Source organism: Engraulis encrasicolus, chromosome 10 (assembly GCF_034702125.1).
Source record: "Engraulis encrasicolus isolate BLACKSEA-1 chromosome 10, IST_EnEncr_1.0, whole genome shotgun sequence".
NCBI lineage: Eukaryota > Metazoa > Chordata > Actinopteri > Clupeiformes > Engraulidae > Engraulis > Engraulis encrasicolus.
In genome coordinates, this window is record NC_085866.1 from 29,263,301 (window position 1) to 29,330,518 (window position 67,218).

The 67,218-nt window shown below is 43.8% G+C and overlaps 5 protein-coding genes across 6 annotated transcripts in view; 3 read left to right on the top strand and 2 right to left on the bottom strand.

Annotated features, from left to right (window-relative positions):
• LOC134456917 (mucin-2-like) overlaps positions 1-2,488 on the bottom strand; it is a 15,399-nt gene extending 12,911 nt beyond the window's left edge. Inside the window, exon 1 of one of the 2 annotated variants that reach the window (XM_063208572.1) lies at positions 2,383-2,488. The gene's annotated coding sequence lies outside the window, so the exon portion shown is untranslated. Of the gene's footprint in view, positions 1-2,375 lie in introns of both variants that reach the window. The other variant, XM_063208570.1, reaches the window with a different exon arrangement.
• A 6,907-nt stretch (positions 2,489-9,395) lies between these two features.
• LOC134456919 (fibroin heavy chain-like) lies at positions 9,396-14,734 on the top strand. Its single transcript, XM_063208574.1, has 4 exons — positions 9,396-9,469; positions 12,515-13,183; positions 13,685-13,918; positions 14,288-14,734. Exons 1-4 carry the CDS (start codon positions 9,454-9,456, stop codon positions 14,719-14,721), a joined length of 1,353 nt encoding a protein of 450 aa, XP_063064644.1. The 5' UTR covers positions 9,396-9,453; the 3' UTR covers positions 14,722-14,734.
• Positions 14,735-15,970: 1,236 nt separating this feature from the next.
• Positions 15,971-17,820, top strand: LOC134456920 (GTPase IMAP family member 9-like). The gene is made up of 2 exons (XM_063208575.1): positions 15,971-16,059; positions 16,692-17,820. The coding sequence occupies exons 1-2, from the start codon at positions 16,044-16,046 to the stop codon at positions 17,768-17,770; spliced, it is 1,095 nt and encodes a 364-aa protein (XP_063064645.1). The 5' UTR covers positions 15,971-16,043; the 3' UTR covers positions 17,771-17,820.
• Positions 17,821-30,812: 12,992 nt separating this feature from the next.
• LOC134456918 (5' exonuclease Apollo-like) lies at positions 30,813-41,941 on the top strand. Its single transcript, XM_063208573.1, has 6 exons — positions 30,813-31,578; positions 32,614-32,779; positions 33,024-33,206; positions 36,064-36,308; positions 37,152-37,407; positions 40,315-41,941. The coding sequence occupies exons 1-6, from the start codon at positions 31,387-31,389 to the stop codon at positions 41,436-41,438; spliced, it is 2,166 nt and encodes a 721-aa protein (XP_063064643.1). The 5' UTR covers positions 30,813-31,386; the 3' UTR covers positions 41,439-41,941.
• Positions 41,942-64,030: 22,089 nt separating this feature from the next.
• LOC134457439 (copine-5-like) overlaps positions 64,031-67,218 on the bottom strand; it is a 208,858-nt gene continuing 205,670 nt past the window's right edge. Inside the window, exons 19-21 of the mRNA XM_063209453.1 lie at positions 66,005-66,062; positions 64,900-64,973; positions 64,031-64,219 (exon numbers count right to left, since the gene is read on the bottom strand). Of these exons, the coding sequence (XP_063065523.1) occupies positions 64,031-64,219; positions 64,900-64,973; positions 66,005-66,062 (321 nt within the window). The remainder of the gene's footprint in view (positions 64,220-64,899; positions 64,974-66,004; positions 66,063-67,218) is intronic.

A 67,218-nucleotide genomic window follows, 5' to 3' on the forward strand; every position in this document is an offset into this window, starting at 1 on the left:
GTCAGAGTTGACTGACAGTCAGAGGATGCAACCTTCTGGTTGCCGAACAAGCTCCTGTACCAACTGAGCCAGGCGATCACTGTCCCACACAGTTCAAGTGTGGCAGGTAGAGTAGAGTAAACGTTGAGCAGTAGGTATAGTAGACTGTCCTACAAAACAAGAACGCAGTAACTCTAAAAACTGCAAACTGAGAAAAATGCTTCAAAGTTTCCTTTATCGCGTGACAACTGTGTTGTCGGTAAAGTGGTGGTGACACTTCCTGGTAATGCTTTTTTAGGATAGAAATTAAATGCACACAAAAAAGAAAAAAAGAAAAAACAACATTTATGTCTTTTTGCCCCAAAAAACATAGTTACTGCGTTCTTGGCTGGTATTACAGTAATGTACTGCCATGAAATAGAGTTACTGCAGGAGTTACTGCGTTCTTGGCTAGTATTACTGTCTACTCCCAAACCAATTCCCATTGGAAAGTGCAGTAACTCAACAGCACAGCAGTAACTTTTTTTTGGGTAATTTTTGCACTTTCAAAATTATTTTTCTCTAAAACGGGACGGTGTTGGACCACCATTTTTTGACACAAGAGAAATTAGGTAGTTTAAAGCCCATTTCCGATATATATTTTTTTCTACTATTTTGAGTTACTGCGCTCTTGTTTTGCACGGCAGTAGAGGTTGAGTAGGTTGGCCAGTAGACAAACAAGCAGGTACAGAGACAGGCAGGCAGACCGACAGAGAGGTTGTCAGACAAAGTGGCAGGTAGACAGGTAGGCAGAAAATGAGGCAGGTAAATAGACAGACAGGCAGACAGACAGACAGACAGACAGACAGACAGACTGACTGACTGACAGACAGGCTGGCAGGTAGACTGGCAGGCAGGTAGACAGACAGACAGGTAAAAGTCGGTGGCATGGTAATTTGTTATACTCAACCCCATCACCTGGAGTAGCGTTTCTGAATGAGGCCTCTATAGCCTCACAGGGGGCATTTGGGAGCCCTAGGGGGCGTTGAGAAAGATACATTAGTCTATTTCATTTTTCGGACTAAACAGGGTCGTTGGTAGGCTTATAATGAGATTCAAGGGGCGCTGGTAGACTTATGATGAGGGACGTTTACTCAAAAAAAAGTTGAGAACCACTGACCTAGAATATAATATCCCCTTAAGACCACTTACATGTAAGCCTGTCAGTTAGGTGAAGGTCAGCCATGCTCAGGTGAAGGTGCCCTGCCCTAGTCTATCCCCTGCCTCCTCTCCTATAGGTCCCCTGTCCTAGTCTATCCCCTGCCTCTTCTATGTCCCGAAGGTCCCGTCTTGGCCTATCCCCTGCCTCCTCTATGTCCCAAAGGTCCCCATGTCCTAATCTATCCCCTGCCTTATTTTCTCATGTGTGTCAGTCACCAGGAGGTTGGATATGACTGATGTCAAGAGTGTCTGTCTTTAAATTATGCAACATCTGTACTTGACCAACACCTGGCTTGGCGTCTACACATGTAGGCATGCACGTGCGTAAACACAGGCACACGCATGCAGGCACGCACACGCACTTTCAACTTACAGGGAAATGGTATGGAGTGTGGGTGACGTGTGGGTGTATGTGTCAAGGTGTGTGTGTGTGTGTGTGTGTGTGCCTATGTGAGTCAAGCTCTCTCTCTCTCTCTCTCTCTCTCTCTCTCTCTCTCTCTCTCTCTCTCTCTCTCTCTCTCTCTCTCTCTCTCTCTCTCTCACACACACACACACACACACACACACACACGACACGGGAATGACAACTATCTAGGGAACGAGACACTGCTTTTAAAACCAGTTACAACCATCCTGACTGGCGTGACATTACACTAGCCAACTGAAGTACACCTGCGCATAAGCAGCGCGCGCTCGCACGCACACACATCTATAGATGATCACAAAGCAAACAGAAACAAACCTGATGCCAAAACCTATCCAGAACCTCTTGAAACCGTGTGCATATTATGCGAAATAAACTGTATGAGATTGCAAAATTTTTCAATTATGTTCTGATATGATGCACTGTCGTCGGACATTTCAGCGTATAGGCCTAATGACGCCTAGGCCTACTATATTTTTGTCCTTAATTTCGTAACTATCGTCCTAAGAAAAGTTTGAACTCTGGCTGTCGTTTCGTCTGCTTAAGAAATTTGGGGATATGCTAGAGCATCTGGACAACACCTGGACATATCATGCTCACTTGGGATTTACGCATCATTACGCACCCAATCTGTTTTTTTACTAAGTGAATTAAACACAATGGTTTCTGTCAAATAGCAAATAGCGAAGTGAAATAGCACTTCAAAAAGTGAGACCTCTGGCATTACCGTAGTCCTATGTAAACACCACGACACTTCATTTGTGTGACTTACCCCTTACTTTGTATTTCTCTTCCTCTTCCTAATCGTAATCCCCCGAAAGTAATGTGGAAATGCTATAATCCCCGGTGTATTTGCTTTATTTCCTTAATGCAAATTGCCTCCGTTCCAGCAGACGCACCGACGGGCTGCTCCCAGGTGAGATGTTGAGTGACCAATCGGCAGTCTTGGTCACTCCCTGTCCCCTTTCTGAACCAATGAGATGGCTGCTTTCCATCCTACTTTTTGCCGTCTGTATTGAGCTCGTCACAGGTGGCCGTGCAGGGCTGGAAAGAACAACAGAGTGCGACAGCCAAACACATCCAACAGGTTCGGGTGTGACTTCACGCCAATTACCTCTATTCGCCATATCTATTGTCTGAATGAAAAGAAATGATTTGAATTCCGCCCTTCGAAAGCCTGGGAACTATTTATTCTGGCTGGATACCTCGTGGTGCACCTGGCTCGTCAGAGCAAGGCGAAACGCGTCAGTCCAGCTCTTGCAACAAATTCGCACGCTGTGTTCCAAAATTAACTGTTATAAATCAGGATATTTATTCAGGGCCTATTTATTATTTATGTATTTATTCATTCATTCATTCGTTTAGCAAAGTTATTTTGGATAATGGTAATACTTCATCTGAGATTAGCAGCACAGGGGTCATTCATGCCTGTGTGTCTGCTCTGATGGGCTCTTCATTAGAGACATTTTCCACTGGGATTCGAACCTGTGACACTCTGATGTGGCCAACTGACCTACACCCTATGCAATAGTTAACAGATGCAGATAAGTTTAATAAGGAGAAGGTACTGTAATTGGGGGCATAAGAAAGCAGATACTTCAAAGGTTGTTGGCTAACTTTTTATAAAAACAATTTTTTACAACCAAAAATGCATGCACACACAAATGCAAACATAGGCCTACACACATTTGCATGCACACACACGCACTTGCAAACTCTCCCTCTCTCACACACACACACACACACACACACACACACACACACACACACACACACACACACACACACACACACACACACACACACAGTTTCTTTGTTTTGTTTTGTTTGGCTGAAATTCCAAAATTCCAAAAAGTCTGCCTGAAATTCCATTTAAGAATGTCAAGTGCCTGGATGCAATCACACAGTGTCTGGAACGATCTATGCACTCATCACGAAATACATCACATACGCATTTAGAAAACACACACACACACACACACACACACACACACACACACACACACACATACACACACACACACACACACCTCCACCTTTCTCGGTCTCTGTCTGGTTGCCAGAAATGACATATGACTTAATTTATAAGAGATGTGAATACTTAGACAGTCTAATTTAAACTTGGCCCATGTCCGTGTAAACACAACAAACGCACGGAAATAAGATTTGAGGATCTCTCCCAGGGGTGGTCCTATAGGGCAGTGTTTCCTAAACCTTTTTTGTCTCATGTACCCCTTTTTTCTTGTGCCATGAGTACCCCCTAACTCGTGTTTTACATCACCTTTTCTATTCCCGTGTGAATATGCTCCATGCATGGATGCACAATGTGTGTGTTTGGTGCACTCTGCAGGTCACCTACAACATTGCAGATGGACAGACAGGGAGACACAACAGGCAGGGTCATTGCAATCTCTCTCTCTCTCTCTCTCTCTCTCTCTCTCTCTCTCTCTCTCTCTCTTTATGAGTCCACCTAGTGAACTCGTATTGTCATTGTCACACAGCACTTCTTCACAGCACCCAATGAAAGTGCATTCATGCCTCACCACCAGTGAGAGAGGGCAGCCCCAAACAGACAGCAGTGTGGCCGGTTGTTATGTGCCATGCCCAGGAGGTACCTCAGTCAGGGAGGAAGATGAGGGAGAGCAACAGGGGCGTCAGCTGACCTAATGGGATGTAGCTATACACCCAGGCACAGCAGGGCACCAAAAGATAATGCGAGTGCAGTAATGAAGTGTGCAAGGGCCAAGGATTTTTTTCCTTTTTTTTAAAGCTTGTAAATCAATTATATTATTGCAAGTAGTACATGTGTGGTCCAAGTAAATGAAAGATGAATCACCGCACACTGGTATCTTTGCTGGTAGTTTATTTGGTGAACAGTTCACCAAATAAACTACCAGCAAAGATACCAGTGTGCGGTGATTCATCTTTCATTTACTTGGATTACTCTTACTGCACATCACCAGCACCTGGACAAGTGGTTGTGCACAGGGACGTTACTTTGAGTAGTACATGTGTGGTATTTTGTGTGCATTCTGTAAATTAATCCGTATGCTAAACTTAAATTAAGCGACCACTGCACACTGAGGAAGGAACACGCCGAAATACACCTGTGCACAAAAACAAAAAACAGTTTTGATGCAAGGTACGACCCTTTCTTTTTGAATGTATGGACAGTACAGTGCAATGCTTCCCAAACTGGGGTCGGGATCCCTGGTGGGGAGTAGCAGGGGTCCTACAGGCGGGTCGCGGAGAGAAGGGAATACTTGAAAAAAACGTATATAATACTTATACGTAGATGGTGTCAATATTTAGCAACATTAGTGAACAAAAATGTTTTGCATTTGAAATATGATGGAGACGGGGGGTTGCTAAAAAATGCGTATATACAAAAGGGCATTCCAGCATAAAAAAAGTTTCGAGTCTATGCTACTATTGTGAAAGGGGAGCTCTGCTGAGATGGGAGAGCTGTACTGAGCTCCGGAGAGCTGTAGTGCAATTACTACTCATAGCCACAAGATGGCAGTACAGGAAACACATCTTCAGGGTCCATTCTAGATACAATAGTATCTTCAAAACAGGACTCTCATCAACCCATGAAAATATGGGCCCATGTCACTCCTATTATAGGTGGTTGATCTAGTCTGGCCATAACCAGGCTATTAGCTGAGCCTATGTCACTGTAAGGATTCAGAGACAGAGACCCAAATGCAGATCAGGTTTGGCAGATTTTGCACACACAGTGAGGTCAGGGCTAGTGTAGAGTTGTAAAGTTCCGAAGCAGTGTACCACTAGTTCCAACTTCCAAAAAATAAAAATCCAACAGAAAAAGCTTCAAAAGAGATACTGAGACTCATAGAACTCGATTAGTAAAAATGCAACAAAAAAATCTCCTTCAAAAACAGAGGTAAGTATTCAGGTACGTATTCAGTTTGTCAAAAAATGCTAAAGGCAGTCCATGACACAAAGGTAAGTATCCAGGTAAGTATTCAGGTTCAAAAGGTAAAAGGCAGAAGGCAGGCCACAAAAACAGGGATGAAAGTTCAGGAGAGTATTTCAGATTCAAAAAGGCAGTCCACAAAACAGATAACAAAAAAGGATTCCAAACAGGTCAAAAACAGCTTTTCCAGATTCGCAGGTACTCACTGACAGGTTCACAAAAACAGAGTCACGGACACAAGGTCAGGGTCAGACAATCAGAGGGCGATCAGAGAAATGACAGAGTATGTAGAAGTGAGACACACAGAACTAAACAGGGAGCAGCTGGGATAATTACAATCAATTGAGTGAAGCTGCAAAGAGAGAGCACAAAGGGGGGCGGGGCAGGAGACCAAAACAAACCATCAGCACACCCGCAGTACTACAACTGTCGATAGGGTGGCAAGAGTCCAAAATACTCAATCCTAACAATCACACCAAACGGCACTGTTTTTCAGTGCCTAGGGTGCTCACGCTGAAAATTTCAGTTGGGCCAGTGCACTGAAAGTGCCAGGATGATCCCCTAACAATGGCGGAAAAATGCAGTGTTTGAATTATGGGGCCCTTCTCAAAACCTAGGACAGTGCCCTTCCAAGTGTATGAGCCTAATTAGTCAACCCCAGTAATTGGATACGGTTTATTAGTCACACGCAGTGATTGGATATTCTGTAGAGTTCACCAAAGAGTATCCAATCACTGGGCGTGACTAATTAGGCTGATACACTTGGAAGGCCATTGCACTAGGTTTTGAGAAAGGCCCATGGACACTGCACGCCATAGAGGTAGAAAATAACACTAGAGAGGACACAGCGATTTGCGACAGCACTGGGAAATGGCAGCTGGAGCTTCCTAACTTCCGTAGGTAGTGTAGGTACCTTCGGGCAATGCAAGTCAATGGAGAACACGCCCACCCCTGTCAAAAAATTGACTAAAACTGTGTGAATATGAAGTAACACATTAATCAAACACCAGATTTGAAATGGCAGGCTAAATATCTACTAAAATGATATGAGTCGATAAAATACATTTAAAAATCAAGTAATGTCTTTTATGAACATAGTTAGCAACACACTTCAACTATTGTCCTTGTATAGTGTGTTGGTGGACATTTTTACATGATTAAGCCATTTTTGACAGAGGTGAGCCTCGTTCTCCGTTAATTTCCAGTTCTCTGATCTACCTACAGATAATGGCCGCTACAGATTGCCATAAAAAGGGGGGCGGGGTCCTCTCTAGTGTTATTTTCTACCTCTATGCTGCACGCACTAAACGGCGGCCATGTTGACAATGACATGGAGGAAATGTGGCATTCATTTCAGTAGAAGAGTTTGGTCAACAGTCTCCTAATTCTGTAAGTAATGTTGATGGGACACCAACCTTTTCATGCCAACCAAGGTATTGTATGTGTGATTGTTGTCCTTTGGGGTGACGGACATGGAAATACAAGCACCAGACGCTGTGCATTGTAAACAGTAGCCAACTCATATTTTGGCAAGCTAATGCCATGCTCAGCCGTCACTTCCAGCGAGGGCACAGTGCATAGTGCTCAATTTTTTCCACGACACTATGCACTAAAGACCTCAGTGCACTGTGCGCTGACTGTCAGTGCACTGATAAAAGTGCGTCATTTGAGACATAGCCTATGCCTGGGTGCTTAGCCGTGCACATATTTTGCCCTGCTGGGATTTTAGTCACAATATGCAATAGTCTATGTTGACATGAAATATGTCAAGGAACATGTGAAGTAAACCATACAGGCAAATAAGTAACACTTTCAATGTAATTGTAGGTGAATTAGTGTCAGCAGTATTAACATGTTTTGCTATTTGCAGAGAGAGAGATGCTTCATCATGGCCGTAACTATTGAGGACACAGAGGTCATGTCCTCTGTATTTTTTACCTTCGCCAGAAGGTTATGTTTTGCCCGCCGTGTATTTATTTGTCAATATGTCTGTCTGTTTGTTTGTACTTCGTCTAACTCAGTCAAAACTGAGCCGATTTTTATGAAATTTTGTGGGATGATTGGTCATGACCCAAGGAAGAATCGATTAGTTTTTGGGAGTGATTGGGTCAAAGGTCAAAGGTCAAGGTCAAAATGTTTGTTTGTACTTCGTATAACTCAGACAGAACTGAGCCGATTTTTATGAAATTTAGTGGGATGATTGGTCATGACCCAAGGAACAATTGATTAGTTTTTGGGAGTGATTGGGTCAAAGGTCAAAGGTCAAGGTCACGAAAAGGTCAGAAACGTACATTGAGCCGATTTTTATGAAATTTAGTGGGATGATTGGTCATGAGCCAAGGAACAATCGATTACTTTTTGGGAGTGATTGGGTCAAAGGTCAAAGGTCCAGGTCAAGGTCACGAAAAGGTCAAAAACGTAAATTGAGCCGATTTTTATGAACTTTAGTGGGATGATTGGTCATGGCCCAAGGAACAATCAATTACTTTTTGGGAGTGATTGGGTGAAAGGTCAAGGTCAAGGTCACGAAAAGGTCAAAACGTCAATTGAGCTGATTTTTATGACATTTAGTGGGATGATTGGTCATGACCCAAGGAACAACCGATTACTTTTTGGGAGTGATTGGGTCAAAGGTCAAGGTCAAGGTCACGAAAAGGTCAAACACGTTTTTCTTTGCCAAGCACTATATGCCAGAAGAACGTGTGCATGCTGAATTGAATAAGAGGTCAAGACTGGCCCAAAAATGTAATATTACGATATTCCGGTCCGATTTAAATGAAACTAACACCAAAAATTTGGAGAATGTTATGCCCCACACTTTGAAGATGGCCAGAAAAAATAAGTGGCGTAGGCGAAGGTTTGCGCTCTACCGAGTGCCCATTCTAGTTTCAGTAATGTAAAACGTATCTACGATGAAAATCGATATATGATCAACAATGATGAATTCCCTCTGTGTACGCCACCTCCATTCATCATCAAGGTAGTGATTAATGAAAACAAACTAAGAGTTTGACTGAAGAATTTGAAGCATTCTAAATGTACAGTATACAGTAGGCCTACCGCACGCAGTATTTGACCTTGGCATTTGAAAATGTCTGCTTAGGGCCCTGTGCTTCATGCCAGTTCATTTCTAGAGCAGGGGAGAATGGGATGATGGGAGATAAGAGCAGAGAGATGTACAGTATGATTGCTCTCATCATGTGGTGGACGTGCCTGCCTGGCTGCAGCAGCTTGTACTTCGTCTAATCAGAGATTCTTTAAGTATAAAGATATGCCAATGTAATAGGTTGCTATGGGCACCTAACATGACCAGGCTCTGGTCTGCCTAAAGGGGCGTGTCATAATACTCCTAGCATTGAATAGAACAGTCCTTAGGTCTGCCTAGGTCTGCCTAAAGGGGGATCCCCCCCCCCCTTGCAATAATAGAACCCGGAAACAATGGGCCAATGGAACCTCTCTCTCTCTCTACTCTCTCTGGTCTAATGGCATGTATGTAGGTAGCTCTTTGGGAGGGACGGATTATGATTCCATGGGCCCCTGGGCCTCATAAAATAACAAGAAAGGGCCCCTTTTAAAGTTGTGTTGCTAGTTTTACAAATTGATTCAGGGTTGTAGACCACATGTTGGGCTTTTTGGGGCGTTAAACCCATGAGATGTTTTGAAAATACAATGAGATGTGAGAATGGAAATATACACGTAGGATCTTGGGATTCAGGGTCCCCTTGACTCTTGGGCCCCTGGACCTGGGCCCAGTAGGCCTGTGCAGTGTCCTTGTCTGTGGGTTTACAGTTACAGTATGTCTTCATCCATGTCCACAGGGAGGAGGAGACTAACTACACTATAACACGACAAGGACAATAAGTGAAGCGCAGCAGTGGCATGCAGCCTGCATGAGCAAGCTGTGAAGACAAACATGGACCTAGTGATTCGTAAGTACACCAGATGCTGAAATTAAGCAGTATACTTGTTTTTTTTGCTTATAAACACAGTGTTGTGAGGAGGGGCAAGACACTGGCAGCCAACCACGTGAGCTAATTTTTTGACGACAGTGGTTTCCAACAATCAGAGGTTGAGTTGTGCGCAGCCAGGGTCGCGCAGCCAGGGGAGAACAAAAATTTAGAACCCATCTATTGCTATACAATCTAGCCTATATGGTATAAGCTACGTGCTGTAGGTGTTTCATTTATTGATAAAACTTGGCAAGAGGGAATGGTAATTGTAGCACAAAAGGGCTGTATGGTATCTAATAATATTCAGTACGTGGCCTCATCTCTCAGTGATCTCATAGTATACAGTCTAATAATACTAAATAACAAAAGAGTGATTCCACATGCCTCCGTGGAGCCAAATGTCAAGTGTTGATATGAGAAAGTGCTCGCAGACACACACACACACACACACACAGAGAGAGAGAGAGAGAGAGAGAGAGAGAGAGAGAGAGAGAGAGAGAGAGAGAGAGAGAGAGAGAGAGAAATAGTAGTCCTAATAGGTAAAGCCATCTCCAACAGAGACATCAGGACATTAGTCCTATTGTTAGTGTATCTACAAACTGTAATAATATTCCTGCAGTTTTCTAAAAAAAAACCTCGAAAACATTTATGTTGTGTGCAAGGCCTTATCTTATCAGTGTCTTCATGCCAGTTGAATTCCACACAGCAGGTCTGACAGGACAAACAGCAGCCACAAGAGATGTATGTGATTACCCCAGAGCATGAGCATGATTCTCAATGTGCCTATGTGCCAAGGTTTTTCGCCTTATGCCTCAACCTTGTAATATTCCGTATGTAATGTGGAAGCATGAGAATGTTTTCCCTCACCTCTACCTTTGTTATTCTATACTGGTTTGCGTTAAGATGGCGGCGTGCAGAGACGAACAGCGACCCTGGGGTACGAGGGCTCTACAGCGCTCCCCCCTCCCCCAGGGGGTGTTGGGGGTCCCTAACGGGAGCGTTAAGAAGGAGACAGCTGAGAGGAGGGTTGCTCAATTACCATTGGGGGTGCATTAGTCTATTTCATTTTATAATACTACGGTAAGGGGGGCGTTAGGATGCTTATAATGAAGATATGGGGGTAACTGTTTAAAAAAAGGTTGAGAACCAGTGATTCTCAAACTGTGGTCTGGGGACCACTCGAGATCTGCGGCAGAGCTCAGGTGGTCCGCGACAGGATTTCTACTTTTCCAAGACCAGTTAGCAGTAGGCTGTAAGTACAAAGGAAAAAGAATCTGGTGCCACACGAATGTCTATTTTTTGTTATTTATTTTTTCAGTGCAGTAAGACTAATGGTTCGACATACATCTTCATTCATCCGTGTGGCACCAGATTCTTTTTCCTTTATACTTATAATTTAGTCCTGCTCTGGTTGCACCAGATTGTTCATTTAGAAGCGCGGAGTGTGTATCTCCTTTGTTTAGCAGTAGGCTATATTTGTAACATTATTACAAGGCTAAACATAGGTGAAGTCTCATTTTCACCATAATAAGACAGGCTTGTAAATGTGAATAAAAAGCAAGTAATCTGCATCTAAATTAGCGGTGTCAATTCAGCACCCGTCAACTGTCAATTCAGTTGACAGGTGGTCCCTGACCATTTTTGGGAGGACAAAGTGGTCCTTAAGTCTGAGAAACACTGCTCTAGAGTGTTCTGAATTGGATTTGTCTGTCAAAAGTCATGTCTATCACGTTCATGAAATGCCTCTGTACTGTATGCTACTGTACTGTATGCCTCTGTACTGTATGCTACTGGACTGTTGAAGCTAGAACTAATCAGAACACCCATCTGTTCACTCACCTGTAACTGCACTGCTGCATCATTGCTTTAAAGGTGCACTGTGTAAGATGTGGCCAGAATATTGCAAATATGCTTCTCATTGAAATGGTGCTGCTTATTGCCAAAGTTGATCTTTTCATGAATATTTACTAAGTGATAAACTGGTATTTACTAGTATGACCAAACAACAGTAACTCGGGCCTTTCGTGAAGTCCTTACGAGAAAAACAGAAAAAATCAACTTTAAGCCTCGTGGTGCCTTTACGAATAGCCTCGTTTGTCGTGGTTGGGCGACGAAAGGGGGAACTGACAATTGGGGAAGTTTGGTTCTGGGGGGAATAATAATGACGACGGACGTCAACAATCACGCGCGAGTGAAGGCTAACTGGAAACGACGGTAATCAAACATTTCAAACAAGTGATTTACGGTTAGGTTTAGGGTTAGGGTTAAGGTTAGGGTTAGGTTTAGGGTTAGGGTTAGGGATAATGTTGGAGGAAGGGAGACATGGCATGAAGCTGACGCAACGACAGCGCTCCCCTCCCGGAATGCACGCTTCTCTCTCACTCACTCTCTCTCACCCTCTCTCTCACCCACTCTCGATTATATTACACGCTGCACCTTACAACACGCCTCATCGAGCCCTTGAAAATGTTCAAAGTGGATTGCCTCCCTATAGAATCTGCAATGTTGTAGATGGTTTGCCTGGCCAGACTACACCGAGAAAGATAAACTTTGTGCAGTGTCATAGATCACTATGAGTACATTCCTTGTGGCTCCGCACTTTGCTGACGGCCAGCCTCCATGGAGATGATATATTAAGTTTGCCCGCTGTCAGTCTAGCCATAACAACTTCTGAGGGACTTTATTGCCCACTCAACATCCGATTGGAAATGAGAAATTGTCCTTTTAATTGCGCTTTTGAGCGTTTTTATGCTTTTTACGATTTTATGAGCTTTAATGCCGTCTATGTCGTGTTGTGACGTCATTACGAAGGAGGGTGGGAGTTTGGATAATGGAAAGAACTGCCTTTTAGGGCAGTAATAATAGCTATAGGCAATTTTATAAGATGGCCAGCCAGTGTGTTTGTAAACGTCTGTTGGCATGTGCACAGCACGAAGTACTACAGAAATTTCATAAAACAAAGTTAAAAACAGTAAAATATGGTCAGCATCCTTTGCATGTTTTGGCTGATTTTTTCCCCCCTAGGTCCAGACACCTTGAGGATTGTGCTTGTTGGTGTAACTGGCGCCGGAAGAAGTTCAACAGGAAACACCATCTGTGGGAGAAGGGTGTTTACAAGTAGATGTAGTGAAAGAGACATCTCGTTTGGTTGTTTAAAGGAAACCATAGACTTTGATGGCCAACTCCTGTCTATCGTGGATACACCAGGTTTGTTTCACCCGAATAAATCCAACGAGGAAGTGGAGAGAGAGATCGCTAAAGGTTTAGCATTAGCTGCTCCTGGTCCTCACGTGCTACTGGTGGTGCTACGACCAGGCAGAACCACAGAAAAAGAACAAAATGGTTTCAGAATTATTCAGAGAATGTTTCGAGAATGGGCACCACGTTACACAATGGCACTTTTCACACATGGAGACGAGCTGAAACGTAGTAAGACCATTGAGGAATTCATTGATCGAAGTCCAGATCTTCGAGCCTTCGTCCATCAATGTGGTGGAGGATACCACGTCTTCAACAACAGAAGCGACAACCCCTCTCAGGTCAGAGAGCTGCTGGAGAAGATCAACAGAATGGTGCAGAGCAATGGAGGAAGGTACTACATCAAGGACTTGAAGCAAAGGGCCACTCTCGAGTATCTGGACGGCTTTGCCACTGCGGTCGCTGTTGGAGCTGCTATTGGCGCTATCACTGGAGGTGCGCGAGGGTGCTCGTGGGTATACATGGCATGTCTGAGTTTGAGTATGTGTGCGTGTGTGTACTCACAATGTGCTACTTAAAATACAAAGAAACCCTAACCGTTCTTGGCATATGCACTTCAACTGTAAATTCCTTTGCATAAAAGCATCTTCCAAGTGTAATGTAATGCAATGCAATACAATGTAACGTAATGTAAAGATGCTATTAGACGTGTTGCTGTATCACTGGTGCTGCAATGTGAATATAAGCTAATGTAATGTAGGCCTAATGTAATGTAATGTAATGTAAGATAAAGTAGTGTAATGCAATGCAATGTAATGTAATGTGATGAGAAGGTGCTATCGGACGTGTTGCTGGGGGTATCACTGGAGCTGTAGCATATGTCACGTAATGTAATGTAATTTAATATAATAAAATAAACTTGAATTTATAGTAATCTAATTTTAAGTAATGAAATGTAATCTAATGCACTGCAATGTAATGTAATGTAATGTGAAGGTGCTATCGGACGTGTTGCTGGAGGTATCTCTGGAGCTGTGGCCGCTGCTGGCGGGGCTGCGGTGGGCTCTGCTGCTGGTGTCGCTGCCTCAGCTGAGGAGTATGGGGCGGCTGCTGCTGCTGCTGCTGCTGTGACTGTGGCCGGGGCGGCGGCCGGAGCTGTTACTATCGGAGCTGCCACTGGAGTTGTTGGAGCCACAGCTGCTGGAGCTTTTGCACTCTGCATGCAAAGTGGTACTGTACTTTATATGGGTCAATGACATTGTCAATGACGCCAATTTTTTGTGTTCCTAAGATTTGTTTTATTAGAAAAATGTGAAAATAGTCTCAGAAAATGCTTAAATATGTGATCTCTTTGGTAAAAGAGGATCGATTTTAATAGAATAATTACTTACAATTGGAACAGCCATTGGAGCTGTGTTTCACTCTTTCGCTCTTACGAAATAGTAATATCATTGTAACTTACCCAACAGGAATGCCAATACATAACAACATTGTTACTAACCCAGCAGTCTAGAGTGCTAACAGATAACAACATTGCTAACTGATCCAGCAGTCTACATTAGCATACATGCTGAGTGTAATTCCCCTCTTGTCCTGCAGTGGGCGCTGCAGTTGGAGCTGTGGCTGCCAGCGGAGCTGCTGCGTCAGGCTTTGCTGCTGGAGACACTGCTGGAGTTGCGTTGGGATGTGCTCTGATTGTCGTTGCCGCCACAGGCCTTGCTGCCGCCGCAGGAGCTGTCGTCGCCGTCACAGCTGGAGCAGCTGTTGGCACTACCGTTGGAGTCGTTCTCGGAGACATTGCCGGAGCTGTCAGCGCTGGGGCCGCTGCCGTCGCAGTCGCCGCTGGAGCTGCTTCTCTGGGGCTCGATGCTCGAGCATCCGCCGCCGCCAGAGTTAGGGGATCTGCTGCGTTGGTCATTACTGGAGCGGCGGCAGCCGGTGCTGCGGCTGGAGCTGCTGTGGCCGTACTTGGAGGACCAGGAGTGGCAGCAGGAGCAGTGCTGTGGCTGGCATATCGGGGAGGTAGATGGTGAAAGGAGCAGTGCTGTGTGGCTAATACTGGCTACTAGCATATCTGGGAGGGAGATGGTGAAAGGAATACAATGATATTGTTACAGTTCATCACTGGTCCATCACTGTCACTCACCATTGTTACGTAAATGCTCAGTTGTTATTTATTACATTGTTATTGCTATACTGTTATTGGTTCATCACTGTTACTAGTAGCCTACTGTACTGTCTTGCACTTAAAGGAACAGTCCAACTAGTTTTGAGTTACACATATTTGCACTTTTTCCAAGCATTATTCATAAATGTGCATATCATTTTCTTCTCAGTGTTAGGATCAGAATTATTAGCATGGCTTAGCACTGGGAGTGGATGGAGGCAATAGCATCAAGCCACAAGTGATCACAGGACGGGATTAAATAGCTGTTTTGAATACTGCAAATATGTGAAAATTAAAAAAGGGTATGTTCCTTTAAATGTCAGTCTGTAGCCTAAATGTCAGTCCTGTGTATGTCTATGTCCTGGCATGGTATAGACAGAGACAGGTAATTTCATTTTCCTTGTGCATTTGACCTTTGCATATGAAGAAACTGCAGATAAAAGCTGACTTGGCATGAAAACTTGGAAAGGGAGATGGTGAAAAGAACAGTACTGTGGCTAGCATGACAAGGGAGATTGTGAAATGAGAGGAGTGAGATTGTGAAATAGCTAATGTCGCCGTCATGTTATCTGCAGCTCATGATGGGAGTTACCATGAAGACATTCAGGTGATCTCCAATGTACCTGCCAGCTGTGATGTGCCATGGAAAAAATAATGAATATAAATAATGAAGAAATACTAATTCAATTCTTTCTCATCTATTTTGGATCAATGTCAAATGTCAACAGGTCTTCCTGGGCCAGGAGAGAGTCCCAGAACTGGGTTCCTATTACATTGTATGCATTGTTTGCATGCCTTTTAGATGTCTGTCTCGGGCCCAGAAAAAGCTGTTCAGCGGCCCTAGTGGTGAATATCTGCTATCCTTTTTCTATCCATGACTTATTAAAGTCAATTTCAAACTATTGTAGCATCAAACAGCTTTTCATGTGTTATAGTGAAATGGCAATCCTTACAGGTATAGATCCTTATCCAGACCTGCGTGTAAAGTTACATTTATTCATGTCCAACTGTAATCAGGTCTAACCACTTTGGGTGTCTTCATCCATGCCCAAAGGGAGGAGACACAAAGTGAACAATAACTAAGCGAGGACCAAATAAATTATTCCCCAGAAAGTCTGCAGCACAGTGTCAGCACACATGAGTAACCTGTAAACACAAGCCTGGATACCTGTACCTGAGAACACAAACATGGACACAAAGATCCGTAAGTGCTTCAATGACGTGAAACCATTTAATGTTAGCATGGACTTTGATCTTGTTTTGTGTTTATTACTATTATATTCAATACACAGATGTGAATATGGTTATCTTGGAATAGGTACCCATTGGTCCAGTGTATGGTGAAATGCAGAATCTATTACTTGTAATTGCAGTTTCTTAAACACTTTATAGTATTACAAATCAGGACTGTTGGCCTTACATCTCATGCTGCTTGCCTCTAAGCTCACTTCACAAAAAAATAAAAAATAAAAACCTGTCAGACAGGAAAAGCAACTACAGGAGTCATGCATTATTTCTCTGCAGTCTTCCGGATTAGTCTTCATTATATTTTGGCATTTTGTTTGATTCCATGACACCTTGTGCAGTGTGCAGTGTTCACTTGTGTGCTGTTGAGTGCTGTGTCACAATGACAATGGGAGTTGGAGTTTCCCAACGGGCTTTCACTTTCACCTTACTCTGGAAAAGGTAGAACACACAAGCTCTAATTTGTAAGATCACGAATACTGTGTGTTAGTTAACTTTTTGGGGGAGACGCAGCATTGTAAAACATTAAAAGTTATTGATGAATGGTTATTTGTACCATCTGAATGATATGCATGTCTCTTTCTCAATTAGAGTCCAGCACCTTGAGGATTTTTCTTGTTGGAAAAACTGATGCTGGAAAGAGTTCAACCGGAAACACCATCTGTGGGAGAAGGGCCTTCACAGTTAAATCTATGGACAGAGGTATCGCATTTGGCTGCACAAAGGAGAGGAGAAACTTTGATGGTCAACTCCTATATATTGTAGATACACCAGGTTTGTTTGACCCGAGCCAAACTAATGAAAACGTAAAGAAGGAGATTGCTAACGGTGTAGCATTAGCTGCTCCTGGCCATCACGTGTTGTTGGTGGTAATTAGACCAGGCAAATTCACAAGCGAAGAACAAGAAACTGTGAACATTATTCAGATGATGTTTGGAGAGGAGGCATCACGTTACACCATGGCCCTGTTCACCCGTGGAGATGACCTTGAGACAGATGGAGTTGTCATAGAAGAAGTTATTCGTCAAAGTTCACATCTCAGTACCTTCATCGGTCAGTGTGGTGGAGGATACCATGTGCTCAACAACAGAAGCGAGGATCCCTCTCAGGTCAGAGAGTTGCTGGAGAAAATCAACACAATGGTGCAGAGCAATGGAGGTAGACACTACACGGATGAGATGTTTAGAGCCGCTGCCGAAACCACGCAAAAAGAAAATAAGGAAGAAACAAGAAAACAGGAGGAAAGCCAAAACCTTCTTCTTCAGATTGTGCCTTTACCGGTAGCTGTGGGTACTTTCACTGCTGTCGGATTCGCCGTGGGAAGAAGTACTGCTGTTCAAGCTGTTATGCGGGCTGTTGCAATAGCAGGAACTGCCGGAAGAGCAGCTGGGCGAGCAGCTGGAGCTGTTGCTAGCGCTCCTGCTACGAGAGCTGTTAGGATAGCAACTGAAGGAGCAGTCGCTCTAGCAAGAACTGCTGAAAGACCTGTTGAGGTAGCAGGATTTGCAGGAGGAGGTCTCAGAGGAGCTGTTCAACGATTTGGCCAATCTATAGCAGGCGTTGTGAGAGGGACGGTTGGCGGAGCTGTGGTGGCAGGACTTGCGGCGGGCCTCACCGTGGCAGGAGTAGGAGTGGTAGTGGCGAAGTTTGCCCGGCGTAAAAAGAAATGAAATCGCAGACAGGATTGAAATTTAAGCGGTCAGGAATAAAATATGTGGGTGTGTGGTATCCCTTTTAGGCCAGTCAATCTAAGTTAGCTCTAAAAAGGCCCAACCCCTGGACGAATTGCAGTAGTAATGGTTCCTACTTTTAAGTGATCCTTACACCCCCTTGTATCACACATTAAAAATCTACCGCTTTATATTTAGTGGAACATACTTTTTTCGAGGTCGAAGTAGCCAGATTTCCCATTCATTTCTCCATAGTAGGTAGAGAATCGGAAATAAAAGGTGAATAGGGTAAAATTTTAAACTGAGGCATATTCATTTGAAACTTTCACAGATGGTAACTCACATTCAGGCAAACAAATTTTGTATTGCAAGTTTTCTGAAATATGATGATGAAATATACAAATGAGGTCATATGTACTGAAACATTTGATAAAATATGTGGTAACAGACCAATCATAAAACAAATTGCAATAGTAATGGTTCATACATTACATTGATCCTTCAACCCCTCTGCATCACATATTAAAAATCTACTTTCATCAATTCAGTGGAACATACCTTTCCCAAGGTCAAAAGTATCCGATTTTACCCACTGAATGGCAAAATGCATTGGAAATCTGCTACTTCTGACCTTCACAAAAGTATGTTCCACTAAAGTGATGAAGGTAGATTTTTCATATGTGATGTCGGGTGGATTAAGTATCAATAAAAAGTGTAAATCATTACTCTTGCAATTTGTTTCATGTTTTGCCCGTTGTTGCATAATTCATCACATATTTAAGTAGATGTGATCTCACTTGCATATTTAATAATCATATTGCAGACGACTTGCAATACAAAAAATCTTTGCCTTTGCTTGAGGAAATTACTGTGAAAGTTTCAAATTTATGTTATTGTTTACAATTTTAGCCTATTCCCCAAGTATCTCCATGTTGTCTTCCTATAGGAAAATGAATGGGAAATCTCCAACTTTGACCTTGAAAAAAAGTTATGTTCCACAAAATATTACGTATGTTATTTAGACATACCTAGGGATTACAAAAAACATGGAATGATTACTATTGCAATTTGTCCCGGGTCAAACGCTAGATTGACTGGCCTATTTGGTATGACTTCTTAAGATGCCTTCCTTTTGACAATTTGTGTATATAATAAGTCCCAAAAAGAGTGTGTCTGCGTCTGTGTCGGTGTCTGTGTATGTTGACTATGTATGGAGGAGCTGGCGACAGAAGAGATTAAAGCAATTTGGGCAACTAGAGGCGATTTGAGCGACTCAAGCGGCAGTTTGTTGTTGAACTTACACGGATATTATGCTAATGAGCAATGATACAGTTTGGTGACAGCTGCCACAGCCAATTGTAATGTTGAAATGCTTGCATTCCGCTTTTAACAGTCGTGCTGCTCTTGCTATGAAGACGATGTAGTTTTCTTCTCTACTGGTGTATTTGCATGGTAAGAGATGGAGAAATATACTACAACATGGGTCATTCCACGCCAAATCTCCGAATCATCCCGCACGACCATCTCAGATTTGGCAGAAAAAAATCAAGGAGGTTCACAAACGTCCCAATAGGACAAGAGCAAAATTATAGCTCTCAACTCCTCATAGTTTTGTCAGTAAAAATGTTTTTGTCAGGTACCCCCCTGACTCGTTTGGAACAGAGTTCTCAGAGAGCCCACTTTCAGATTGCCGTATCTAAAAAACTGCTTTAACTTTGAGGAGTACCATCACAAATATGTGATTAGAATTTTGCCCAAATTTAGAGTTCTCATTATGATGTCATAATGTCTTTGCGAGATTTTTAACACAGACGTCTATGGGAGCTGTAGAGTGTTCCAGTAAAATTCTAGAAGAACCTCTAGAAATTCCTTACTCCTCAAAGGGTTAAGTAGGTCCTTACAAATTTCAAGGGGTAACATCTGGAACATGTACTTGTGAAATGTGGATTTTCACACATCCTCTTGTCATTTACCACCGTTTTCTGGGGACTTAAAGTTGCTTGAAAAATTATCACCTTTGAATTTGTGGGCATCTTTGAAGGACTGTGGTAAGCACAGTTTTAAAGACAGAGGTTTGATATGGACAATGTATGTTCCCAGCTATTCTGTGCATGTTGTGTTGAAAGACTGATCTTCTGCGATGAACAGTTTAGAAGATATGAAGTCTTTAAAATGGAAAAACTGAAACTTGGTGCCATCTTTGCCATGTTATTAAAAAAAAAATTGTCACGACTCACCACCATATTATCAACAGTTTTGGAAAGATTAGATGTCTGTTCTTAACATATCCAAAAACTGTGATGGTATTCTGCCTCATTTGGTCACAATGATTTTTCAAAAACCCACTGTTGTGTGACTTCCACAGCTCCTATGAAAAATTGATATTAGTGGCATCTTCGCCATGTTATACAAAAGAAATGACAGAACTCACCACTATGACATTTACAGTTTTAGAAAGACTCAATGTCTGTTGTTAACATATCCAAAAACTGGGGTGGTGCTCTGTCTCATTTTTAAAGAATAGATTTGTAAAAACGGCTGTGTGCTCTATTGAGGTGGGGCCCCTGCTCTGATCTTTGCAGGCTACATGGGGGCCCTATCTACCAGTATTTGCCATGAGGCCCTATGTGCAATTGTTCCACCACTGTGAATGACTTGAGCAATTTGAGTCAGACATTTTTGATACAAGATATTTGACTTGAGCATTCACTATACACTCAATATAATACGGCAAAAAGTAAAAGTGGCTTTTGACAGAATTTTTTTTCAGCTTTTTCTGTAACTACATTTCAGTAAATCAAAGGTTATAGACGTGTGTAAACTTCATCTTTAGGCACTGAAAACCAAATACCGGAATAAAGTGATGAAATGTTGAATCACTGAAACATCCCCGTAGATCTTGAAACAAGTACATCCTGACTATCACTACATCTCAAGGCTTTTTATTACAATTCATAACAATTCAATAACTTGTTTACCAACTTTGATGCAGTTTTGAGGCCTGCTGTGGATTATTTAGGATTGTTTATGAGATATTACCTTTTATCATGTGATTATTCTTTCTACATTTGATTTGTGTTTCACTCCATGTATACATGTATGTCCATTTGTGCAAACTCATCAGGGTTAATGTAGAACATCAAACATTAATGCTTGCATTGCTCAGCTCTGTGACAGAGTTGACCCTTGATGAGCATTCAGTCAGTATTGCAGTGGTCTAGCACCATGCTCAGGGTAGCTCAGTCATGGTGATTGGAGGGGCAGGACAGCTGTTTAGTCAGGTTACCTCCTTACGAACAGTCTCCTCCTTTTGTATCATCACTGTTTTTTTCTCTTCTCCATGATAATAAAAGTGTCCCACCCCCCAAAAAAAACCATGACAAAGGTGACCTGTTCATAGAACTTGGCCCCGCCCCAGTCCTAACCATGACCGAGGAACCTAGTGCATTGTATTGGTTCATGGCAAAGGTCTGTGTGTTGTATCATTTGATAAGCACCTCTATGAACAGAGCAAAGTTGTAGAAGTGATGGGAAATTTGAAAAATCTTGAAGTAAAATATCAAAATATTTACAACTGAAAGAAATTAGTTTAAAAAAGCATATGCTGAAATTAAACTTGGCAAACATCCTGTATCAAGACTATGTGTTAACAATGCTACTTTACCAATCAGAATGTTTCAATTAATTTATCTCTATTGCAATTCAAGACTTACTTTACGGTATAATAGCTAAATGTTAACTCCTACAGTGTTGAGGTTTAAACACATGGCCGTAACCTTTAATTCACGAACATTTAGTTACCAAAAGATGTAGTTACCTAAAAGCTAAAAGAAAAAGAAAAATAATAATGGTATATAAATCACTCGACTGTTTCTTATTGTGTGCTTCAAAAATACTCAAGTCACATTTCTTGTATCAAAAATGCCCAAGTCAAACTGCCTGTCATTCACAGTGTCAGCCCAAATAGATTGGCACCCAAAAGTCTGCAAAGGTCATGATTATGGCCCCTACCACAAATTCAGGAGGGCCCTGGACAAATGCCCTGCTTGTCCCCCTATAGCTCCGCCCCTGGTAATTCATGTGACTTAGGCATTTTCACAGGAGCTGCTGATGTAACAGCAAAGGGTTTTTCCCAGAGTCATTACAAGACATTGATGCAGAACACCATCCCAGTTTTTGGATATGTTACAAACAGACATCCTATCTTTCCAAAACTGTTCAGTTCATTGTGGTGATTGCTGTCATTGTTTTGGTATAGCATGGCAAAGTTGCCCCCCAATATCAGCTTTTCATAGGAGCAGTGGAAGTCACACAACAGTGGGTTTTTAAAAAATCATTGTGACCAAATGAGGCAGAATACCATCTCAGTTTTTGGATATGTTAAGAACAGACATCTAATCTTTCCAAAACTGTTGATAATATGGTGGTGAGCGGTGACATTTTTTTTAATAACATAGCAAAGATGGCACCAAGTGTCAGTTTTTCCATTTTAAAGACTTCATATCTTCTAAACTGTTCATCGCAGAAGATCAGTCTTTCAACACAACATGCACAGAATGGTTGGGAACATACATTGTCCATATCAAACCTCTGTCTTTAAAACTGCACTTACCACAGTCCTTCAAAGATGCCCACAAATTCAAAGGTGAGAATTTTTCAAGCAACTTTAAGCCCCCAGAAAACGGTGGTAAATGACAAGAGGATGTGTGAAAATCCACATTTCATAAGTACATGTTCCAAATGTTACCCCTTGAAATTCATAAGGACCTACTGAAAGTAGTTTTTTAGATACAACACTCTGAAAGTGTGCTCTCTGAGAAGTCTGTTCCAAACGAGTCAGGGGGGTACCTGACAAAAACATTTTTAATGACAAAACTATGAGGAGTTGAGAGCTATAATTTTGCACTTGTCCTATTGGGACGTTTGTGAACCTCCTTGATTTTTTTCTGCCAAATCTGAGATGGTCGTGCGGGATGATTCGGAGATTTGGCGTGGAATGACCCACATAAGTACATGTAAAGCATTTGAAAAAAAAAGCCTACATGAAGCAGCACTGCACAGAGCTTAATATTTACAAAGAAAGCAAAACAAAGTGGTAACACACAGGCTAAATGCATTGTAGAAATGAATACACAGAGGTCTAGTGGGCATGGTAAACGGGGGTACGCAGTCCACCCACTTCTGCTGAGGTGAGATAAAAAATAAAAATAAAAACTTCTGTCCATGTTTGAATACAAAAAGCCTAGAATGAGAACACATTAGTATTACCACCAGTGATGGACCAAACAGATGAAAACTGACAGGAAATGACAGTAGGTGATGGGGGGGACGGGGGACGGGGGGGTGTTTGACATGATAAATTGCCTAATTAATTGATGATGTCACAAATCGCTTACCCCCACTTTAAAAATCCCCACTTCACCACTGGTAATGCATTGTAGAAAGTCTAAAATGGTGTTTGGAGGAAGGGTGCGCACATCCACAGGTAGTTGTCCAGGTGCCAGACAAAAGGTAGTAGGTAGTGTGATGAAGCGGTCTGCACACTGTGTATTAACTCCAAAAGTATGTTATTTCATTTAACATATGGCAACGTTTCGATCCAACAGAGGGATCTTCCTCAGGCCTGAGGAAGATCCCTCTGTTGGATCGAAACGTTGCCATATGTTTAAATGAAATAAAGTACTTTTGGAGTTAATACACAGAAAGTCTAAAATGTACACAAATAAATGTAATAAAACTTTATTAAATCAACTCACCATGTCTGTAGTGTTATGGATACTAAGGGGGAACCTTTGTTATGTAACCTGGGGACCGGAAGGCGGGGTCACTTAATAAAAGGTACACCGATACCAACTGGATACACACGTTGTGGTCTCTTCATGATTTATAATAATATTGGCACGGCCAACTGAACATGGTGTCAGAAGTCAAGTCGGACGTTTATAATGTTTAATAAGTTTAGTGTACCAGTGTTTTAGAGAGGTAGTGCGTGCTGAGTGATCAAGTTTGAACGCAAGTCGATCGCTACGACGAGATCAAGTCTGTGCTAAGCATTAGCATACCCGAAACGGCGGCGGCATGGCTAACTACCGAGTATCTCCACCGGAGAAGTTCACGTTCAACCCCGAAGAGTGGACGAAATGGATCAAAAGTTTCGAAAGATTCCGCATCGCTTCTGGACTCGAGGAAGAAGATGAGGTGAATCAGGTGAATGCATTGATATATTCGATGGGGGAAGAAGCGGAGGATGCTTTACTTTCCCTGCACCTAACGCCAGCCGAGTCAATAAAGTATGACACAGTTATTGATAAACTGGACGGACATTTCACTGCTCGCAGGAATGTTATAATTGAAAGAGCGCGATTCAACATGCGAATTCAATAAGTTGGCGAGTCTGTAGACAGTTTTTACACTGCATTGCATTGCCTAGCAGAGCACTGTGGCTACGGTGTTCTGCACGACGAAATGGTGAGAGATCGTCTTGTTGTGGGACTGAGAAACAAAAAGTTGTCAGAGCATTTGCAGTTGGACTCTAAATTAACAATGGACAGTGCGATTGATAAGGCACGGCAAAGTGAAAGTGTCAAAAAGCAGCTTGCAATGCTGAATACGAACTTTAAAGCAGATGCATGCAACACGCAGGTGGACAGTGTGCAAGCGCGCGGTGCCTGCGCCACGGGCTTCAGGAAGAAGCAACAAAAGACTAAACCGCCATTTCAGAAGACCGGGCACGGTCAGGAAAAAAATGCACAGTGCATGAGATGTGGAGACACTCGCGGGCATCATCCACAACAATGTCCAGCGAGAGACGCTGTGTGCAACCAATGTAAAAAGAAAGGGCATTACGCTCGAGTGTGCAAAACAAAAAAGAGACTAGCAGCGAATGTTGCAGCAGTGGCTGAGTACGATGAGAACAGCGACGAGGATGTCGTGTTCCTAGGCTCTGTGTCCGAGAACGCAGGGGCCAATCCATGGATCACTGAAGTGAAAGTGGACAGTCACAAAACAGTGTTTAAAATAGACACTGGAGCCGACGTTACAGCAGTTCCAGAACAATTGTACGTCCAGGGTCAGTTCAGCAAGCTGGCCAAAGCAAAAAAGATCCTCTACGGACCAGGAGGGTTACCGTTAAAGCTGAAAGGAAAATTCACAGCCACGATCAGCAACAGCAAGCACAGCACACGCGAGGAGGTGTACGTCGTGGAAGGACTGTGCACGCCACTTCTCAGCGGATCAGCTGCCATGTCACTACAGCTGGTCGCCAGAGTGAACAACATCAGCCTAGACAGCACAGAGACTGTGAAAAGTGAGTTTCCAAAGCTCTTTTCAGGGCTAGGTAAAATGGAGGGGGAGTACACCATTGTACTCAAGCCGGGTGCAAAGCCTTTTTCCCTCTCCACACCACGCCGCATATCGCTCCCTCTCATGCCAAAGGCGGTGGCAGATGGACACTCCCAACTGAGATCGCTCCCGGACGTGTAGTCCCAGGTGTTTCTATCACTCCCGGACGTGTAGTCCCACCCGATTATATTTCACGTATTATCATACACTGCCACATACAAGCAATTTAGGGTTAGGGTTAGGTTTAGGGTTAGGGTTAGGGTTAGGTTTAGGTTTAGGGTTGAGGTTAAGGTTAAGGTTAAGGTTAGGGTTAGGGTTAGAAACAAAAAACTAACATAAAAAAGATAACTAGCTCCGTTATATGGCGGTGGGATCGATAGTCTGGCTAGTGGGAGCGAGCCGACAGGGGAGCGTCCTGCGTTGGGAGCGACAATCAGGGAATCTGCCAAAGGTCAAGGAGGAGCTGAGTCGTATGGAGCAGCAAGGAGTGATATCGAAGGTGGAGGAGCCAACAGCATGGTGTGCACCTATGGTCGTGGTGCCCAAGAGCACAGGAAAGGTCAGAATCTGCACAGACCTCACAGAGCTTAACAAGTCAGTGATGAGGGAGAAGCATCCCTTGCCGTCCGTCGAGCACACATTAGGACAGCTGGCAGGCGCCAAGGTTTTCTCAAAACTTGATGCCAAATCAGGATTCTGGCAGATTCCACTCTCCAAAGAGTCCTCCCTCCTCACCACGTTCATCACACCATATGGGCGGTATTGCTACAATCGCATGTGTTTCGGGATCTCGTCTGCCCCAGAACACTTCCAAAAGCGCATGTCGCGCATCCTGGAAGGACTGGAAGGGGTTCTGTGCCAGATGGACGACGTGCTCATCTGGGGAGCGACGCAGACCGAGCACGACGACAGGCTGAGGAAGGCATTGACACGACTGCAGGAGGCTGGAGTGACTCTCAATGACAAGTGTGAGTTCTCAAAGAGCAGGATAAAGTTCCTGGGGCAAGTCATTGAGGCCACTGGGGTCAGCGCCGACCCCGACAAGGTGAGCGCTGTCAAAGCCATGGCAGAGCCCAGCAACGTCAGTGAGATTAGGCGCTTCCTGGGGATGACCAATCACCTAGGTAAATTCTTGCCTCATCTAGCCGAGAAGACGCGTCCTCTACGAGACCTGTTGAGGAAATCCAACATGTGGGCCTGGGGGCCCCAACAGCAACAAGCCTTCGACAAAATCAAAGAAGAGTTGACAACACCACCGGGTCTCGCCCTATATGACCCGAATACAGAGACACTCGTCTCAGCAGATTCATCGTCCTACGGCATGGGGGCCGTACTTCTACAGCGAAAAGCGGGAACAGACTGGAAGCCGGTAGCATACGCTTCAAGAGCGCTGAGCAACACCGAGCAGCGGTACGCTCAATTGAAAAGGAAGCCTTGGCTACAACGTGGGCCTGCGAGAGGTTCGCCGAGTTCCTGATTGGAAAAGAATTCCATGTAGAGACTGATCACAAACCATTAGTCCCCTTGCTAGGCTCAAAGAGTCTGGACGAACTGCCACCCCGCATACAACGCCTGCATATGCGGCTCATGAGATTCTCTTACACCATCTCACATGTGCCAGGCAAGAGCATCGCCACCGCCGATGTGCTATCCAGAGCACCAGTCCGTAGCACAGCTGATGGACTGCAGGAGGAAGAGGTGAATTTGTATGTGAACTCTGTGATTGCAAACCTGCCTGCAACAGAAAAGAGACTGAAAGAAATTCAGACACATCAGGACAAAGACACTCTTCTTCACACACTGAAAACATACTGCCAGGAGGGCTGGCCGGATAAATTCTCCATCCAGCCAGCATTCCAGGCCTATCTGCCCTACTCGGGTGAGCTGACAGTTCACAACGGTCTGCTACTCTACGGCTGTAGAATAGTAATCCCAGCGTCACTTAGAGATGACATACTACAGAAACTGCACGAGGGCCACCTGGGACTCACAAAATGTAGGGAGAGGGCTAAGCAGTCAGTTTGGTGGCCAGGCCTCAACAAAGCACTGACACAAATGGTTGAGGAGTGCGACACATGCATCCGTGAGTCAACTTCAGAGAAACGCTGCAACCCACAGACTTTCCGGTAAGACCATGGTCTACTGTAGGTGCAGACCTGTTTCAGACTGATAGTAACAAACATTACTTAGTCGTTGTTGATTATTTTTCAAGATTTTTTGAAGTTGCCAAACTTACACACACCACATCTGAGGCCGTGATCGAGCACTTCAAATCCATTTTCGCTCGTCATGGCATAGCAGACGTGGTCCGCAGCGATAATGGGCCGCAATTTAACTCTGAGCACTTCAGGAGATTCGCACAGGAGTGGGGCTTCGACCATGTGACGTCTAGTCCCCACTTCCCTCAGAGAATTGGCGAGGCGGAGCGGGCCGTAAGAACAATCAAAGCACTTCTAGAGAAAGCGAGGGATCCTTACCTTGCTCTCATGGCCTACCGTGCTGCTCCTCTTGCCAATGGACACAGTCCAGCCGAGCTCCTCATGGGGAGAAAAATCAGAACGCCTGTCCCTGTCATCCCATCCCAGCTTGAACCAGGCTGGACTGACATGGACAATCTGAGAAAAACCGAACTCAGATACAAAAAGAAACAGAAGGAGAACTACGATCGTCGCCACAGAGCACACGACATGCCGGTACTGCAGGAAGGTGACCATGTCTGGGTCAAAGACATCCTGGAGAGGGGCACTGTGGTGTCTCATGCAGGCAAGCCACGGTCCTACATGGTCGAGACACCGAGGGGCACGCTGCGACGGAACAGGTACCATCTCTCACGCACCCCTACAGCACCACCATCTCCCACCATCCTACAGCCAGAGACACAGGGAGAAGATGCACCAGCCGGCGTGTACACGCCTGCCTCACCAGCAGCCGGGAGTGATTCCGGTCAGCAGACACTTTCCACAGGAAGAAGTGTCGCCACCAGAGTGAGGGCATCTCCAGTGTACCTGAAGGACTATGTTTGCAAATAGACTGGAGGTTTGGAAAAAAAAAAAAGAAATGAAAATATCTGTTGAAAAGTGTTTATGTAATCACTTGTTGAGGTTGAATGAGTTAACAGTTTAACCTGAAACTTTATTTCAGATTTATGGGTTTACAAAATGAGTTAAAGAATGTTAACTGTTACGGTCACATATTTTGACATTTGAAATAGATGTTATAATACTGGTAATAAGCAGTATGTTATGAGCATTTTCAGTAAAAAGGTTACTTAAATGAGATAGATGGAATTTAATGCAATTTAAATGGGTTATGTTTGAGTAATGATTTAAGGTAAAACAGTCAGATGAAGTGAATAACTTTTGTTAAGATTCTAAGTATTAGTATCTCTATCAGTAAGAGTTTTATGTTTATTCTGTCTTCTCATGAACAGCATCACCTAGTCAGAAAGGGGGATGTAGTGTTATGGATACTAAGGGGGAACCTTTGTTATGTAACCTGGGGACCGGAAGGCGGGGTCACTTAATAAAAGGTACACCGATACCAACTGGATACACACGTTGTGGTCTCTTCATGATTTATAATAATATTGGCACGGCCAACTGAAGAATGTCCACCAGCACTGAGAGAGAGAAAGAGAGAGAGAGAGAGAGTGTGTTTTTTGTTGTTTAATTTTCTGTGTCAAAATTGTTTACAATGACAATTCAGATGTGACATATAGCTTGTTGTTTTGGATCATTACCAGTGTTGGGAGTAACACCTTACAAAAAGTGAAAGTCCACCTGGGAAACTCCAGCTCATTGTTATTGTGACACAGCACTCCACAGCACACAGGTGCACACTGCACACAACAAAATTGCCTTTATGAGTACCTCAGTCATGGAGGAGGATGGGGGAGAGGTAGCCTGGTTTTACCAGACCACATGAATTACTTCACAATTCATTTTAGGTCTGGATCCTCTGTGCCCTGCAGTACTAGGACGGGAGAAGTGAACTCAGCTCTGGTTTGAAATGAGCTCTGACCAATCGTTGACAGTTGACATATGTTATTATGCTCCCAAGTGCGTTTGCTTTTTGTCCAAACACATCGGCTGTCAGTGTTGCCAGATGTACGATAATTTGTATCATAATTTTGTCCTCTGTACAATCAAAAACACATGTTGTATGATCATTTTCCTTCATTTGGTTTAAAACAACCATTTGGTTCGTACAATAATTTCCTCCCAAAAGCCTCCAAAAATTATATTTTTGAGATTTTGATATGATCATTTAACATTTTACCTCTGGCAACACTGCCGGTTGTCTGAAAACCAGCTGAAAACCCTCCCCAGAGAAGCGTAATCAGACCATTTGTGGATTACGAAGTAATTCAAAATGAATGGTCTGACCTGTCAGGCTAGGGGAGAGTACTGGTTAATTACTCCCTCCACCAACCTGGCGGGTCTGGAGTTGGTCAAGTGACCTTCGGTTTACAAGTCTGACGCTTAACCACTTACCCACAGACTGTCCTATTTATGACATGCATTACTTTTTCCGTAACGCAGTAATGTAAGGCATTACGGGGCAAAAATGTGTAATATTTACTGTTACAATGCATTGAACCGTGGTCTGGAAGAAAGAAGCTATTGCTGAACCTCGACCTGGTAGTTTTTAGTCTGTAGGCTATGCTGCCGAAACACCTGGAGGAGGTGAAAAAGGTATGACTCTTGAGCTTGATTTACACTGTAAATGCCCTGATCCATATTAGTGGATCAAGTAGCCTAACTTACGTAACGTAGCCTAATGCAAAAGTAGGCCTAGTGTAATGCCTTACATTTTAAATTAAGTAGGCCTAATATTGTAAATGATTGATTACTTGAAAAGACAGTAACATGTCAGTAGGCCTACAGCTTTTGAGTAACTTGCCCAACACTAATCATGACAAACTACAAGAAGGAATAAAAGAAAGGGTTAATGAGCTCAATCTCAAAGTCACCAGTTTACAAGTTATGATGTAAGGGTTAACGTTCGGCGAGAAGGTCGCTACCGTGGAATAGCAGCACGACAGAGAGAATCTTTAGACCCCGACGCGGAGCGGAGGGGTCTTGTTCTCTCTGAAGTACTGCTATTCCACAAAGCGACCGACTCGCCGAAAGTTAACCCGCTTATTATATGGATATACTTAAATGATTCACACATGGCGGGGACATTTCTTTAGACCTATTTAATGTTAAGATTGTTGCTGCGCAAAACAAAACAGTGCCGTTGTGGAACACCGCTAGGCAACAGCTAGGTAGCCAGGACAACAGGTGTTGTCTATCACAGCAGCTGATTAGAGTGACAAAAGACCGGACCCCCTGCGGAGTGATATGAAACATTCGCTTTAGCCACTGACTTGTATACAAGCCAGTGGCTTTAGCAGTGAACGTCTTGTTGCCATTGACAGCGGTAGCCAGGACGCTGTCCATCACAGCAGCTGATTAGAGTCTTGTTGAAAAGTCGCTTTAGCAGTGAAAAGTCTTGTTGCCATTGACAGCGGTCTGTTATAGACCAACCCGTCCGTTATCGAAAAATAACAGACGTCCGAACGTTGGGGAGCCCCGTTGAAATGAATGGAGCATTCGACAGATGACGTCACAACCATATAATAATTGATAATGTTGACCACAAGGTAGGCCTACTTACTGTATCATTGGTTGACCATGATGTTTTAATAATATTCCCATACACGCGAGGGCGCTCTTTCTCCATGTACAACAGAGCCAAGTACTGCCCAACACAGAAGAGGGCGGAGTTGTCATGTGTTTTGGCGCTGGCATGAAAAAAGCATGTCTGCGATGCGTCGCCTATGGCACAAGCAACACAAGTGGACTTGTACTGAATAGTCATGATTGTATTTAAAAACATTATCACGTTAGCGCAATTTTCACGTCTAGACTGGTTCGTGTTGGTGCGTTAACTGTTCGTGCCAGCAGAACAATAACAAAGGCCTCTCTGCTGTCTGTTGTACCAGCTGGCTAACAAGCTAAGTTAGCATATTTAATATGTTGTAGTTGTTTAACGCTTCGGTATTTTATCATTTATCTACAATTTGTGAGTGAGACCAAACACTAAGCAAACGACACGATTGTTTGCCAGCAGGAGAATGTCACTCGTCGGAAATATTCTACAACCAGCGTTGTACTTTAGCCAAAGCCTGGGCTGTGTTTGTGTTGTGTCGATAACGTGAAGTTATGTGTTGCCAATATATGAGCTGAAGCCTTCGGTTATCACTTCTCGCTGCCCCGTCAGTAGGAGGAATGAATGGCAAAGTCATACCTCATACCCCACTTGCCGTGGACTTTTGGCAGGTGCGAAAGTGTGCGCACGTCCGCCTGTTCTTCCTGTCGCACATGCACTCGGACCACACTTCTGGACTCACCTCCACCTGGGCCAACCGGCCCATATACTGCTCTCCCATCACTGCGAAACTCCTCAAACTCAAGCTGCAGGTAGGCCGATATTTCAGACCTGTTTGGACAAATAATGTATGCATGCATGCATGTGTGTGATTTTGCGTAATAGCATAATAATAGCGTCACTTGTGATTCGCTCAAATATGTCGTTTAGGCCTACCGTTTGTTATGGACTAATACTTCAGGCTGATTATTTTACTGTGCACTTTAAGCAGTGTTTCCCATACATTGAGGAAACTATGGCGGCCCGCCATAGTTTAAATTTGGCCGCCATAGTTTCCGAAAATGTTAAAAAAAAAAAAAAAAAAAACCTTCCGAGAAGGGACAGTTGGGATGAGTTTACTAACACTCCCCTGGCTTTGTTTTACAGTTGTAATGAGTTAGGTGACAGGCCTTCATTGACAAGGCAGAGGAGACATCGGGCTGCATAGAAATGAATGTGTAATGAATGTGAATATAGACATACATGTGTAATATGTTGTTCAGCCCTTTTAATGGGAGGAATTTTGAAAAACTGGCCCTGTGACCAGCACCCCTCATGTAGAATGTGTACACCTGTGTGTGTGTGTGGGGAAAAGGCATAGCCTACCCTCTTAGACCCTTTTTGTTTATGCGTGAACAATTTCACAGTAATCTTAAATTCTTATCTCTGCTCCTATTTTGTTTTATTATTTTTTTCATTACATAGACCCTTGCGTGTGCCTTATGTAGCCTTACTTCTCAAAACATAAATGGCTTAAATGAAGGCCTATAGTTTCTCCATGTGCCAATGTCATACAGCACTTATTGTTTTGGCGTTTTACATTTACACCGTGAATCTCCCCCCCCCCCCCCCCCCAACCCCCCCAAAAAAAGACCCGTGAAATGCCTCACCCGTGCAAGGAGGCTGCGGCAGGACGGTACCATGCTCAGGAAACCTCACTCACGGAGGAGGTTGGGGAGAGCACCGGTTAATTACTCCCCCCACCAACTTGGCGGTTCGGGAGTCGAACCAGCAACGTTTGGGATACAAGTCTGCTGCCCTAAACACCTACCCATGAATGCCCTTGTGCTGCCGTTTGTGTTTCCTAGGTGAACGATAAATGGATCCATCCTCTGGAGCTTAGCATTCCACACAAGTTGCCCCTTGACGACGTCGGGAAGGAGACGATGACGGTGACTCTCATAGACGCCAGCCACTGCCCCGGAGCAGTCATGTTTCTCTTCGAAGGATACTTCGGCAACATCCTGTATACTGGTGTGTGTCTGTGTGTGCACATGCGTGCGTGCGTGCGTGTGTATGGAAAGACAGTTCAAACCCATTAGTACTGTGTGTGGGCGTGGGTGAGTAGAGGTAGAGGTAGAGAGAGAGAGGGAGAGAGAGAGAGAGAGAGAGAGAGAGAGAGAGAGAGAGAGAGAGAGAAGTAAAATAGTAGAACATGACACAGTAGAGTATCAGACTATCAAAATGAAATTTCTGGACTTGTTTGTCTGTCTATCAGGGGATTTCCGCTACAACCCGCTCATGTTCCGTGAGCCCTGTCTGAGCAACGACATCACCATAGACGTCCTGTACCTGGACAACACCAACTGCGACCCCACCCGCACCCTGCCCTCCCGAGCCGAGGCCACCAAGAAGGTCAAAGAGATCATCCGCTCGCACCCTGGACACCGGGTGGTTATCGGTCAGTGCTCTCCTCTCTCTGTTAGTGTCTTCAGGCTCTGCGCTGCGTGTGTGTGTGTGCATGTGTGTGTGTGTGTGCATGTGTGTGTGTGCGCACTAGGGTGCATCAGATGCCCCCTATGAAAATATATTGCCTCGGCCCTATAGTAAAAAGGTTCTACACCCAGTAAAAACACACGGTGTACCGGGGCCACCAGCCCCATGAAAATAGAAAATAAGGGTGATTGTCAAAATCTTGGAATAGAAACATGGCTGGACTGGCCATCTGGCATAGCGGGCATTTCCCGGTGGGCCTTGCACCCTCCTGGGCCCCCATTTTTTTTTTTACATTACTGAAAATAGGGGCCAAAGAGGGTGCGGGGCCCACCGGTGAGTCAGTTCTCCAACACTAATAATAATTATCCAACACTAATAACAACTATTTATCCCCCAGTCCAGCCCTGAATAGAAATTTACATTTCGGTGCATCAAGCTACCCAATAAAAACATATTGCCTCAGCTGTGTGATAAAAATTTTCTATGCACAGTAAAATCACTCTGTGTAAAATATGTTGAAATTTAGATGAATTCTACTGGGTCCACCAGGCCCATGAAAATAAAAAACAATGGTGATAGTGATGGGCAACCTGGATTCCAAAGCTGAAGTCCAGTGCCACATATTCCAAATATAGCTAATATAATGCACCATCTGACCCACTGCTAGTATCAAGCAAGAGATTGCGAAGCTGTATGACTTTTGTGTGTTTCACCTGTGGGCCTACAGGATTGTACAGGTAGCTGTTAATAACTGGTGGAACATCTGTACTAAAGCTGTGAATGCTCCTCGGAATGACTTGTGTTTTTTTCAAGAACTCCCTGCAGTAGTTCAATAGAGTACAGTCAGTACAACTGTATGTGATGTTGGAAAGAGTGGCTTCCCAAAACCTGTACTTAAGTGTCTTCTAGGTGTGTCATGGGTATCACCAGGTCCAGAGTCCATTGCCAAGGGCCTCTCAGGTAAGTTGTGGTACTCATCTGATGGAGTAAAGTGAAATACTACCACAGGCGATGGGATAAAGAAGTAATGGCACTCTTCGATACAGTTGTATTGACTGCCTTGTAGCCTAGTCATTCCAAGGAGCATTCACAGCTTTAGCACAGATGTTCCTCCATGAATTGTAGGCCCACAGGTGAAACACACAAATATAACAGTCATACAGCTTTGCAATCTCTTGCTTGACACTAGCAGTGCTCCAAGGCAGCAAGGAGTTGATATTGTGTTGCAAAACAGCAATTTTGCCTGAATATAGCAGTTTGACCATCAGTCTGTCCCGAGACTGAAGTGTAAGTGGATCGACTGAATACACAGCCTGCTTAGATATTCCTTCTGTTTGTGTTCCCAATACAGGTGATTTCACTAATTACCTCATCAACCTGGCTTAAGTGGTAATTAGGATCAGCTGGTTCATTATATTGGCAGGGGCAAATGTGTCACAGGGTTTGTCCACCTCTGTTTTAAGACAATGGAAAACCTGGATTCAATGGGGCACCTAAGTCTCCACCCCTTCCGGGTGGCTTGTGGGGCTGGCAACGCAAAAACTTTTGACTGGGCTGTAATGGACTGATCAAAGCTATTTTCCGACCCACCTCGCATTTCCCCGTCGATCACACATATGCGGTGCCTCAGAATTAATAACAACCAATGGTGTGCTTGTTGACTTCACTTGGCAAGCGATTTTTGAGTTGTGTGTGTGCAAAAATATGTAATTATTTGGACTACACAACAGACGTCGCATGTCCGACGTGCAGCCACTTAAGCCACGGTGCAGCGGTAGGGTTGGCTGTGCCTCGGTTCACGTCAGATATGCGAGGCGCATGTGTAGTCTCCAACACAGTTTTGCACAAAAGCTAAAATAACGTTTCTTGCGTGCCGAAAATGAGTGGTCTTACGACGCAAATCCAAACCTTTCAAATTCACTGTCATCATATTTGAAATCCGGAGCACATGCCAAACGGGATGAGGATTTAGCTTGACTCGCTCCATTAACTCGCACTCAAAATTTTGAGCGCTCCAGCCCCATAGATCGGAAGTAGAAAGGCGTGACTTAGGTGCCCCATAGCTACAGTCCAGTGCCACAGATTTCAAATTACCTGGTTTTACCTGTCCAATTGCCTTAATTGGAAAGATAAAACTTGGAATCCAGGTTGCCCATCGCTATCACCATTATTTTGTATTTTAATGGGCCTGGTTGACCCAGTAGAATTCATCTAAATTTCAACATATTTTACACAGAGTGACTTTACTGTGCATAGAACATTTTTATCACACAGCTGAGGCAATATATTTTTATTGGGTAGCTTTATGCAGCGAAATGTCCATTTCTATTCCAAGATTTTGACTATCACCATTATTTTCTATTTTCATGGGGCTGGTGGTCCCGGTGCACTTCATCCAAATTTCAAAATATTTTACACAGTGTGTTTTTACTGGGTGTAGAACATTTTTACTATAGGGCCAAGGCAATATCTTTTCATAGGGGGCATCTGATGCACCCTAGTGCGCACGTGTGTGTAATCAGGGCTGATGGTATTCAGACTTAGTGCCTGATTTCAGGCTTGGCAGAGTTTGTCAACATAAACGTAGAACACATGACCCATGTAACTTATATTCATTATTACCCATTAGGTTTTTCTTATTTCAAAAATGGTCAAAGGTTCAGGCTCAGGATATTTTTTTTACTATCAGGCCGAGTGTGTGTGTGTGTGTGTGTGTGTGTGTGTGTGTGTGTGTGTGTGTGTGTGTGTGTGTGTGTGTGTGTGTGTGTGTGTGTGTGTGTGTGTGTGTGTGTGTGTGTGTCTGTTTTGTCTCTTAATGCCAGGCCTGTACTCGCTGGGTAAGGAGGATCTTTTGGTGCAGCTGGCACTGGAGTTCAAGGCGTGGGTGGAGGTTCGTCCGGAGCGCATGGAGACGGTGCAGGCTTTGAAGCTGCTGAACGTCTTCACCACGGAGCCCGGGGCCGGCCGCATCCGCGTGGTCAACCAGGATGAGATCCGGCCCGCCAACCTGCACCAGTGGAACCGCGAGGAGCCAACGATCGCCATCCTGCCCACCAGCAGACCCATGGTGAGAGAGAGAGTATTATTTTTTATTATTATTATTATTATTATTGAAGAAAGTAGTTGTTGCTGTCTGGCAGTGGAATATGTAATGACCAGTTAAGAGTTTGAACTGTAATTTCTATATTTAAGTTTTATTTTTTGAATGGGCTACTTTCAATATTTAACAAAACATAGCTTCCATTGTTAGTTTCTGTAAGCATAATTACGGTACATTTCTTTTTTAATTTAAGCAGACCCATGGTGAGAGAGATAGTATTATTATTATTATTTGAAGAGAGTAGTTGTTGCTGTCTAGCAGTGGAATATGTAATGAGTTTGTGCTGTTATTTCTGTATTTAAGTTTTATTTGTACATAGGCTACTTTCAATATTTAGCAAAAGATAGCTTATATGGTTGGTTTCTTTAAGCATAATTACATTCCTTCTTTAATTTAACACATTGTAGGCTATAACCTCTCTTTTCTCACTTCATTTGCTTACCGTACATTCCAAGAAATGGTGTACAGAATTTCTGATATTACATATTTTTTAATAAATTTGAATTTCATGAATTTCCTCTTTTTTCCTCTTTATTACTTTTCATTACTTATTTATCTCCTCCTACATTTATCACTTGAATTTTTCATTTATTTCTAATGTCATCTATATCTTGTGTTTTTCTTTCATCAGTCGCAGCTGGCATTTTTTAATATTCATTAAAGTCTAAAGCTGTGTCTCAGATGGTGCACTTCTGGCACTATGTTTCAGTGCGTAATTAAGACACCATATGCACTGAAACACAAGCACCGAAGTGCACAAGTGCTCCATTTGAGATCCAACATTTTATGTTTGTGTTTCATCCGCGGCAGGTGTCGTGCCACCCGTGTCTGCACGTGGTGCCCTACTCGGACCACTCGTCCTATCAGGAGCTGGAGGACTTCATATCTGCGCTGCAGCCCATCAGCATCCTGCCCATCGTGGGCACCGCCCTTCCCTCCTTCTCTGCCGTTTTCAATCCCCGCAAAAAGCGCCACAAGATCGTGGTGCCTGACTCGGTGCAGCGCTCCATGGCAGACAGGCTCCGGCAGGGGGCAGGAGGGGGAACAGGAGCCCAGGATGGAGGAGGTGCAGTATCAACATGTTTTAAAGATGGGATTTGTTTGGGCTTTCTTCCTTTTATTATGACAATCTGAATAATTTCTGAACAAATGAGCTAGTTAGGATCATCGGGTGGGATGTTCCATAGAAATGGCTCTTCTTCCACCTGCCGTTCTCAGCTGTGTCACGTGTCAAGTTGAATGTGTGTGTGGCACGTCAGTAAAGATGAGGATAGGTTGTTAATTCAATTATATCCATAGATTTTTGTCAAGAAAAATTGTTATTCAACCGGATCACACCGCACACTCGATTAAAGGTGCCAAACATAAACAAAAACTGTGTGAAATAGAAAGGAAAACGTCTGCACACTTTGTGTTCTTTTTAATAATCCAAGCTTTCGGTCTACTGACCTTCCTCAGGGCTCAGAAACGCTGTTCAAAATGTTCGACATGTTTAAAGGATAGTTCCGGCGTAAAATGAAAGTTTCACCATCGCTTTCCCATGCCACATAATGTATCTAATGATGAGACATTCCGGGCAATGCCGCGCCGTTATGGAGTTAGCTAATTTTAAGCTTTTTGGTGAAAAACGCAGCCAATGCATCACGGCGTGGCCAATTATAAGCCTATTATTTTCTGATGTTTCCCCGCTATAAACAACTTCAACAACGCTACACACTTCATCACAAAGGTATCGTCAATCAAACAGAGGCACAGAGAAGGTCATCGGACCACACAGTCACTCACTGGCCAGTGTTTTCAGAGGTGTCTCACTGTTGCAACTCTCTGACCCGGATGCAGGCTACTCAGTCAGGTGGCTAGGTAGGCTAAACATGGTCCGCGGTTACACCGGCTGCGACCGTAAAATGAAAAGCTGGAACCCCGACCGTTTTCACCGACTGCCACTGTCTAAACCAGCCATATTCCGGGAATGGCTAATAGCATTAGAAGTGGACGAAACTGACGTAAAAACCCGGAGGGATCGCTACTACCGTGTGTGCAGGCAGCAGATTTGAAGAGTTGTATGGAGAATACAGGTAGGCAGACTACTCTTACAAAGTAATTGCAACACGGTATAATATAGCATGGAGTCAACTTTGTAATAACACACCACTGGTGGTGTACTTACATCTGTAAGAGCACTTCTAGTACGACTTTATAAAATTCTTCCAGCCCTCCTCCGTTGTGTAATGGTCCATCTGACCTCGCGCGCCCTCGTCATTAGAGTCTACTTACTTCACTGAAACTACTCTAGCATGCTTGACATCAACCACATCGAATGCCTCAGGTCGCACAATTTCACAATTTCACTTGCCATCCCGCGCTAGTTTGTTTTGACCGTGTATTTATCTCCTGTAGTGGGCTACATTTACTGCACCTGTAGGCTATGCCTTCCCAAAACAGAGTGCTTGCTGGCAAAGACGCGCGGTGTTGCAACCAGTTTCACAGATTCACAGACAGTCAAGATTCATGAGCCAGACACATTTACACATGTTTCTCTCTCTTCAAACATACCTCCATAGCCATGCGCCTTTTTGGCACAGCATTCCTCTTTAGATGGTTTCGTTTTGGTGTTCCATCTCCCTTACTCTTCTTGTAGCCATCATCCTCGAAATGCTCCCTGCACACACGGTAGTAGCGATCCCTCCGGGTTTTTACGTCAGTTTCGTCCACTTCTAATGCTATTAGCCATTCCCGGAATATGGCTGGTTTAGACAGTGGCAGTCGGTGAAAACGGTCGGGGTTCCAGCTTTTCATTTTACGGTCGCAGCCGGTGTAACCGCGGACCATGTTTAGCCTACCTAGCCACCTGACTGAGTAGCCTGCATCCGGGTCAGAGAGTTGCAACAGTGAGACACCTCTGAAAACACTGGCCAGTGTGGTCCGATGATCGTCTCTGTGCCTCGGTTTGATTGACGAGACCTTTGTGATGAAGTGTGTAGCGTTTTTGAAGTTGTTTATAGCGGGGAAACATCAGAAAATAATAGGCCTATAATTGGCCCCGCCGTGATGCATTGGCTGCGTTTTTCACCAAAAAGCTTAAAATAAGCTAACTCCATAACGGCGCGGCATTGCCCGGAATGGCTCATCATTAGATACATTATGTGGCATGGGAAAGCGATGGTGAAACTTTCATTTTACGCCGGAGCTATCCTTTAACACATGTCACTTAGCGTGCAGTACAGGGCTGCAAATCAACACTAGCCAACCTTTCCTGGTGAACCAGAAGCTATGTGTTGACGCCCAGGGGGCTGGGCTACACAAACCTTCTGGTACACCTGTGATTCGCTCTCCTCAGTTTTCGAAATAACCGGGGCANCACGACGAATCAGGATCGTAGGGAGGGATTTCAGTGGGTATGACGTTTATCGAACGCAACACCCTCCCCCAGGGTAGTTCGGCTGTGCCCGCCCCCTCCCTGAATCACAACTGTAATGGCGGCGTGCGAGGAGTTATCATGCGTCGGGATGGAAGCAGCAATTTTAGCGGTGTTATCCAAAATACCTCAAGTTGATTTTCTCAAGGACGAGCAGAGAATGGTTTTGGAAGACACGTCCTACGTCACAAAGCTTCAACGTGAGTGGTCGAAGTGTCATGTCATTCATATGAGGTTGCTCCAACCACGTGCAAGCATCTTTTGACTAAACCACGCCTGCGGAGAGGCGTGAAAGGGCAGTGTGCCAGTAGCCTGTTACTTACAGGCTATGGTTGACCAGGAAACAGCCAACTGGCCAAATGCTGGTGAAATTTCAGTTTGGCTGGTAGAAAACGCCAACTTACTTGCCACGTTGACCCATTAGTGAGTGTGTGTTTGGCTAGTGAGATTAGCATCTACTAGCCATTTTGGCTGGTGATGTAAAAAGTTAATTTAGAGCGTTGATGCAGTATATTCTGTGTACCCTCTCAAATTTCTCATCATCCCATCTCATCTCAGACTTTACTCTGCTGAGGAGAGCGCCTCTACGGGGCCCCCGTGGCGTGGTGTTCGAATCACCACCAAAGCCGCCGAGGCCCTCTGCGCTACAACGGAAAAACACATCTTCAGCAACCTCAGATGCGAGCAGCAACACTGACCCTGACCGTGACCCTGGCGTTGACTGGCGAACCTCTCCGGCGGCCGAGGAGGAGGTGGACAGCACGCTAAACGGCTCCAGCTGCATCCTGCTGGACATCGAGCAGGGCTCCATCATCGACCTGGAGAGCGAGGTGAGCGCGCGGTTTGGCGATGCGCAGAGCGAGATCGGAACGGCGTTGGCCGGCGCACGGAGCGACGCCATTGTCAGCGAGGTCAGCATGCGGTTGGGCGACGCGCAGAATGACGTTAGCGTGAGATTGGCTGACGTGAAGAGCCAGGCGAGCATGCGATTGGGCAGTGACAAGAGCGAGGCCAGCTTTCGATTGGATAGTGACAATACCGAGGCATGTATGCGATTGGCCAGTGAGAACAAGAATGGACTGTGTCAGCAGCAGCAATTGGCTGAGAAGGAGACGGAACTAACGCTTCATGACGACGAGGAGGAAGGAGGAAGTGAATCTAGCTTGATATTGGTCACGGACACGGAGGAGGACAGTAGCCAATGCCTTGACCCTCCTGGCTCTTGTGATTACCAACCTGCCCTCAGTCACAGCACGGCAACAGTACAGGAGGAGAGCTCTCCCTCAAACGTACCCAGGGCAACCCACCTGGACCAGGTCTCTTCTCTTGAGCACATCAATCTCCACGACAACACTTGCGTGGCAACAGCAGCCGTGACCCCGCGCGACCCCTCGAACCGGCCATGTCAGAGTTGGCGCCAGAGCCAGGCGTCTACTGAGGACATGGGGCAGGAAGAGCAGAGACTTCTGGGTAGCCTGGACTTCTCTGAGGAAGAGCTAGGTCGGGAAGGTCTAGGACTAGGTCGGGAGGGTCTAGGCCTAGGCCCGGAAGTTCTAGGGCTAGGTCGGGAAGGTCTAGGGCTAGGTCAGGTCTTCAGACTGTGCCCACTGAACGTCGGTCCGAAGAGGGTCAGCGACCCATTTGAAGCAGCCATAAAGCGATTCAAAGCTGCTTTGGCATAAGAATCTATGTGACCTTATATGAGGGAGGGGGTAACCTGATTTTCATCATCTGGCTGCGGTTCAGCAACTACACGCGAGGGCGTTCCATTCCCTGCTGCACCGGTAAACGGAACGGCATACCAGAGGGCAAGAGTCCGGTTGGAGGGGGAGAGCCTTAAACAAAAACTGCTTTGGTAGATCTTTCCGTTAAGACTAAGTCCACCCTACATGTAGTATTTTTATGTAACACCACTTTTGTCTTGTTCATAAAGTGTTATGTTTGTGTTTTTGTAAAGTATTTTATTGTATAAAGTTTACGATTATGAATGTTGTTCGTGGACACAGATGTGTGGGGACCCTTAGCTCTTATTAACGAGGAAAGATTCACTGTGATGATGAGATGATGTGAATGCCTCACCTACTGTTTTCAGGCCAGACAGAATGGTGCTGCTACCCGTTCCTGCACCAATTACATTTGGAACCAAAGAACCACCCACGTCGTTCATAGCGGGCTGTTGTTTTTTATGCAGGTGAGCGCGTATCTCCCTGTTGAAACTGCTGAAACCGCATTGTTGTTTGGTTCCCGAATGCTCCGATTCCCGACGTGAACACGTCAGCTGATTAAATAGGTGCGGGAACGGGCAACTGTGCTGTTCTTAGTTGGCTAACTGTTAACATGCTAACTGTGCCACAGCTGAAGTGGACAACCAGCCGTGATGGGCAACCAGGATTCAGAATATGCGACCCAGTGCCAAATATTCCTAATGACCTGCTTTTATTTGTCCAAATGTCCTGATTGGACAAGTAAAACCTGGACTCCGTTTCTCGTAATCATTGCTGCTAACCAGTTAGCAACTAGGTTTCCAATGGGTTGGTTCTTGGTTGCCATTGGAACCAAATAACTTGCGAACTTAGTTAGCAACGTTGTTGTCAAGAAACGCACCCCTGGTCTCTTGGAATCCAGGTTGCCCTTCACTGACACCCAGCTGTTAAGACTGGGTTCACACCCACAAAATACAGTACATCAACACTTCTTCTATGAATTTTAGGGCCTAAGAGTGAAACAAGCCTTCTTACTGTTCTTACTATATCGTGGCCATTGACCCAGTTTGTCACCTGCATTGTTTGTTGTAGTGTAGCATCGCTTGCACTGTGGTACTATACTATTATAAACAGTATTTATTTACAAATATACGTACTGAATCTTAATAGGCTATATCTCTGTTGACGGGGCTGGATTAAGGTTGCCTGGATACAGGTTATGATAAAATTACATGTCTTAATTCTGAACTATCAATTAAGTTCTGCTACTGTAGAGGATTAATAACAAGATTTTTTTTTCATTACTGCATCTGCAGTTCAGCAAAATTGCCAAGGCTGCGGCCATATCTAGCCTGCTCATTAATCCAGCCTTGTCTGTTAATCATGTTCAAATAAGGGTGGACCATACAGCACTTGTTAACTGCATTGTCTGCATGTGTAATGTGAGGAGTGTTAGAGCCTTACAGACAGTCACAGGGTTTTACTGTTTCCTTGTGCATCAAATAAAGGCGTACAGGTATGTATCTCACGTCAGTGCATTCTGCCTTAAGGCTCGGCAATAGTCCTCAACGCTGTGGGAAAGCACTTGATGAGGTTCACATAGATTTCCCGATGTACTGTCTGCAAATTTCTGTTCAACCTACTATTCCATCCCCCACCCGCCTCCATTAGCCACAACCTTAACAGTGAATATATAGCATTGCTAATTCAACTTGAATTGAACATAGATAGTGCAGATCGTACTCTGGCTTTGGTAAATTAACACTGCAAAATGTGCTCTTTACCTTCAGAATTTGACACCTTTAGGGTAACACTTTATAATAAGGGATAAGTTACAAATGATTTACTAATGATGAACAAATCGTGAACAAATGTTTTAAATAACTTTTATTAATGCTTCATGAAATATCTACAAATAATATGTTCAAGATTTTACAAACCTTTTAAGAGTAATTTCATTCATTTACAAACAATATGTAAATCTTTGAGAAATATTTCCCACTCATTTACCAAAATGACTTAATATTTTGTTCATTATTTGTTAATAATTTACTAAGCCATTATTTCATAATGCTTTTTATGTATCCCTTATTATAAAATGTCACCTATGTATGATGTCTGGCTATGTGTGGCATGATGTGGAGTGCTGTTGTCTGTCGTGTGATGTGAGAAATGATACATGACAACATACTGTATGTGACATCAAGGAGTGTGACAGATTCGAATGATGGTGGGGGACTACACTACAAGCCTGCCGGTGTGATGGGATACGAGCTGTGGCAGTCTACATGTGTGGCGTGACGTGAGGTGTGCTGCATTCTTTGTGTTAACGTGAGGTGAGAAATGTTGGCGTGTGTGTTCTGTATGTGTGACATAACGAGAGGAGTATTTTTCTGTCTATGATGTGAAAGATGTTTGACGCTGTCTACATGTGTCAAGTGCCAATTGTTGCAATCTCTACTGCATTTGATGTGATGTGATGATTGCGGCGGTGTGTATGTGTGTTCCGATGAGTGTTGCCGTTTGTACGTGTGTGACATACATAACATGGGAAGTTACAGCCCAAACAGAGTGTTATAGTCAGGACAGTCAAGAGGTTTTATTGGGCTTCCTGGTTCTGGGCCAAACAAGTGAATACTTTTGTAAATTTATTTGCTTTTGTTTTTCTGTTTGTTTCTGTCTTTTTAATGAAGTGAAACTTTGTGCCATTCTGCTGTAGTTTTTATAGTGTTTTCTTTCTGGTGATTGGCTGAAGGAATAAAATTGTGTGTTTATTTAATGTTGTTGTGTTTGTGTTGTAATTGTGTTGTCTAATTGTGTGGTATATTTTTGTACATCTCTCAAGTATGTAACTTTTAATTGCGACGCTGGGGAGACATGGCTTTACTAAACACAGGCCACATGCCTAAGCTGAGGCGTTGGCTGTAGGCCAAAAAAGGCGGGGAACCACTGGCATACGTATTCATTCGTTCTGACTTTCATCAATGCTTCAACTGTCATCAGGCTTCAATAAGAATCTTGTTGAAGGACAGAATTGTGCACATGCCAGGAAAAGGTGCAGGACGAAGGCCAACTGTAGTTTTCAAAGTGACAGGTCCGCACACTTAAAAATCCTTTTTGTCTTTTATTATTTCATGGCTAGATTATGTTTCGACTTCAACAATCTTCATCAGGAAGAAATAATAAAAGACAAAAAGGATTTTAAGTGTGCAGACTTTGAATAAGAATCTTCCCTGCAGAGAGCCTTGAGAATGATTAATTGCTCTGCCACTTCTTAAACAGTGTTGTTGAGCCTGAGACTACTTTCATCAATGTGGTACTGGTAACAAAGAGAGCAAAGAGCTTGAAAGTCCCTTCTGATCAATAAAGAAAACTGGAACCATTGTGCCATTCTAAACGGGCAGGTTCAAGATAGGAATCTGGAGTGCAATGTTCACAGTTGACCAGTAGATGGCAGTAGCATCAAACTGTGCAAAGCTGTATATGCTCAGACTGCCCATTGACAGGCTTATGGGCGATTTTAATGGAGCGTATTGCCCATTACAAGCCACACAGGCCAAGTGCAGAATGTGATAGTCAAATGTCTGATTCACAAATGTCTGGATCGAAATGCCAAGATTTTTTAAATATATTTTTTAGAGCTTTTTTGCATTTATTTTTGACTGGACAGAGAAAGAGAGACAGGGAAGGATCGGCAAATGACCTCGGCCGGAATCGAACCCGGGCCGCTGGCGTAGTAACCCACCCAGTGCCCTACCGTCAGGCCACAGCAGGGCTGATATGCCAAGATTTTAAGCAACAGTGGTAATAAATGATTAATTAACACTCAGAATTCACACTATTACTTTGTTGTACCACATACACTTCCCTATTGATGACTAATGGGGGAGTTATCAAAGTTCTTCCTGTATAAGTTACGTCACTCAGCCGCCATCTTGTTGACGCCTTCGGGGTGCTATTTCGCGATTAGTGAGACAAGATCTAAGAGTGAATGGGGAAACGGAGTTCAGGATGGGAGGGAACCCATCAGTTGTGAAAACCATATGGTTGAAACCGCCGTGAAAAGTTGAGCAATAGACTGCTTGGTAGTGTCATGCGAGCCAAAATAAAGCTTTTTAAGCCACTTTTCTCACGTTTTTTTTTTTGAGACTGCACAGACACAGTAGTTCCATAACAGCACGAGTGACATCTTTTCACAACTGAGCATGCGCAACAATTTGCGTGCGCCGATGCAGCTAGATGATTGGATTAATGGCAAAGCAGCTCAGCGGGCAGTTGGTTCTTGTTGCCAGAAAGGCGGGAGATGTGCGGGTAGACGCCATATTTGCGTTACGAATCTTCACCGTTAATTTCTATGGACACTTACGATTGTGACACATCACCCCTTCCTAAAAGAAATCTCTGGAGTAATCATCACTGCACACAAGTAATGTGTTAATTAATCATACGGTAGATCAGACATTACACAATACCTACAACATTATTCCATTATAATTATTCATGCACCATTAGCCTACTGTGTATCCATATCCATAAGTGTTACAACAATATATAATTTCATCAATGTAGGTTTGGTTTCAGTGCCGAGCACATCTTCTCAAAATCTGAAAGCCACTCTAAAATTTGTGTCGATTTATTTAATTTTTGCTGATTTCTAGAAAGGAAAGTAGGCCTATGGCTGATTGCATCTCTGACACACTTGTCATCTTACTTCACACTGAGTTCCATTTCCATCGAAATATTAGCAATCACCCAGCTCCAGCTGTGACCTCACCTTGGCATTTCATTCTCTCTCTCTCTCTCTCTCTCTCTCTCTCTCTCTCTCTCTCTCTCTCCAACCCTGAGTCTTTCCTTTCTTCCTTTACTTTCACCTTTAATCTGTGTCTACTCACATCATCTCTTCACAGCTTCCCTCCCTTTATCCCCTCTCTCTATTTCCCTTCCTCCACCTACTAGATGGAGCTGCAGGCTCCCTGAAACCTACTCAAGCACCCCCCACCCCATCAGCTGCTATACACACACACACACACACACACACACACACACACACACACACACACACACACACACACACACACACACACACACACACACACACACACACACAGGGAAGCCAACGTGGGGGGCAAAGGGGTCAGTTGTCCCAGGGGAATGAGGGGACCCGTTTTGTGTTAGCAATACATTGCATGTATTGGATTAGGGGGCCCTTTAGATGTCTTTGTCCCGGCCCAAGCCAAAGCTGTCAGCGTCCCTGCACACACACATGCATATGCCGTATGCACACACGCACACACACACACACACAGACACAGACACACATGCATATAACACACGCCGCCATCAGGGATGGAGAGGGGCCAATCAGCTCCCCTGAGCAGCATGGTGTCACAGGGCGCTAAAACAGCGTTGGCACACAGCACGCAGAGGGAGAGCCATTGCTGCTGCTGCTGCTCCCAACTAACTTTCCCTGTTCAAACAGCAAAGAGCAGAAGAAACACGCACACCCACACGCACACGCACACACACACAGAAGAAACTAAACTAAACTCGCCTCATTTGGGGAAGCATCCAGAGGGAAGTGGGGAAAATACACACACACCCAAACTCTCTTGCTCTCTCTGTCTCTCTTTCTCGCTCTCTCTCCATCGCTTTTTATCTCTCAGTCTCTCTCTCCATCTCTCTCTCTCTCTCTCTCTCTCTCTCTCTCTCTCTCTCTCTATCTCTATCTCTATCTCTATCTCTCTCTCTCTCTCTCTCTCCCTCTCCCTCTCCCTCTCCCTCTCTCTGAGCTCAAAGCACTTGGCATCTGTGCCGTATCCTACTTTTCCGACGTGCCCAAATCTCTGTGGTGCGGCGCCGGCTAGAAACGAAGCGCGGGCATAGCGGGCACTGGCGGAGTAATGAATCTGCATGTGGTGCCAGGTGTGGTGCCCAACACAAGCACACACACACACACACACACACACACACACTGGTATCCAACACACACACTAATACATAATAATAACACTCCGTATTCCAGCATACGCATACCACGCACGCACGCAGGCACGCACACATGCACACACACTGACTGATATGAATCTGCTTGTAGTGCCAGGTGCACAACACACACACTAGGATATAATGACACTCCCTATTCCAGCATACGCATAGCACACACACACTGACTGATATGAATCTGCATGTTGTGTCAGGCGCAGTGCCCGATACACAAACAGATGCATAATAATAACATTCCCTATTCCATCATATGCACACTGGCTCTCTCTCACAGACACACACACACACACGCTGATGTATAATGATAACATTCCTTATCCCATCATATGCACACTGGCGCACACACACACACACACACACACACACACACACACACACACACACACACACACACACACACACACACACACACACACAGATGTAGGCCTATAATAACACTCCCTATTCCAACTCACACATGCACACACAACTACCCTGTTTTCACACACACACACACACACACACACACACACACACACACACACACACACACACACACACACACACACACACACACATACAGTATATGTACAGTATATACTTTAAGTGACACGTACGCACATGCACACACACACACAAACATACTTACACACACAGTGTAATAATAGAATTCCCCTATTCCCCTATTTTAACATACGCAACATAACACACACAGCAGAGACACACACTAACTCACACACAGATGGTCTTGACCACTGGGGTTTGCAGGGGCCTTAATGGTGAGTGAAAGTGAAAGCCCATTGGGAAACTCCAACTCCCATTGTCATTGTGACACAGCACTCCACAGCACACAAGTGAACACTGCACACAACAAAATTGCATTTATGCCTCACCCGTGCAAGGGGGCAGCCCTCAGTGGCGCCCCATGGGGAGCAGTGCGGTGGGGCGGTACCATGCTCAGGGTACCTCAGTCATGGAGGAGGATGGGGGAGAGCACTGGTTGATTACTCCCCCCACCAACCTGGCGGGTAGGGAGTCGAACCGGCAACCTCTGGGATGCAAGTCTGACGCCCTAACCGCTCACCCATGACTGCCCTGAGTGAGAAGAGTGAGTGAGTTTCAAAGGCGTAAAAATGCCAATTACAACGCTGATAGGACTATGCTACAACACTCTGCACAGTAGAGATATGACCAAAATAGGGGGGCAAAATGGCCAACGCAGCCAATGGAGAATATATGACTGTTTGTTTGCCAAACACTGAATCTCTCTCACTTCATGTCCCTGTCTACAGTATTCGCCCTCTCTCTTTCTTTCTTTCTTTCTTTCTCTCTCTCTCTCTCTCTCTCTCTCTCTCTCTCTCTCTCTCTCTCTCTCTCCCTTTCTCTCTCTCTCTCTCTCTCTCTCTCTCTCTCTCTCTCTCTCTCTCTCTCTCTCTCTCTCTCTCTCTTTCTCTTTCTCTCTAAGATGGGTATATGCACACACACACACACATATACACTATATCTTATCTCAGTGTGTGGCAGATTGATAGACACTCACACACACACAAACACAAACACACACACACACACACACACACACACACACACACACAGAGTCGATCTTCATGTGAACCTTTTCCATTTTGACTATTTTGTGTACAGTAGCTATGTTGAGGAGACTTGAATGAGTCGCCTCTTCAGATAGTACTTTGTACTCAAACACATGGGATGGCTGGGTAGTAGGGTTGTAACAATATTGTATTGAAACGAGAAATCGTGATATGTATTGCTATTGCGGTACAAGGCCATATTGCGATACACCCTTTCAAAGTTCCGTTACCCTTCAGTCCAGAAAACAACCATATGATATGATGTGATAATGCTTCAAATCATCATCATCATCATTATTTTAAACGTTTAATGTATACTACATTTAATGTTTGCAAATGTGAAAAATAGTCAAAAAGGGAAAAACACACACATCCGTCTCAAAAAGATTGGGTGCAGGACCAGCAAAAATACCATGAAAACTGAAAGAAAAGTGCGCGACACCAAGCTCCCGTTGCTCTTTTTTAATGTACATTTAAAATATACATTAAAAAAGAGCAACGGGAGCTTGGTGTTGCACACTTTTCTTTCCGTTTTCATGCAAATATGAAAAAGCCTACTAATTAATTAATCATGGGTGTATCAAACCGTAGGTCAAAATTCATGATACTAACCGAATCGTGAATTGAGTGTATCGTTACAGCCCTAGGCAGTCTCTCTTTGGCTCTGCCACACTGTGCAAAGCCTCCTTCTGCAAATGACACATTCCTTCTTAGAGTGTAGCAACACTTGGAAAGATAGCTCTAAGATAAAAAGGACAGTTACACAGAGAAGCATATGTACACACACCCCACACAGTCATCTCAGCTGTGGTTCTCAGGGGCGTAGCAGCAAATTGTGGGCCCTATGTAGGCCTACAAAACATTTTGCCGTCCAGCGGGTGGCGCTGGTTCACCAGGCTAGGCCTACAATCATTTCCAATGGACCCTCAGCCATATGTTTTCATATATCTTACTGTGTGGGGGCCCCCTACATATATGGGGCTGTGGTGAGACTTTAACCCCATGAACTACACCCCTGGTGTTTCTTACACACACGCACGCACGCACGCACGCACGCACGCACACACACACACACACACACACACACACACACACACACACACACACACACATACACACACACACGCACGCACGCACGCACGCACGCACACACACACACACACATCCCACAATCCCACACCTATCACATTCCGGATGTAAATTGCAAGTGCAGAGATTGTGGATGAATGCACATTTTCCCTATGTGTATGTGGTTGCATAGAAATGTATTAGTTCAATGATGTGATTGCGGGAGAGAGATGGGCTGTAGAGTATCTAGCAGAGTTCCCTTGATGTGTCTAATGGTAGGTCTGGCTTCTGCCCACATCTCCACGTCTCCAGAGTCTAGTCCATCCATGGTGGAGGGATGTTGTTGATGCTCGTTCACATCGGTGCGGTGCAACACCATGGTGGAGGGATGTTGTTGATGCTCGTTCACATCGGTGCGGTGCAACACCATGGTGGAGGGATGTTGTTGATGCTCGTTCACATCGGTGCGGTGCAACATGACTGCTTTTTTTTTTCATCCCTGCGCATTAGAAACATAAATAGACCAATTTCACAAATGATGCTGATTACTGCAGCTAGGGTGGTGTGGTAGTCCCATTATACAGAGATGGGGGACTTAGATGAGAGGACGTGCTGCTGGGATACGTGACACATTTTGCAGTTTCTTTTTTTTCCACACGTTTTTTTCTTTTTAATCTTTGCAAATGATGCTGCACTGCTTGTTTAAAGTACGTCCTTACAAGACTTCCTTTATCTGATCCTTTAGTATATGGCCCAGAGAACTTTGACAGATCCTTAGGTGACACTGAAGTGCAAACCCATACTTTATCCGGATCTAGTGTTGTTGTCTTGTTTTTCCACAGTTCATCTAGTCCTGACAGATGTACAACATTCTAAGACAGGGATGCTTTCAAAATCTAATTTCATCCAATGACATGATTGAATGATTGAAGCACTCTCTCTCTCTCTCTCTCTCTCTCTCTCTCTCTCTCTCTCTCTCTCTCTCTCTCTCTCTCTCTCTCTCTCTCTCTCTCTCTCTCTCTCTCTCTCTCTCTCTCTCTCTCTCTCTCTCTCTCTCTCTCTGTGACACACACACACACACACACACACACACACACACACACACACACACACACACACACACACACACACACACACACACACACACACACACACACAGACACACACATCCATTCAATCTTTCTCTGTCTGACCCAGCTCTCCATCATTCTCTTGCTGTTTGTCTCAGGTTGCTCTTTGCCAACATTCAGTGATCAGTGAAAAAACATTAACATGAAAGATTTGCATGTTTTACAGCAAGGGATCACAAGCATGCACACGGACACACATGCATGCGCGCACGTACACACACACACACACACACACACACACACACACACACACACACACACACACACACACACACACACACACACACACACACACACACACACACACACACACACACACACACACACACACACACACACACACACACACATGCAGAGACATGTACACACAGTAGTGTGCAGTGCAGTGGTGTAGTCTACTTTTGTATGGTTGGTATACTGTAAACTTGAGCATATTTTGAAGTGGGTATACTGGATATAGTTGTGCTATTCTAAGTAATGGATCAATCAATTTTAAGTGGGTATACTGTAATCCCTGAAATTTAGAAGTGGGTATACTCCGTATACCTGCGTTCTACGTAGACTACACCACTGGTGCAGTGCAGTGTGTAATCATTAATAGGCCTATGTGTATTCACTGATATTTGCAGGAGTGAGCGCTGTGTGTACACAGTGAGTGTGCCTTTTTGTTCATTCTGTTAGGAAACAGCTGATCGGACGGTCACAACTCATTGGTATTCTGTTTCACTGTTTAATCCCTGATATTTGATGTCCTGTTGGCCTCTCAAGGTCTGTTCCAATACTCGTTTTTACCGCCCTTTCCGCACTGTGTTCGGGTATGCAGGGTGTTCCATTTCTAATTGCTGCGGCAAAGTGTACTGTAAATTACCCGGATAACATCCCTAAAACGGCCATTTTTTAAAGTTTGGAGTTACTCTCCACTTTTCACACCTACCTGCCGCCATAATGGTTACATAGTTGAGTGTCAGATCTGTCAAACTGCCGAATCTCCACAATAACAGCATAGTTTTGAATCCAAAGACAATTGCTATGTGTATAATAGGCAGGGGTAACTAAAAAATGTCAACATAACGAACAGTGTCTTCCATGGTGAATTGTATATTGGCATTTGGTACACTGATGACACGCAACAAATTCGTCATTTCCGATAAGTGTATCAGACAGAACGTAAATCGGAATGTACTCACCTCGTGAAACGCTGAGGGTGGAAAGTGTACTTCACTGCACTTAAACAAGGCAGTACACAGAACAAGTAATAGAACAGACGAATAGTGTTAGAATCACAGGTGTCTCGCCAATGCTCTTTTCCCATTTTCCACCATTTTATTTTATTTTGAATTCTCTTCATTTCTGTGGACCTTGGTTAGCATTATTGTGTTCCCGTAGTTCTATACACCACTTTGTCAGTCCATCAGTTAAGGCACTAGTTGCGTTTACTTGGGACCTTTTAATACGATTAAATATATAAACCGAGTAAATATGCATCATATAGGCTTTAAACAGATCATAGTCAATCGGTTGAAATTAAGTTCACATGTCAACGCTGCTATTGTTTGCTTTTTTGGCAGGGTTTGCACATCATATTAGGCCACATGGTTTACTTGGACAAGGTTGTAAGAGCATTTACAGAACAATTGAGAACTTACTGCCCGACCTTGGGCAAAAAATCCCCAACAAACTATATTTTCAAGGAGTGTACACAACTTTTTGACAACGACTTTATGTGTGTACGTGCGTGTGTCGTGTGTCGTGTGCGTGTGCGCCCGCATGTCTGTGCACGTCTGTGTGTGGACCTGTGCATGCATGCACCTGTGCGCAATTGTTTGTGTTAGTACTTCTTTTATTTGTTGATGTTCAGGCTTAAATTGATACTCTGGCATCGAGGGCATTTCCTGTTGAATTGAAAACGTCTTACAATACAATACTTTTCCTCGAGATTATGCACAAAAATGTTTCTGATTATTAAGTGCCTCATTTCTGAGACTCACTAATCCCCTTTTTCTGTGTGTGTGTGTGTGTGTGTGTGTGTGTGTGTGTGTGTGTGTGTGTGTGTGTGTGTGTGTGTGTGTGTGTGTGTGTGTGTGTGTGTGTGTGTGTGTGTGTGTGTGTGTGTGCGTGCGTGCGTGAGTGCGTGCGTGCGTGCGTGCGTGCTTGGATAGTGTGTGTATTTTCATTGGTGTAAATGAAAAAAGGCAGGGCCATTCCAATGTTATTTCCTTCAACAGAGGAGACCCATTTTGCGGGGTGGTGTATGTATGTGTGTGTGTGTGTGTGTGTGTGTGTGTGTGTGTGTGTGTGTGTGTGTGTGTGTGTGTGTGTGTGTGTGTGTGTGTGTGTGTGTGTGTGTGTGTGTGTGTGTGTGTGTGTGTGTGTGTGTGTGTGTGTGTGTGTTGGGGGGGGTGGGGTGTTGGGGAAGTGGGCTTCATTAGCATGGGCCAACCAGGGGACATGACCCTCCTCTAGGGGAAAAGAACAAAACTCCATTATCACACAGAACGCAGTAAACACACATTACAGAAATGTGAACTAAAACAAAAAAAACACCCATTCCCTTAAAAGAAAATCATGAAACGCTCAGAAGTCTCAAAAGTCATGCAGTTTTCAGAATGAGAAACATTTTTTTCTCATTTTTTCCCACTATCTTTGAAAGAACCACTGTATTATAAATCTGCCAATTTTCACTCATAACTATAGTTGTCAGAGTAACATATATTTTTTAAATGACTTCTATCAGAATTTTTTTTAGGCAATGGAACAGATTGTTATCATTGGTAATTCTGTGCTGTACCACATAACAGGAAGTCACACTGGATATGTTTATTTTGTTGTTGTTTTGTTTGCAATGGCTGTCTTAACAATACTGCTAACCTAATTGCTTGTCAGAGTAACAATGTTTTAGACTCAGAGCCAGCAAAACTCATAACACAACATTGCATTACACCGGTCACTATTATCCAGAGCAATTTGCCGTTATTTAGGTAGGCTACATGGACAATCCACCTCCTTGCTCAGGGGCTCTTCATTCAGGGGTGAAGGTGAAGTTTAAAACGAGTGATTACTTCCCTCTAACCAACATTTGTCTTGACTAGTGCAGAATTTGAACCGGTGTTCTGTCGATGTGCTGCTACATCAAGATGAGTTACCAATTACCCTGTTAAATAGCTCTGCCTCAAACCCACTCAGATGAAGGACTAAGCACACCAGAAATAAAGTGGTGGATCATAAAGTAGTTTCACATCCTTCCATCCGACAACTGATAACTGAAGTACCCAGAAAAGCTGCACCTGCTGAAAAAGACACTTTTTTTCTCGCGAAACGTTGTCAAACCCTAAACCACTTTACTCCTAGGGCTGCTACTGTAATATGTTGTAATGACTTGATATCTTCGGTGATCGCGTAGCTCATATCGACACGACCTCTGTCACCATCCTGTTGTGAATAATCAGAGTAGGTTAAAAGTCTGCACATCTAAACATCTGACCTGGAAAAACCACAAGCAATTTGCCCAGGAAAGGAGAAAAAGTCTGCTTCAACCAGGATTTTCTGCCGCCACTTACTTTATTTTTCTGTGATGTTTCGGATAAACACCCCTCATCAGACGTCTGGTTCCTGGTTGAAGTGGACTTTTTCTCTTTTTCTAAGGTGCTGTTTCCACATAGCAGGATATTTTTATATGTGGGTATTTTTTCTCCTGTTTAGGTGTAAGCGCAACATGTGGATAAAAATAAAAACTGGTTTGTAACAGGTGCATTTTAGCCCCCTTACTGGGATATTTTAAAAGCAGGATTTTTGACATGTGGCTTTTAAAAATCTGCTACGTGGAATCGGAAGGCCAAAACTAATGTAACCAGGAGAAAAAATATCCACATATAAAAATATCCTGTGGAAACATCATCTAATGCTAACTGTCGAACCATTAGGCAACAGCTGCCCCAGGTGATGCATGGTCATCAAAGCCACAATAGACCTGTGCCTCCTGCCCTGCATTACACTTAAGTGTGGCGCCATGACAGGGTCCTTTCTTCATGGCACAACGGCACGCGACAACAGAGGCAATACAAAGCAAGATGATTATTACGTTCCCCTGGTGTGGTTGTGGTTACAGCCTGCTATAAAGCGCTGCTGTTTTTTGACAGGCCGTCAGATGATAAAATATGAAGCAACAGAAGGAATCCAATAAGTCTCCTGTGTCATAATATTTGCCAGTTCGCCATCAATCTGCTCTGCCTGTGTGCCCATCTGCAACCAACCACGGCACACACACACACACACACACACACACACACACACACACACACACACACACACACACACACACACACACACACACACACACACACACACACACATTTCTCTTTCCCATTGGACAAAACATTTCTATTTATTTTTGTCATGGCATGGCAATGCAATCCGTCTTTGTGTTGGCGAAGAAACTGAGAATGCCCCGACTGACACATTGCAAATGTCGACATATTTGCCGAGTGCGAGACTCGTTCTGGTGTTGTTGGCCTCATCGCTCTCATGCCGTGCTGTTGAAAGATGCTGCTGGCAGCTGGCACACACTATCTGTGTAGACTAGAGTGTTTCCCAAAAGAGTGCCTAAAAGTGACACCCTCTGCTGCGCTAAAGCTAATAAAAAAGACGAGCTGCCTGGCTTTCCCACACCTCTGTTACTGTGTTGTTATGCCCCAAGCTGCTGTGTGGTTATCCTCTATACAAGTGTTTCTCAACGGGGGTGGTACAGCCTCCCAGGGGGTGTTGGGGAGGCCTAGGGGGCGTTGAGAAGTATACCGTTGTTGAGAAGGATACTGTACAGTTGTTGTTGCTGCTGTGTACTTACTGTATATACTGTAGTCATCAACTAGATGTGCCCTTGCTTCAGGTACTGTAACAAATACCCAGGACTCTTCCCTAATGCTTTTGGAACTTTTGATGCCCTCCATATCTGCTTTGGTATATTATACCAGTAGGCTTAGGCCTACCACAAATATGCCAATTAGGCTTATATTTAATTAGGCTCATATTCATTTCATTTAATAATGCTCACAGTGACAAGGAAAAATAGATGTGATACACATCAAAGATCAATGGATTGAAACATTATTTATTAAGGAAGGAAATTCAGTTTCAGAAAGACTCTGTGTGACACTCAATGAAAATAAACTGAGAATTACTGCCTTGGCTGCCATGTGTCTAGGCATCCTGGGAAGGCAGAGCTATCTGATCTGAAGGTAGGCTACTGTTTGATTGGCCCATTGATTGGACGAGAGGCTCAATCGTCACACTATAATGGGAGTAGACAGCTGAAATGAATGTGTTCATTACACACAAACAACGTACATTTCCACAGCTATGCACAAACCGATGAGAACTCAATACATGGTACTTTCAAAGACACAGACACAGACACACACACACAGACACACAAACTCTCTCTCTCTCTCTCTCTCTCTCTCTCTCTCTCTCTCTCTCTCTCTCTCTCTCTCTCTCTCTCTTTCACACACACACACACACACACACACACACACACACACACACACACACACACACACACACACACACACACACACACACACACACACACACACACACACACACACACACACACAAATGTACTGGCATCAGAAAGCCTATAATTGTTTTTGAGAAAAGTAAAGTTTCACTGTCATGCATTTCCAAACAAGTCCCGTAAACAAAGCAGTGAGCCTGAGTGAGAACCGATAATAAAACACTTCAACAGACGGTGTGCTGAGAGCATTACAGAAAGATGCCACCTGAAAGAAACACTGAATTCTAATAAACAAGGCTGCTTTGATGAATGTTTCAACTGTTACGTAAAATGTCTGCTGAAAAGCACATCCAATATACTTCCACCCTCGGGAGATATGGGGAAACTAAGAAACACTCCGAATCCATTAAAGGAAAAAAAAAAATTCTTGTGTCTGAGCATACATCGACTTAAAATAGATGAACATTTTAGACACATTCTGCATGTAGGTTTGACTCACTGTGTGAGCAATGTTGTAGGCAGTGGTATAGGTCATTTTTTCATACCCACTTAATGTCACAGAACCAGTTAAGATTTTTGTAAAACTTTGTTATATTTTATTGTTATTCATTTGCATTTAAGGCAATCCAATACAAACTTCACAAACCACGTTATGACAATGACAAAATTTCTTGTATGGGTATGTGACTTATCCACCATGCAATCAATCAGGGACAGAGAGAGAGAGAGAGAGAGAGAGAGAGAGAGAGAGAGAGAGAGAGAGAGAGAGAGAGAGAGAGAGAGAATGCCTAATACATCCCTAGAGACAAAGAGAGAAAACAAACAAATTAAACAATGCGAAGAGGAAAGTAAACAGGCGCCTATCATGCTGCATAACTGCAAACCGTTTGATAAGAATCACGGTCAGAAGAGTCCATTATTGTACATCCTACAAAGTAGAGAACACTGTGTGTGCATGTGTGTGTGTGAGAGAGAGAGAGAGAGAGAGAGAGAGAGAGAGAGAGAGAGAGAGAGAGAGAGAGAGAGAGAGAGAGAGAGAGAGAGAGAGAGAGAGAATAAAAAGTGGGCGTTTTAGAGTGAATTCCAAAGAACCAGTTCCATGTTCATGTTGGCAAATGAAGCACAATGTCTATCAGTTGCCAAAGACTTGTCCCCGTTTTGGCACTGTATGCACAACCATTCCAAGTGGTGTAGGTCACACAGCCAGACACTATGACTGTCCATGGCTGAAAGCCAGCTGAGTCCTTCCTGAAGTAAAGATGCCAAAACAGAAACAGGAGCACATAGTTTAGTTTTTCTAGTCCCACATGGTATCTATGTTGGTCCAAGAATATGCCAGGTGGATTCTGAGACCTCTGGAATGTGTTTTGGAGTCCCCTTCTGATGATGTCACAAATAGAATCTTCTGAGGTAAGCCACAAGTCGCATAAGCTTCATGTGTGTCTATGAGGGCCTCCGCACACCGGCTCCGATAAAGTGCAGAGCACTGTTCCGCAAAAGTTCGATTCCATTGTTTTCAATAGAACCCTGCACACTCCCGCCGATGTCTGCGGACATCGACTGATGATAAGAGACGAGTTCTATTTATCAGAGCCGCCCATTGACTATCCATTCTCTGCGATGGTGAAATTGTGTGCAGGGGTTGGAATTGTGTCTGAAGCGAAAGTGCTCCGCAGTGCTGTCGGAGTCGGTGTGCAGAGGCCCTTACTCTACTCTTCCATCTTTCAAACTCGTGACAGCAGACAGAACCCCCCTTTTTACATGGAATCTCAACACCTGGTTCCCTATAGGAATACATTCGGGCCTAGGATTCATACATTGAAAGAAAAAATACAAAAAAATGTTTATGCTTTTGCTGAAAACTTGTTCTATCCTTCCTTCCTTCCTTTACTTCTTTCTTTCCTTCCTTCCTTCTTTCCTTCCTTTCCCAGAGGAGCAGAAGCTGACTGACAGACAACTGGTGTGTCAATAAACTGGCAACAGCTGCTTGGTTTTGGCATGAAATTTGTCAAAAAGTCTCAAATGTATTGACATTGTAAACAAGATTGCTTGTCAACATCAAATAAGCTCAGAGCCATCACTGTGCGGCAGTGAATGACAGGTAAAAGCTTGCACAACACATGTATCTCAATCAGGACACCTGCGAAAGCTCCGCAAAAGTTTTTTCCCTCACTCAACTGGCTTAAAATAACTGTTTTTCATACAAAGTTTCTTACAGAAGGTTCGGTACAAAAGAATCACTTAATAATCTACTTAATATGCAAATAAATAAACATATATAATTTATGATACATACTCTATCATTCGTCTAAAGGATTTCTAGCAAATATACTATATTCACATAACTATAGACCTATTATAGAACTTTCTCTAGCTGAATTAAAAAAGATCAGCATTTGTGTATAAAGTCATCTCTGTGTTATAATTGTGTTATGGACATATTCAGGGATATGCAAGGATGTATCCTAGGCACATGTGAATTGTTGTGTACTGTATACTGGGGTAATTTGATCTATGCCATTCAGGAAAGCAATTAAGTCAATGTTGAGTAAGTGTTGATCAGTGTACATATGCCTACAGAAGACAACTGGCTGTAGACAGGGCTGGACTGAGACCCAAAAAAACAGGACAGCTGTTTTCTTTTCTTTAATCATAGACCAGCCCCTCACTCACACAAGTCCCTTGCTTTTGTAGTTCAGTCTATTGGGCTGGCCTATATACATTGAGGGGCAGTCTCTAAGGAAAAACAAAAATAAACAAACAAAAAAACAGCATCGGCCCCCAAGGACTGTCTGCCCACCAGGAAAATGCCCTGTATGCCAGATGACCAGTCCAGCCCTGGCTGTAGAGGCGTGATTGCAGGTCTAGATGTGCGTACGGTTTAGTCTGAGATTACAATCATTGTGAGGACACATTAGGGTTGTGCTGTGCTGCATTTGACCGGATTGGTCTGAGTCTGATGGTTAGATACCCGATTTGCAAAAGTGACATTTGACATGACAATGGTGTTTGTTAATCTAACTTACGTTGCTTCTAATGTATGTTCTTATGTGTTGAATGGCACTAAAACATCTTTAAAAAAAACTCACATTTCTCCTAGACTTGTGTTTTCTTTGTAAGTAGTGGATCTTTTAGTTTGTATAATAAATACCCATTTGTGAGACATTTTTTGCTTTTTTTTCTCTTTGTTACTTGGTCAGTGACAATAAAGTAGCCATTCTTTTTTAAATATAAATTATAACAGTAAGTGTGCCACAAGCCCTCTGTCTCTTTCTCATTGATGGGCCTGCAAACGCACACCTGCTTCCCTGCTCATGGCACTGCCCCTGGTGCTCAGGAAAAACATGTCAGTCAAAGTGTAACAACTTAATCCGGTTAAAGCATTTCTGTCATTTCACGCTTTTAATCAACATTTTTTTGCAGTCTACTCACCCATTCTCTGCAACTGTGTGGAATTAAGAGTTATGGGGGGGAAACTGTTTCAAATGAACCAAGGAGCAGGACAACTAGGTCAATGTGTACTTTGCCTTGAAGCGGTGGAGTCAATACTAACCATTTAAGATCTGGGAAAGGGCACTTTGTAAAGTTAAACTTTTAACAGTGCAGGTTCAGCACCTAATGTACCCAGGATTGCATTTTTGTGGCGGAGAGGTCCATTTTTCATTTGAAATAAGAAAAACAAAAAACACACAACATCAGTTACTGTGTGAACGTATATACTGTAGGTAACAGCAGCAATGGGTAACGATATCAGCAGTATGGGGGCTCTGTCAGGGGTCCTGAAATTGCACTTCTCTGAGGATCTGGGCCATAATGAGAAAGGTAATACATCATATACATACACACTGTATGTATGCAATATCCTGACGTGGCGTGTGGTATAGAATAATAAGCCTGGGGGTCGTTTCTCGACAGTGCCTTTGCTAACAACTTTAGCCATTTTGTTCGTTCTTAAGACCAACGTTGTAACCAAGGTCTTGAGTTGGTCTTAAGTTGTTCTTAAGTTGTTCTTAAGTTATTCTTAAGTTGGTCTTGCGTCTAAAGACCAACTTAAGACCAACTTAAGACCAACTCAAGAGCAACTTACGACCAACTCAAGACCGACTTAAGACGGTTAGCAAAGGCAAGAATCGAGAAACGGACTCCTGGTTGGTTCTGTATCTGTCCATGGTGCTGAAATGCAGGGAGCAGTGTTTTTCCCTGTCTGATTATCATCGACTTTCAAATCTTGGCTCTTTCTCAATGCCCAGTGTTCTAGCCTTGCTAGGACGTGAAATGCCCAGTGATTGGATACTCTTTGGTGAACTCCGCAGAGTATCCAATCATCAGACGTTTCACGTCCAAGCAAGGCTAGAACACTTGACATTGACATGGGGCCCTTGTTCTGAGATGTTGGTCTGACCAAGATGATAACGAATAACTTTTCCCAAATGGCCTGGTTAACCTGCCTCCCTCAGCTTGCTACTGGTTGAGGCCAGAAAAGGCTGTGCCGAACATTTTCTTAGTCCCAATAGAACGTCTCTGCTTAAACCACGTCAATGCCTTGAACACGCCTCTACCCGTTGGAGCTGCTGTAAGTTGATTGCTTCCCGGAAAAGTGGATGGATTTCCAGACTTTCACCGGAGCTCAGAAACTATATTTGTATTGCTCCTGGCAAGTTGGAGCTTCCACTTCGACTGTAGGAGGTTGGATAAGTCTGACCTCCTACTAGTTTGGATTGTGTCTGGAATGCGCCAATAGTTCCACACATTTTCCCATTTGGAAACATCCTAATGGGTGCAATGTACGCCTTTGAGCAGTACTGTTCAACCGCTGCGTACACACAAAGCAGATACACATCACCTCACAAAAGGTATGTACATGGCAATAAAACTGTGGAGTTATGGCAGCAGCCACAAGTATGATGTATATCTGATACACTAACTGCAGCTTCATTTGTTTGAATTGATGTATGCGTGCCAAACAGTTCTGTGTTATGTGGCGTTGTTTTACCCAGTTAAAATGAAACTGCTTAGAGACCTCACCTTGCATACAGTATACCACTTTTTATATGCAAGGTGCAGCCTCTCTCATTTCGTTTTAATTGCATCTACGAAATGGGCCAGCAGCCTGAAAGCATTTTTTCACGAACACCATAAGCGAAGCCTGCTCCTACACGTACATGTAGCTTTACTTCACTTTACTTCACTTTACTTCACTTTACTTCAATTGTGTTGTTTTATCCAGCCCTACAGTATATGGCAAGGGCAATTATGGTTGTGATGGGGAGTTTGTGCAGCAATAATGGCACGCCCATGCTACTCTGTCAACATCGTAAGGGGCCAATGGGAGGGAGGAGACAGGGAGGCAATAATAATACGCAGGGCCGCTGAACGCTTTGGCTGGGCCCGGGACAAAGACATCTCAAAGGGCCCCAAACCAAATACACACAATGTAATGAGAATCCAATTCTGGGCCCCCTCTGTCCTTGGGCCTGGGACAAGTGACCCCTTTGTCTCCCCTCCCCGTGTTGACTGTTGACTGATAATACGTACAGTAATACCACCCTGCAGAGTCTCCTCTCTCGCCACCTGAGCAGATGATGGCAGGTATCCAATGCATAGTATACCTGCCGCCTGAATCAAATCTCATACATAATCAAATCTCTAATCTCATCTGAGTGACGGGGTGGGGTACTGTTAGAGGGGTGTGTGTGTGTGTGTGTGTGTGTGTGTGTGTGTGCGTGCGTGCGTGCGTGCGTGCGTGCGTGCGTGCGTGCGTGCGTGCGTGCGTGCGTGCGTGCGTGTGTGTGTATGTGTGTGTGTGTGTGTGTGCGCGTGCGTGTGTGTATTTGGGGTGGGTAGGCAGATAGGTATGGATTACAAAGCATAATGTGTAATACATAATGCATGATGTAGATCCATCATCCAACTTCATGCCTTGACTACAATGGGCAGGATACCACATTTGACAGAGATTCAAAATGAGTTTACTGTGCATGCATATCCTGATTAATCAGATAGATACTGGTGAGTGATTCCTGGCTAAGAGGAAAGGGTTCTTTCTGGAGTGACTCATCCGATACCCAGCAGCTTGTAATCATAGCACTGTACTGTACATGGAGTGTTACCTGACTTGCATGGCATGCCTATGTCTAAATACTGTAAATAGTATCAACAGAGTTAAACAATACCATATTTTAAGTAATAGGCCTATACGTGCCTCGTATATGATGCTGTCAGCCAGTTGTAATTTGTAGTAAGATGTGATAAAAAAGAAACAAAAATCAGAATGTGGTTTATGTTTGCTTGCAAGTCACATTGCTCCCAGCTATAAGAATACATTTTGTGCTTTTTATATGATAAGGATTGAAGTCAGTGCATTCACATTCAAAAATCCATAGACCTGTTATTATTATTGTCATCCACAACAAACAATAGCTGGCCACTGCCTCTCAGTAGCAAGCATGTTTGCTGCGGCTCTAGTGTACGGTAGTTAAGAAATAAATAATGTTTGTAAACTCCTGTGGGCATACAGCAGAGAAAGTTGATTGTGGCATGCTCATATAACACTAGTATGTACAAAACAACAAGGCTTCTAATCAATTAACTTTCGATGACAAAAAAAACCTGATCATTGAATTAACTATTAAAACGGGGGGAAAAAAACCTTATCAGAAGTACGTACGTATGTTGTTCAAACTAGTACTTTTTAGGACGGGTAGCCACCACCATCTAAAACTTTGAGAGTTTATAGACTCTCCACTAACTTCTCTTAAACACACCACAGATTATTAAACGATCTGTAACATTCTATAATAATAATATGCAACCCCTGTAATGTGGCAAGTCTTTCAGAGTGGGCGAAAGGCCAACTTGAGGCCTGTGTAAACTCGATTCCCATTGCAAACACTTCGTGTCAGAGGTTCTACATCAGATCACACTCATCATCATCTAGCGTTGGAGTGTAGCCTATTGTATAGCGTCAACGGTCCAAATCTCCCAAAATCTGTTCCAAAGTCTGCTCAGTACTGAGGTCCACTTTGTTTTTGTGTCCCTGTTCTCAGATGAAACAAGGGGAGTCGAGGGGGTCGAAGGGGGCGGGGGAAGGTCTGTCGAGGGGGTCGAAGGGTCAGGGGGAGCGGCGGAAAACAGATGAAAAAAAGAGAGAAACTGAAAACACCACTGTCTTTCAGCACACCTGGCGTCGACAGGTGAACTCCCCACAGGTACTGTAGCCTACTGTACAGCAGTAGGACAGGTGAGCTCAGCTCAGACGAAAGGTGAGCTCCGCTCAGAGGACAGGTGCGCTCATACGGCCACAGGCGAGGAGGGGGCGGAGGGCGAGCAGTCTGTGGGTGTGTGGTGCGGCTTGATGCCCTTGGACTTCATGTAGGAGATGAGCTGGTCTGGGATCTCGGCCAGCACGTCCTTGGCCAAGCGAGCCATGCTCAGCACGTGGTTACCCGTGCGGTCCATGTAGTCTCTGAATGGCACAAACTGCAAACAATACAAACACACATGGGCATGCCAGTTTCCGTCATTTTGTTAACACAGACATGTCATTCACAGATCAGGCCTGAAAGGTGCACTGTGTAATATTTTTAGTAGTTTTTTTCCAGAATTTATGCTGTCCATTCACAAATGTTACCTTTTTTAACAAATACCTGCCACCACCATCAAATTCTAAGTATTCATGGTGCCTGGGAAAATTGCACTTTTCATTCATGAAAAGGGGGATCTTCTCCATTGTTCAGCATTTTGAATGTCCGGAAATAGACATTTTTTTAGCTGGAAAACTTACTGTATTTTGGTAATACTGGTTAATTAGTTCATTATTCAGTAAATATTCATGAAAAGATCAAATTTGGCGGGACACAGCACAGTTCAATGAGCATCCGGGTTGCATTTCCTACTCTGGCCACCATCCCACACAGTGCACCTGAAATGAATCTTCACACATTTACATTAACTTTCTCAAAACTTGTGAAACTGTAAGGCGTTAACTGAGTCTGTCAGATGTACAACTACAAAAGTATTACCTGGAAAAAACAGTCTTCACTGCAACTGAATTTATCACCAATGAAATTACTAGTGCTTATGCCAACATTTTTTTAAAGGAGTTGATGGTAGCCAAGCATTTTAGATGTTCACTTATTCAGTGCATAGATAGCACATACCTGAACAATGTCTCTTTCCGCCAGCTTCCCTCTTGATGAGATTCGGATGTCATCGCCGTCCAGTTCCACCATGGCTGGAGAACACAATTATCAGGTTTTAGGTCAGTATGGCAAGTATTTTGGGTCAAAATTATTTGGCTCCCTTCTACCAGGAATCCTGGGGTGGTCTGTGTTCAAGTCCAACCTGAGGTCGTTTCCCTGATACATACATTACATTACATGACATTACATTACATTTGGCAGACGCTTTATTTCCAAAGCGACTGACAATCGAGGACATAGTCATCGCCAGCATCACTAGCAGATACAAAGTGCACAGGAAGTATACAGAACAACAAGTGCCGATTTAAAGAAGGGTTAGGGTTTTTTTGTAAGGTAGATACATCTCTCTCTCTCTCACTAATTTCCTGTCTCCTCATCTCACGCTGCTGTCCTATCTCAATAAAGGCATATGAAAACCAAAACAATTTTTTTTTGACCTTGTGTATTTCTCATATACGGCACACACACACACACACACAATCATCATTCGACACCCATCATCATCCCCATCCTAAAGCTACATAAAGTGTCAAAACTCCTGTCCTCTAACTAACACATGGCTAACAAACATGCAGAAGCCCAATTAGCAGAGAAAATCAGCCGGGCTAACAGATGGTTAAGCTATGCTAATGCTGCAAAACAAGTGGGGGAAATGTGGTCTAACCGCTGTGGGTTGACATCTGCAGATAACTCATCTGTGCCATTAACTACAGAGAGAAACACTCATAGGGTCTGCAAGCCGTAAACAAGCCCCTTTCCTCACTCAGCCTCAACCACAAGCTGTGTGTATATGAATAACTTTTTATTGGAAAGATAGAGAATGTTTTCTACTTCGACTTTCAGATCTTGTCTAAAGATCTGATTTTGTGCGCAAATGCATATAGTATATGCGGTAGACATTCACAGACAATTAGTAAAAGTGTGCAACTGTTTATGAATGTTAATGGCTGCCCCACAATAACAGTTTTGTGTCTGCCTTGTGAAAGCACTATCCATCTTCACAAAGGGACACAAACCAGATGCAAATTCATTCCAGCTTTGAGAGTGACGACTGCATTCTTACCGTCAAATTCAGCCTGGCCAACTCCAACAATGATAATGGACATGGGAAGTTTGGCACCCTGTTTAGAACAAGAGAAACACATCACACACATACACTTACGTTTATATCAAGTTCAAGTTCAAGAGTTTATTTGCCATGTCAACAAAGTTGATAGGATTTTTTTTGTAGCATATCCCCCAACATCAAATCAAATCAAACAGCAAGTTCAACATATTAACAAGAAGGCATGGTGGCATTTGCTACAATACAATGACATTAGAGGACTGAAAGTCCATAGGGTGTTTCCAAGTGTCCCTGTTGTCATTCTGAAGCAGGCATTACTAATAACACCCTATCACATCGACCATAATATATAAGCATTTCAGTTGCAGTCTTTGTAAAAAAAATTTTTTTTAAAAAATCGATCAAATCCCGTCTCCCCTGGATTCATTTTCTTCTTTGTTAAACCCTTACAACTCGCCTCCACAAAACAACACAAAACAAAACAAGGAGGGATTAGCGGCTTCATGAGGGTCTTCATAATGCACCTTGCAATACGGATAAGCCCCTCATTATTTACTGACAAATAATGACAAAACAAACTAAAGTGATGCTGTTCGCAAACATTGTTTTCATGGAAAGCAAAACATTTACTTTCTGTGTACGGTATGACCCTGCTTGACTGACAAGTGTGTTCAGCAATCATTGGAGAGATTTGCAAAACGTGAGCTTCATTTCTTAGGGAGTAGAAGCATTTTGAATTCATTACGAGCAGTGTTTTGCTTTTTCATATTACTATTCCGTTTTCAGAGCATAAGACAAACCCAAAGATGAGTTTTCCGGCTCAATGCACTGACAGAGGCAAAATTTACCACTGAGCACCTAAACTCCAAAATAAATCATTCGCAGGAACAACAAACAAACAAACAATGCTTGAACAGAACAAAGCGGCAGAGCTGCCATTTCATTAACTGTGACAAATTAAAAGCGGCAACAGTATCCTCGCATCCTGGACGGATGGCGGTTCAATCACCGCCGCCGATGCTTGAAAAGCGTTTTTAAAGGCAATACATTTGCTCAAGCCTGTAATGACAGACGTGCAATGCAAGCCACCCAGTTACCAGCCCTGCGGCGTATACCGTATATACAAAGTTAAAATGTGGTGAATGCGGTCTAGATTCCACACGTAGAGAGTACTCTGGGACCAAATACACTCTTGAATATATTAAGAGTGT

Bases quoted from the DNA above. Each gene is read 5' to 3' on its own strand.
- LOC134456919 (XM_063208574.1), top strand. The intron at 13,184-13,684 runs GTGCGCGAGGGT...TGTAATGTGAAG, and splicing joins TATTGGCGCTATCACTGGAG to GTGCTATCGGACGTGTTGCT. The intron at 13,919-14,287 runs GTACTGTACTTT...CTTGTCCTGCAG, and splicing joins TGCACTCTGCATGCAAAGTG to TGGGCGCTGCAGTTGGAGCT.
- LOC134456918 (XM_063208573.1), top strand. From the start codon at position 31,387: ATGAATGGCAAAGTCATACCTCATACCCCACTTGCCGTGGACTTTTGG. The intron at 32,780-33,023 runs GTGTGTGTCTGT...TCTGTCTATCAG, and splicing joins CGGCAACATCCTGTATACTG to GGGATTTCCGCTACAACCCG. The intron at 36,309-37,151 runs GTGAGAGAGAGA...CATCCGCGGCAG, and splicing joins TGCCCACCAGCAGACCCATG to GTGTCGTGCCACCCGTGTCT.